This window comes from Mytilus trossulus, chromosome 14 (genome assembly GCF_036588685.1).
Source record: "Mytilus trossulus isolate FHL-02 chromosome 14, PNRI_Mtr1.1.1.hap1, whole genome shotgun sequence".
NCBI lineage: Eukaryota > Metazoa > Mollusca > Bivalvia > Mytilida > Mytilidae > Mytilus > Mytilus trossulus.
In genome coordinates, this window is record NC_086386.1 from 47,979,845 (window position 1) to 48,051,933 (window position 72,089).

Sequence of the window (72,089 nt, forward strand, 5' to 3'; positions counted from 1 at the left end):
TCAGCTGTTTAGAATCTACGAAAAGAGTCAAGTGGAAAGTTTGGAATATTTGATTGTTTTCACGAGACGGAGTAAACACAACACTATATTTCAATCAGAATAGGTATTTTGACCAGATCTGATTATTGTAATGTTGATAATGTCGTATTTGGGAGCGGAGACCATTATTGTCACTAAATACCTATTTGGTGGAATAAATACCAATTGGAATAGGGAACTTTCCCATATCTTATAATTTCATATCGCTCAATTAAGGGAGCGTAGACCAAGATTTTGCTATGAAAAGTAGAATAATGAATCACAATCAGAATAGGGATTGTACCAGAACTGGTTCTGTTTTTTTGGTAACCTACAATTTAGGGAACATAGACAATTATTGAAAATAGAAAGTGGTTGATGCAACACATTTAAATTAGAATAGGGATTTTGTTCAAGTCTATCTGATTAATGTTGACATCATCCAGGGAACGTAGGTCTATTATTCTTGTACTAAAACAACATGCATGATTTCGGATCTGTAGGTAACTAGCATTCTACAATGCAGATTTGATTTTTACAAAAAATCATAGTTGATATTTTATTTTTGATTTAGAAACTACTTGATGCTTTACAAAACGGTGTTTAGAACATAGTGCAGGAACTCATATTCATTTTAACTTCATTTTATATTACTTTTGATTTTACAGTTAAAAATATTTCTTGTGGTGAACCCCGGAGATTAGAAAAAAAAGGAGTAAGAAACTTAAAAGACAGCAGTGAAGAATCGAAAAAATGTTATGTAATAAAAGATATTCGGCTAAAATAGGGCTAACCCCCCTAAAACAAATCTATTTATATTTGTTTAAAAGAAAACACACACTTAATCCATCCCATTTTTATTGCCATTGAAAATAAATTAGGAAAAAATGTCCTCGATAATCAACAATGAAATGAATAGTTTATATGCCTGATGATCCATATTGTCCATGTTTAAGGCACTTTTCTTTTATTGAAGGATAGTTCTCATGGTGTTTAGTTGCTGTATTTTCAATTATTGCATATGCATAATCAGAGTCCTCCTCACAGATGTAGCATTTAAACATTTTCGGTTTCTATTTTTAAACAATAAAATAAAGAAGTGTTCACACTCGTGAAAGCCCGACCAAATCACTCGAAAAGCCACGATCTTAGCCGGACACTATACCTACCGTGTAATTACTTTGAAGGAAGGCAAAAGGATACGTAAAACAGAGGGGATCAAAAACATATATCGAAAAAAGGTAAATAGCACCATTGCAAAATAATAATTAAAAATGTGGAATATAACAGTCCTAAAACAATACACAGGGTTAGGTGATCATTCTGTTTTATATTTCATATATCGTGTTTCTCATTTCAAAATTTATTCAATAATATAATGTGATAAGGTTTAATCTAAACACTTAACTTTGAAAATAGATATGATCAGTTAAAGTTAATTTTCAATAACCTTGACAAATGAAATTTAAAGTGAACAAATTCAAATAAAAAACTGTAAATCATCTAGGCTATTGCAAACAACATCATGATAGGGAGGGACAAATGCATTTAAATAAAACATATCACACAAAAACAACCCAAAAAACTTCTGTAAAAGCAGAACAAAGCAACTCAACACTGTCGGTTAAATCAGTTGATCAACACATTTTAAGAGAAACTCGTGACAACGTTATGTTTCTGATAACAATTATAATCTGAAGTTGTTAATGCCATTTATGACAAAAACGAGTACGGACAAACAAAATAAATAAGTTTGATAATCTGTGAAACAGATATATTAATATTTAAAGACGTCTGTAAATTATCCGAAGATATGTCTTAGAAATAACTAATAGTATAAAGATGTCTTTGTTACCTATTCTTTGTGAGCATCACATCATTATTAAGGGGTTTAAGTGATACTACAAAATTATTTATTCTTAACATTTCACTCGTTACAGTTTACATTTTAATCACATTTATTTTTTTAGGTTTGTATATTAATGTGTCTGTGCGCAATTGATTGGTACTGTTGAATCTCTAGGTCCTGAAAAAGTTGAATCATAGTGCGAACCTAAGGGATTTGATTCTTGATGCCATTTATGACAAAAACGAGTACGGACAAACGAAATAAATAAGTTTAATAATCTGTGAAACAGATATATTAATATTTAAAGACGTCTGTAAAATATCCGAAGATATTTCATGTCTTAGAAATAACTTATAGTATAAAGACGACTTTGTTACCTATTCTTTGTGAGCATAACATCATTATTACGGGGTTTAGATGATACTACTAAATTATTTATTCTTAACATTTCTATGGTTACAGTTTACGTTTTAATCACATTTACTTTTTTAGGGTTGTATATTTTAGAGCCATTCTCTGTAAGCATCAAAATATGATGGAAACCAGTGGTCACAGATTTTCATAAAACTTTTTTAAATGAAAGTGATGTAAACACTTCTTTGTCATAATAAAAAAATATTGTAATGTTCATTGTCATGGTAACCATACAAATCATTTTCAGAAATTTACAGTAGAAACCTTTAAAATCCAACTAAGTATTTCTTCAAACGCACCGATGAAATCCCTTGAAATTTACAACATACAAAGTTCTCTCCTAATAGTTTTATATGCCAAAAATTAGATATGTGTTATTTCAAATAAGAAAAATAATTCACCTTGGTCATATAGAAATTTGCTGTCAGGAGTGCAAAATTTTACTACAGTTATTTCCATATGTACAACTCTTTTGTTGTTTATGTTGAAAATGAAAGTAGCTTCAGCAGCAGACACACGAAATGGTTTGCAATTTTAACACAAACTGCACTATAGATGAGTGTTCTGATGATGTAACTGATATCAACACATGTGATTGCAATGACAAAAATATAATTTTAACTGAATCTGGTCTTTTGCCAAAGAATTTTACTGATTTCTATATATGCTCAACTCATTTTAACCAATTATTGAAAAGAAACTCTGATTTGAGAAGGAGAAAAGTATGTAAGCTTCCTACTCTGATTAGTGCACATCCTCCAGTAGCATCACATTCTGTTGTTGGTGTTAATAAACCACAGCCTAGCCGCAATATCACCATCACTGATGTAGAGTTATTCTGTTAACATTTAATTCACCCTTTTTTCTTTAATCTTCAAAAAAATAACCCCTTTTTTTCTCTGATCTTCCAAAAATTACCCCCTTTTTTCTCTAATCTGAATTTTCTTTGCCTCTTATTCTCTAATCTTCATTTTTAAGGGCATTTTTCTTTAATAATTTAACCCCATCCAAACTCTCATACAGCCTATGTCAAGTCAATGCTTCTTTTTTTCAGCTGCATGCACTAGCTGCCTTATTAAATTTTCTAAGCAGTCCACGGAGATAGAAGCTGACAGTCTGGATCAAGGAAAGTGTGAAGATGACCAGGTAATGCAAACAAAATATTGTTTTAATTTCATATAGGGTCCATGACCTCTTGGTTTAATTACTGGAACAAAAAAGGATCCAAAAAAAAAGAGTCAGACTTTTTAATTCGTAAACCTGTCTGACACCAGTATCAACTTTATGAACAAATTTGTATACAACATGTACAGACACATTGCACTATAATCTGCTAAGATATATGTCTTAAGCGTATGTGTTTATGCTTGATTGACTGTATGTTTGTTCAGTATACATTCTACATAAAGATGTTGAATGATGGCCATCATGGGCAATGAGACAGCTACCAACCAAAGAACACAGATATGAACAAATGCAGGTTACTGTATGGGTTTACAATGAAAACAATTCTTTTGGTATGGAAAGGCTATAAAGGGCAAGGGACCCTGGATAATAAAATGTAAAGCAGTCCAAAATAGAAAATAAATATTGTCAGGATGTACATATGTACCAAAAAACATTGAATAACCAATACAATCTATCAATAGTATAAAAAATATACTGATTTTATATTTGTATTAAACAGATTCAGCAATGCACAAAATTTAATACAGATGATGAAACCTTTCTCATGGAGACTGACCAGTTGTTTAACAGAAAAAGAAAATATTTGAGATAATCTTGTAAGCACAGCTAGTGTCATTTTTGTTACAATTGATGTTTTTTGGTGTTTTTTTTTTGTTTTTTGTTGTTGTTTTTTTTTTTGGGGGGGTCCTTAAATATAAGGCAATTATAACAAGGTAAAGGATATTTTAGTCATCATTTGCATTATTTCAGCACAAAAACAACATATTTACCAATTTTCGGGCACAATTCATACAAAAACGAGATGTGGTATAATGGCCAATGAGTCAAATCTCCACCAAAGACCAAATGCATTGCAGTAAATAGCTAATTGTCATTCTAATGTCTTCAACAATAACCAAAACCCATAATCACATAGTTAGCTACAAAAGGCCCCCAAAAGACAAATGTAAAACAATGCAATGAGGAAAACTAGCATCCCCCTTCTATAAATCTTTCCTTTTTTTGAAATGATTTAGAATTATAAAATTTGAATTAAAATTACCTTCTTAATTGATAAAAGTGCAAAATAAAAGCACATAGAAAATGTTCATTTTGCTAAGAAATACGTTTCATCTTAAGTATATATTTGCATTTGTTTTTGCTGCATTACTTTTTTTTGTTGATGTTCGATGTTTGATGTTTAAATGTGAAGGTTACATGTGTCTGTGTCTGTGTCTTACGTACCAAAAAAAAATTATAAATATTTGACGTGGTAAAGATAGTTTAGTGCAAAAATTAGATACTGTATACAGACCATAATAAAATTAAAAAAAAAAATTCTATAGTAATTAATTATGTTTGAAAACTAAAATTGTGTTAATGCATTTAGCACATTCCGGATTTAAAAACAAAATACATCATTATTTTTCAGATTGAAATTTCAGCATCCGAATATACAATTACATCAGAGGAGTCAGGAAGTCAAAATTATTTATCCCAGTCACAAGTAAGTAAAATCTTCAAAATAAGTATTCTATCACTTTACATTGATTAAAGTTTATATAATTAATACTTAAACATGATCAATGTGACAACTGAAAAACAGAAATTAAAGCTGCATTCAAAAGACATGAATACTGAAATATATATTTTAGGCACAAATACCAGAAATTAATAGGAAACAGAATTAAAAGAAGAACATCTAAAATATATGAGCATTACAATGTTCAGTTGTTTGTGTTTATGCAAGACTGATTATCAACTTATACATAATTCTTTACCGCTGCCTGCGTAATGTCTAGTGACAAGTATTTGATGCATATTTAGAGTGAATATAAAAACTTAAGTACAGTTATATTAATCTTTTACTCAGAAAATTATTTTGTACATGTACTAATAAACTGCTGTTAAACTTTACTATATATTAAACATGTATGAGGATAATGCAGGACTACCTTCCTGCAGATGTGTTTTGATTTTTTTTTTTAACATTTCTGATTATTTTAAAAGCTCTTGAAATCATGATATAAAAAAGAAGATGTGGTATGATTGCCAATGAGACAAATGTCCACAAGAGACCAAAATGACACAGACATAAACAATTTGTTTTCAGGTTCTTTGATATAAATTTGGGATTTCAAACATCACTTAACAAAAGACATTCCATCCTGTTGCTAATATTTCATGCATTTTTAGGACAACAGCAAATAAACAATAAATATTATTGTTAAGTTCTTTAATGAGAGAAGAAAGACTTCTTCCTGGTACTTTATAATTACAACGTTTTTATTACAAGTTTTTGGGATTGCACCTAAATTTGGCCTAGATTTGCCTAAATTGGCAATCCTATCACATCTTCTTTTTTATATTGTACAGATATTAGGAATTTAAATTTGTTTTATGAATGTATTTCAATCGTTCATTATCAAGTTACAAAATGTTCTTCTGTATGAAAATAAGGAAATGATTTGAAATTGTGAATAAGACAACTATTTACCAAGTTGTATCCCTTTATAATGTTACATGCGAGCAGGGGCATTATCTATGCTCAATAGGTCCGTTCCTCATTAATTTAATTGTAATCAGTTTTATACTGATTTGCAGCAATCAGTCAGAAGTTATGAACGTTGCAGCTACTTGACATCTTTGAATGATGTCCTGTCATCAGTCAGATTGCAGCAATTCTCAGAAAAAGAAAGAAAAACATGGCAGTTCTACACATTTTAAACAAGAAACACCTACAAAGAAAGATTTGATGAGATTATGAAATTGATAATAGGAATTTTATTTCTAAATGATGTTGACGAAGTTATTGAAAATATAAAATGTACCAAGCAGTTAAATGAAGAAAACAGAACTGGTCATACAGAGTACAAAGATATTGTCACTTCATACAGAAAAGAAGAATACTGGCAATAAGAGAGACAAGTTCTTTCAGTCTCAGGCCAGCACTTCCAATTCCTGAGAAAAAAATTGCATCGACAAAAATTAGATCCTGAAAGATTAGACTCATTCCTAGATTTCATTACATCCAGTCATGTTGTCCGTGATCTACCTTTTGGGGAAAATCTTGAAGTTTTCAGATGGAACAGTCCACAATTTACCTAACGTTGTACTTGGCATGGGTTCAGCAGACATAATACAGCAATACAAAGCATACTGTCAGGAAAATGAAATTTCACTTTTAGGAAAGGCCAAATAAAGATATATATAAATATAGAAAAATAGACAAATTAAATGATATCATATATGGTATCCATCCATGACACACAATTAAAAAAACCAAAAAGCATAGCAACAGTGCATTTTAATATTTGTTCTTCATCTCAAGGTCACAATGACACCTTCAACAAGGTGCAGGTTTAAGATGGCTACTAGCACTTTCTTGGCTGGAATTATATGCAATTTTTTTTTATAGACTGTGTCAAATGCAACACCATCTGAAGTATCACCGGTTGAAAAAAAACACATACTTGAAAAAAATACATATTTAAAACCAATTAGCTCCTTCCCATAGGTGTATATTTAAAATTATCATAATTTTAAAATCATGTGTAGAATATATTTAAAAAGTAAGGTATCAGATGAAAGGTGAAGACTGGTTATTCTTGTAGAATACATGTTGACTAATAATATTGAATATTGAAAAAAAAGTTATGAATGAATTATAAAATGGATCAAATTTAGTTGTGCTAATTGGACATAAAACAATAATCAATCAATCTAAACTAAATGTTACTTTTATTAAATAGGTGACAGTACCATGTTTAAAATACTTGCCCAGTGTGGTGCTAAAGTCAGAAAAAGCCTTGAAGGACTGGACTATTTTGTAGCAGAAGGAGGACGTGCCTTTATTACCTTTCAAGATGTCTTAGACAAATTGCTGACCTACGACGCTATATGATCACCTGATGCCCACAAAAGTTTCCAGGCTCTGTTCTTACAATCAAAGCAGTATTTAAGGACTGACTATAAGGTTTGTTAGAATTAATTTGGACACTTTTAAAGTTTTTAGGTTTTTGATTTTCTTATGTTTCAGAATCCTTGGGGTGCCAAAATATTATAAATTATAGAAATGAAGATTTGCATCCATCCATTACAGAAATATTTCATTTATATGAAATAATCACTTGAATGGCTTGATTTTTGTCTTTGTTACCTTTTTTATCTTCGGGTTAACCGTTGGTATCATTAATAAGTAAACACAAGAGTTGAGTTTGTGTTACGTCAGTACATTCTATAAAAAAGACTTTTGAAAGGATACAACTGCAATGCACAAAACATAAAACACATCTCATTAATGGCAGTTATATATCTATAATATCTGTTACTTATTTATATCACATAGACCAAATCTGTTAGGCTTAACATTTCAGTAGAAAGTATGAATCTTATGCCGATATTTCATCACTAAGACATCATAATGTTCTAATTCTCATTGCAAATCTACAGTTCATAGAATGTGTTATTATACAAAAACCTGTAACAGTCAATAATCAGGGATTTCGTTTGTCCTGTTCAGTCTATATTGATTTTTTCTCGATTTTATGTGTTCTGCTGATTTATTGTATTGAAGTGTCGTGTGGTTCAAATCGTAGTTCAATTCAGATTTTACTTAATGTTATAAAATTTATTAACTGTGAAACGTTACTGTTCTTGTTTGATACTTATATATGTAGTATTCGAAATAATATATGTAAACTGTGGGGTAATCATAACGCTGATCATATAATGTACATGATAAATTTTTCAAATAAAACTTTGAGCACGATCATATCCAGAAAACAAGTCATCCACAGCTATTCATGAATAATTTCCCTTTAAACTCTGTTAATAAACACAGGCATCTTGGTGCGATAATGTCAAACGACGATAATTGGCACACGCATATAGATATGATAATTAAAAAAGCTTATTCCCGCTTAAATATAATTAGAAAATTTAAACAGAAAAACTTGAATTTTCTTATATAAGGCAGGTTCTTGAATATGTTGATGAATTATGGGATACATCTACATTGATATAAATAAAGGCAACAGTAGTATAGTGCTGTTCAAAGCTCATAAGTCAATGGACAAAAAACTAAATCGGGGAAACAAACTAAAACCGAGGGAAACGCATTAAATATAAGGCCGGTTCTTGAATATGTTGATTTAGTATGGGATACATCTACATTGAGTTTAGTCCATAAAATAGAAAGCGTCCAAATAGATTCTGCAAGGTTTTCGAATAGAGCATCACGGTTAACATCTATAAATTTACTTTATAAGGAAACGGGATGTGAAAAAACTAAAGGATAGTCGAGAGGCTCAACATATAATATTTGTACTAAATGTTTAGCAATATTTCTCCATATGTCTTTTGTAGACGAAAAGCGCGTCTGGAGTATATACTATATTTAGTCCTGGTATCTATGGCGAGTTTATTTATCTCCATCTTATCTTAATTATGTTTTACCTGAACTGTTGCGTTATATGCATGAATATAATACGCGTAATGCAAATGATTTTCAACATGTTGCAAAGAGAACAACATTATACTCTTTCTATTTTTTGTATAAATAATTATTGAATCTTTTGTATATTTCGTAATTATGTTTTTACCCGTGTATCTATATATATAACGATTTCTTTAATAAAATATATATAATCATAGTAATAATCATATAAAGTCAACAGCAGTATACCGCTCTTCGAAAGTCATAAATCTATAGAGAGAAAACAAATCCGGAAAACCGAGGGAAACGCATCAACTATAAGAGGAAAACAACAAATTAACAGAAACCCTAAAGTGCATAAAAAAGCAAACGAAAATGTAACACACACAGAAATACTTAATTCATTTAAAACTGTTAAATTTGATCATTGAGGTTACTTATGAATATCTAGGTTTAACGGAAGATAGACTACCAAGTCAACAGCTGGGTGACAGCAGTGATATCAAACAAACGTAGATAATTCTAAATAATACGGTTGTTCACGATTGAATTCTACAAAGAACACTCAAACCAGCACAACAATGATAACCAATGATTTACAAACACCTAACATTTCCCTCAATGAACATAGATTTCAAACAGCGTCAATTAAAAAAGAAAAAAGAAAATAAAATCGAAATAGAATTCTACATTCAGTCAAATATGTTATTCGGAACAAAGTAAAATTTTTCATAAATCCGTTTCCTTAGATTTAACGTAATTTTAAAGACAAATATTATGATGGTACTGTAAATATAGATAAACGCCACTTTTATTCGAGTATCTTGTAGTTATCAAAGGAATAAGGACGAACTTTAACCAAAAAATTACGCAAAATAGATTTTAATGGCATTCGTATACGACATGTAAGTTGGTCTACAATTGTGCTCATTATTAAACACCAATCACATGATCTATTAATTGACTATAATTACATTAGATGTATGTTTCATTATAATACGTTATTCTGATTGGCTAATTGCACATCGCATGTTATTCCGTAAGCAGTTGCATGAGACAATAACATTTCATTCATGATGACACGAGGTCCCACAATAAAGTGCACAGGTGAATTTAAAAATTTAACTTCATGAAAATCGTGTTTTTATAATCCTAGCTAAAAATGTAATATTAAGTATTGAATGCTTCTTTTTGTAACTTTAAAGGGTTGTAAAAGCGTTGACCATGCGTACATTTTTAGAATGAAGCGCTTCCGCGCTTCATACAAAATGTAGTCCGGTCAACGCTTTTACACCCCAATAAATTTACAAAAAGAACCATTCAATTCTTAAATGCAACAAACAAAGGGTTGAAACACCCTAAATGTTGGGCAGGACAAATCAAGTCGTTTAAAAAAACGACGGTCTAACATATTGACACAACGACACATCTCGTTGCAGTATATCGGGTCTGACTTAGAGTCTGGTGAATGATTAGTATTAGCAACAAGACGGGTGCCCCATTTGGACAAATTTAGAACACATGTCATGTTAATGATAGAGTTCGTGCTGGTTAGTCTTTAGAACCGATGCCTCATTTTGTAAACTATTGTTTGTATTTTGGTCTTTTCCTCTCTCTTGCATTTAGAAATTTTTGGTGCTCAATGCTCTTCAACTTCGTACTTTATTTGGCGTTTTATTCATTTTTTGATTCGATCGTCAATGATGAGTCTTTTGTAGACGAAACATGCATCTGGCGTAAATATAAAATTTTAATCCTTGTATCTATGATGAGTTTATTTGCAACCACTTTGTCTATGCCACTGCTGGTGGAGATTTATTTCCCCGAGGGTGTTACCAGCCAAGAAGTCAGCATTTCTGTGTTGACTGGAGTTATCATTGATATGTTCAGAATAATTAATTAACTGTTAACAAAGTTTGAATATAAAAAAAAAACTAAGGCTTTTTTACCTCAGGAATAGATTACCTTAGCTGTATTTGACAAAACCGTTAGAAACTTTTGGTGCTCAATGCTTTATTGGGCCTATAAACATTTTTTGATTCGAGCGTCACTGATGAGTCTTTTGTAGACGTAACGCGTGTCTGGCGTAAATATAAAAATTTAATCCTGGTATCTATGATGAGTTTATTTGCAATAACTGGGTCACTGCTGGAGGAGATTTATTTCCCCGAGGGTATCACCAGTCCAGTAATCAGCACTTCTGTGGTGACTTGATTTCTCATTGATATGTTCATAATTATCAATTAACTGTTAACAAAACTTTGAATTTTCGAAAAACTAAGACTTTTCTGCCTCAGGAATAAATTACCTTAGCTGTATTTGACAAAACATTTAGGAACTTTTAGTGCTCAATGCTCTTCAATTTCCTACTTTATTTGGCTTTTAAATTTGATTTGATTCGAGCGCCTTTAAAGAGTCTTTTGTAGACGAAACGCGTGTCTGGCGTAAATATAAAATTTTAATCCTGGTATCTATGATGAGTTTATTTGTTACCACTGGGTCGATGCCACTGCTGGTGGAGATTTATTTCCCCGAGGGTATCAACAGCCTAGTAGTCAGCAATTCTGTGTTGACTTGATTTATCATTGATGTGTTCATAATTATTAGTTAACTGTCAACAACACTTTGAAAATTTGAAAAACTAACACTTTTCTACCTCAAGAATAGGTTACCTGAGCTGTATTTGACAAATATTTTAGAATTTTTGGTGCTCAATGCTCTTTAACTTCGTTTTGTATTTGGCCTTTTAAACATATTTCGATTCGAGCGTCACTGATGAGTCTTTTGTAGACGAAACGCGCGTCTGGCGTAAATATAAAATTTTAATCCTGGTATCTATGATAAGTTTATTTGCAACCACTGGGTCGATTCCTCTGCTGGTGGAGATCTATTTCCCTGACGGTATCACTAGCCCAGTAGTCAGCACTTCTGTGTTGACTTGAGTTATCATTGATAACTATAAATTAACTGCTAACAAAACTTTCAATTTTTGAAAAACTAAGACCTTTTTACCGCAGGAATAGATTACCTTAGTTGTAGTTGACAAAACTTTAAGGAACTTTTGGTGCTCAATGCTCTTCAACTTCGTACTTTTTTTGGCATTTGAAACAAATTTTTGATTCGAGCGTCACTGATGGGTATTTTGTAGACGAAACGCGTGTCTGGCGTAAATATAAAATTTTAATCCTGGTATCTATGATGAGTTTATTAAGTTTCTGTCGCCTCACTTTTTTATATTCTTATAAAATGAATAAAACTGTTGATCTATTCGATAATTTTTGTTTATCAAAACTCTTTATTTTAGCTTGAGTTATTATCAATAAGTTAAAGCAAACTACTGAATGCATGCTAAATGCTTTTAAAGGTATTTGAATTTCAGGTAAATGAACATTTCTCAATGTAGTCAAAGGTAAATTAAATCGTTCTATGTGATTGCCTGAACAGAAAAATGGCTTCCATTTATAGATCAAGGGTGACATCAAAAGCTGGTTTCGTTCTTTCTTCTCTAAAATGATATCATTTTGATATGCATAAACAATCAGCAAAGCGATAAAATTTGCTGCCAACAAAACTTTTACTATAGGGTTCCAGATATACATATAAACAAAAAACAATATAACACAGTGTTTTTTTTTATAAAGAAACAGTCAAAGTAGTCTTTAAAGTTAGTAAATCAACAACAAATACAGGCAAGATAATTGTAGTATAACTAATTGCCGTATCTGAATATTAAAAAATAAGACAATGCGTGACCGAAAGACACATGGATTAAACGAGTGCGCAGCACGAGTTTAATCCATAGCGGCGTTCGGTCACAAGTTGTCTTATTTTTGATATTCCAATACGGCGATTAGTTATACTTTTTATTACAAATTTCAATTGCTATTTTTATGAAATTAATGAAGAACATGTAAGGAACTATATGTTTTTCCTACGCATGTTTTGTTTCGACGTTATCAACGTCTTGACAACGCATATTGTTATGTGACATCAGAGAGTGAAATAGCCACGTTTATTTCACATGTGAAATTATCGGTTTTTATCTAACAGGGAAATCAATGTAATTCATTGCAACCAATGTAATAATTGTAATAATGACAAATATTTCAAAAATAAAACAAGCATTGAACACAAATAACACAACAGATAACTAAAAAGCAAAATCAACACAAACCATAAATATTTTAACACCAACAAACTCGGTGCTCCACAAATTTTATATATAGTTAACAACTATAGGTCATCGTACGGCCCTCACCGCTGAACGAAGCGCATACCTAATTGACAGATATAAATGGCCCATAAATGACAACTTAAACAATACAAACGAGAAATTTACTGGCCTGATTTTTCACAAAAGTTTGATCGAAAAATATAATACTCAGTAACAAACAAAAAACGTCTGAATAGATGTTCCTGATTTGAGACAGGCATATACAGAATGTTGCAGGGTTCAACTGTAGTTTGCTAGTGTCAAACCCTCCTGTTATCTTGGACAGCTGAGTAACAGTATAACAAAAGAACAAACTATAAACTATAAAAAAGGTTACCGTATAACTTTAAAAAATGTTTTCACTTTGCTTCTTTCTTTTGTTCAAGAAAACACAAGCCCCAAAATTTTCTATCAATAGATTTTTTATATTCCCCATACAGCTACGTCTTTTAAATCTTTGATTTGTACATTTCACTTTTCATCGTTGATCGAATACATCTTTATAATATTTACTTTTTTAGCTTTATATATTATTGTGTTTCCATGCAGTTCATCCGGACTTGATGAAGAATCTGTCGAATTGGAGTCTGTTGATACGGAAGGAGAAGAACTTATATTTGCATAATCTGATTCTACAGATTCATGTTCTGTTACTTTCACTTTTGAATCTGTATTCTTCAAGTCAATATTTTCATAATTTTGTTGATTATTTCGGGGAGATTTATCTACAAAAGACCTCAATTTATTTTTTAGTTTTTGACCATTAGTTTTTCTTTTCGCTGAATATTTTTCTGTTTGAGATTGGTAACACGAAGTCTGATTCATGTCTACGTATAAATCACTTTGGAATGTCATTTCTGTACTCCTGGTCACATCAACGTTCTTTTTAAAAGGATTTACACCGTCTTTCTTCTTGGAATGGTTGGCCTCTCTTTCCGCCCTCTGTGTGTTTCCTTTCCCTACCTGACGCTGAGATGACCCAAATGCATCTTTCGTTCCAGACTTAATTGGTTTCCCAGATTTGTCAACCTTTGATGCATTTTGAAGTCGTTTTTTCCTACGAGTCTGAAAGAGATAGAACAAATATATCAGAAGCAGGTAGTTTAGTTATTTAAATGGATTGCATTCTCTTTTACAAGTAAACAATGTTTAACAATGATCAAAGCAGTTTGGCTTTTTAAAACTGTGTTTTTGTTGTTAACTTGGCTAATAATTTGAAGCCATTACGTTAGACTCAACAGGGTTAGCTAGCAATTGTAGAGTTAAGTAATTATTGTAACCAAAGTGATTTTTTAAAAGTTTTAAAAAAGAAAACTTTCATTGGAATATTTTCATAATAAAAGAAAGGGAAATTATAATCATATGTCAAAATATATTGACACAGCCATGTAAAAAAAAGGAATGAAAAGACAAAAAGTACACAAAACCCACCGCAGAAAAATTCAGAATGAGCACCCTCACCCCCCTTTTACAAGAAAAAATATTAAACCGGGTATAATCTCAGGTGCCCCGACAGAGTATGCGTGGTACCCGTCGCCTTTATTTTTGTCCTTTAAATTCATGAATATAAGTCGGAAATACAGTATGAAATGTATACAAGTAATCATTACCTTGTTCATAAACGTTTGTGTTTTATATCTTTGAGTTGTATCTTTGACTTCGCTTTCCTCATTCATATAACCGTTATCATTCTGAGCAAAAAGGTTCTGAAAGAATAAAATATTTTCGAGTTTCATGTCATTTTGAGCAAAAATGTTCTGAAAGAATAAAATATTTTCGAGTTTCATGTCATTTTGAGCAAAAATGTTCTGAAAGAATAAAATATTTTCGAGTTTCATGTCATTTTGAGCAAAAATGTTCTGAAAGAATAACATATTTTCGAGTTGTTAATAAAAATAGTGACAAATTTTCTCTAACCTTTTTTGTTATAAACTTTTTTAAAGATTAAAAGGGGCATACTTTTGTCCTCTTTATGACGCTACTTATAAACGTTTTGTTTTACACGAAAAAAAAGGCAATGTTCTGGGACTGTGTTGTAAAAGAGATAATCTAAAGCTGACCAGTTATCTTTGCCATAGAAATTCATTCGTCAGTAAACCTCAATATGTTTTAAGTCATATTTTAATTGGGCATTATAAATTACGTTTTTTAATCAACAGTGTTTTCGACAAAAGAAGATACATTCATCTATAAGTAAGTACCTTGATAGTTGCTTGGTCGACATAGTCATACGTCTGGTTGCCTCTTGTTTCTGAAATCTGTGTGTTGAGATAAAATATTATTTATATATATTGTTTATTGGTGTTCCGGAATGATTTGACATGATATTTTACATTATTGTTTTGTTGAGAAGATTAGATTTGGGGTTTCAAATTAATTTCACTGTGTATATAAAACATAAATAATGGATATAAAATACATTATAAAAAGTATTAATACTTATTCTAACATGACGTCCTTGAAACGCTTTTGAGTACACATCCGTGGTAAAATTTGAATATATTGCATAGGCTGTTCCGATCGTACTCCGACGTGATATGCTTTTTTATGAATGAGTTGTGCGACGTCATTAAACGATGACGTTAGAATATGAGCATTTTACGGGAAAATACACGCTTGAAAAACAAAAAATCATCACAACTTGGAAACGTAAACAAGTGATGCTAAAATGTGTTACAAGCCATATTTGTTTAAACCTTTGAGACATATAAGTAAATTATCATTTAAAGTAATTCAAAACTATCTATATACGTTATTTAAAAAAGTTTAAGCATGACACCTTTCCAGTTTGCTCCGTTCTTTTAATAGTACGTTTATTTATGCCACCACCTAGAGCGCTTCGATCCAAAAGAATTGCCGTATTTGTCCTCTTAATATCGCTCAGGGTAAAATATTTGTCACAAAGGGCCAACCCGTGGTAAAATCACGGTATAGTCAACCCCCCATGAATTATTTCGTAATTTTAATCGACTATAGCATGATAAATGACTTGAAATAATTTATCAAAATAAAAAAAAACGAGAAGAATTTCCTAATTTGTAAACTCGCAATTGCGAAAACAAGTATCTTTTTGTGTTGCTTGTCTCGATAAAGCTGATAATCAGACAATAAATGAATAAAGAAAGACTATGCATCAGGCTAATTTGTTAAAATGTTTTGATTTGTTTTGGTTTACAATACTCTTCAACTTCAAAAAAGATTAATGATTAATATTAGAATTGAAAATTGAAATGGGGAATGTGTCAAACAGACAACAATCCGACCATAGAATAGACATTGTTTGATTCCAGCGCACACAATGAGGTTGAACTTTAATCAATGTCCGATATAATTGAAAGGTTTAAAGTCTTGTTTTTTCAATATTGTTTTTCAATGAATAGTTCAGTTTTTTTTGGTTTTTATACGCAAAATATATATCAACTTTGAAACCTATGTTGCAACATAATTACTAACCTGTTTAACAACGTAGTCGTACCTTTGGTTAGGGTCTTTCCTTTCACTTATTTTCTGGAAAAAAAAAGAAGTTTATACATATACATGTATTAATATTATCATTTGACAATAAGAGTAAATACCACTTTTTCCATGAAATTTCACTCACAGGTTCAAATTTAAAAACAAAATATTTTGAAATTTTTAATTTGAATTCAAAAGTCTAAATGCACAGCATATCTATAATGCAGCCATGTAAAAAATAAAGTACATCTAAATTGATTTATCCTTCAGTTAACTGCCCATTTCTCAGCAGTAACATACCCGGTGCCCCGGTGTATGGCATTCACACATATCAGTTAATACGATACTTTCGTACATGTTCTCGCTATACAGGCTTTATCAAGAGGGATATTCTCCTTGCACTACAATTATTTTATGACTGAATTTTAAAATACATTAGTTTTACGGATGCCGCCACGAATAAGTTGACCAACATGGTCAGTCGGTATCTCAATTTCCGTAGCGAAATAGTTATTGTGGTCTTCATAAAATATAATTTTTTTTTTCACTTTTTGGTCTTTTCGAAAATGTTGTTTGTGCTGTATTTAGACCCTTCTACAACGAAATTTGTTGAACATGCACAAGTAAAACAATTGCGTTTTTTATCCACCTCAATCATAGGTTTGAAACCGGTTTAGTCATCTATCTGGGTTTTTTTTACCGTTTGTGTCATATTTCCGCTTGTGACTTTTTGACTGAGTGTCAATTTGCATCGGACAGTCACGGGATGCGTAAACTATTTTTTTTGTTATCAAAACTGCTTGAAAAACATTTAGATAATAGACATAATGATTTTGTTAACAATACATATAACGGACTTTGGGTCTTTTGTTACATATCAATTATCATTGACTTGGAAAATGAGGGTAAGGTTAAACTAATTTGACATCTTTATTTTTTATCTTTGCTACGTCACTAGAAAGTCGCAACGTATTTTACATTACGTTGGAGGACAACTGACATCAGGTAAACCTAACTTAACTTGTGAAAAATGGAAATTTTAAATTAAAGAACCATTTTCTTTTATAAATGACAGGCTAAAGATACCACAGGGAAATTCAAACTAAGTGGCCAAAAGCATATATTATTTTAATGTACGGAGGGCACAGCAGCTGTTCCATTAAAAAAGATAGGCATCGTAATTAACCAGATAAAAAAGGATGGTGGTCAAAATCTTTTGGGTGTTTAAGTATGAATAAATTTGAGTAACTAAATTCTCCATTCGTAGGACAAAGATGACATTTTTGGTTTGAACAATAAAAGTTAGTAAGAAAATGTTTTTTACCTTTGTTGGATCCTCAACATAACGTGTTGTAAAAATGTCACAATTTACGTATTGACTACTACTTGACTTATCCAATACTTCAGCGTCTACTGTCATCTACAAAATATTTAAATTTCATCATTTGATCTGAATATAAATGTACTAAGTCAGGAATGTGGCAGTTGTAAGCAAATATTTCGTTTCTCTGTGTATTGCGTTTGCATTTAATTTTAATGCACTTTAGTGTTTCTGTCATTTCGTCGAAGTTGATTTATTTCCCTTGGTTTTAGTTTATAAGCCGGATTACTTTTTCGCTCATTCGATTTATGACTTTGAAAAAACGGTAAACCACTGTTGCCTTTTTTACAATTACTTATATATAATTATTTTATATAAAAAAGTAAACATACCGACTTTGATTTTATAAATTTCTTTCACTGTACGACTAACAACATTTCTAATTTATACAATAGTGTTGACATATGTTATTTCGAGTTCACGTTTGTCATACAATAAGTTTACATATACCAAAATGAATAGATGCAACTATGTAAGTGTGTACCTAGGAATGCAATAAAAAACTAAAAAAAAAAACCACAAAAAAACCCACAATTCCAAGAAAGACAGATAACACAATGAACACAATAAAGATATAATCTAGGTAACGATCGCTCTATGCGCATTGTACAATCATTTTTTTTTTTATTAATCTTTAACTCTTTGACGACAGAAACGAAGCTTTTTTTTTTTAGCTTTTCTGCTGTATGCTAATACATTGTATTCGCTTATATGTTGTTTTGATTATTTTTCTTATAAACGAAAAGAAAAAAATACAGAAATTTAATTAACTAATTAACTAATTAAATAAAAGTAAAAACACAAAAATACTTAACTCCGAGGAAAATTCAAAAAGGTAAATAAAAAATCAAAAGACAAAATCAAAAGTCCAAACACATCAAACGAATGGATAACAACTGTCATATTCCAAATATATGATACAGAAAACCTTTTTTTTGCTGTTGTTATAGTTCATATGTCAGTAATTGACAAGTTACACGTTGCCACTCGTTATAGGTAACAGTAAACCTTTAATTAATTAATTAAGTATGGTAAGAGGATTGATGACATTAAACTGGTTTAACATTAATAACACACATTATCCATTTGGCTACAAGGAGAAATACTATTTTGCAAGCAATTGTATGGCAATTTTGAGGCAATTGTATGATATCAATATAGCTTACAAGTCATTCTAATATGACGTCCTTATTACGCTTTGTAAACAAAGCCGTGTTCTAATGAGCATAAACAATATGTTTGACACATGCGCACGAACTTACTGTGTATATAAACGTTATTTCCATCGTTATCCTTTAAAATGTATACATTTAAGCAGCTAGCATTAACTTTTATTATAAATTTTTATAAAACAACATATATTTACCCTGCCGCCGTGGTTTTTCAACTTATCAAATATGAATTGTAATGCACAGACTCCTCGGGGAGGAAGCGGGAATAGCCTAACGCTCAGTGTAAAATATCGACAAATATAATGCCTACCCATGTTAAAATGAGCATAGAGCATGACATGAAGGAATTATTTCTTAATTAGTTCAGTTTGATGGTTTACAGAGGTTATCTCATCTTTGCCATTCGTTTGACATAACTATTTTTTTGTTATATTTGAACATATTACATTGTGCCTGTAGTTGAACACGAGAAACCTTTTACTTTAACTTAAAATGTGTTTGGAATAATAAAATATTTTGGTTCAATACTAATATTCATACAAGTGTTAAATACATTTAGGTTTTACAACAACGATATACACATACAAGCCTAAACATTGTTAAACCAATATCACCTACCACTAGTCCATTAATGGCAAGGCTAAAAATATAAAATGATATGTATTTGAAAGAGAGGCGAAAGCCAACTAAATGATATTGAAACTCATCAGTCAAAAACACGAGTCGTCATAGTAAAAACAAATAACGACAAAAAAATGGCCCCTAACTTATTGTTTTACTCCAGTCACTATATGAGGGAAAATAATGAAAACCTAATTATTCTAATCGTGCTATTGCTAGCAAATTGTCTATATTTACATATGTAGCGAATTTTAAAGGTTATTAATATTTCAAATCTTTGATATTTATTTTAGGAAGAAAAAGTAACAATAACTTCTGAGATGGAATCTTATGCACTGGTCTAAACTACTTTTATTTTTGCCTTCATTCGGAGAGCGATAAACGGCTGGATAGGATAGAACCATGTGTAAAATAAAAAAAAAAAAAATTTCAAACCTCAATAACGTCTTCTTCAATCTCTGTGTCATCCTTCTTTTTACGTCTACCGCGAACCTCTGCCTGCTGAAAAAAACCAAACCCAATATAAACTCAAAATAACGAAAATTTCGGTGTGCAACAACCTTATGCAGACGAAACGCGCGTCTGGCGTCAATATAAAATTTAAATCTATGATGAGTTTATTTATTCGTTTACAGACTAAAAATTCGAGAGCCGTCAAGATAATCAACATTATTTGTTTGATGTCTTTTATCTTAATTTATAATTTACAAATTAATTATAGTTTAAGATGGCTCATGTGTAATTAGGGATTAACAACCTCATGAATCGATTGCTCAAAAAATTATTTATGTTTTTTTTTATTGATCTAGAAAATTTTTGTTGATACGAACCGAAGAAATCCAAAAGTAAAAAAAAACAAAAATAAAGCCGTACATTGACCTATTATGGTTTACCTTTTGAAATTGTTATTTGGATGGAAAATTGTCTTATTGGCACTCACACCACACATGTAATCAAACCAAAAGTCATTTAAAGAAACAGGGGTCCCTGAACTCGATTTTAAGTTAGATACGTTTGAATGATAAAAAGTCAAAAACTAAATCTTTTCCTGATAAGACACAGTTTGACGTCGCGAAAATAACAGTTTACGTTAGCAAAGTAATTACCTCCCCTGCAACTGTATCGTATGCCCTTAAGAAAAAAACAAGGTAAGAAACAAGGCCTACTTTGCAAATTGAAGAAAAAAAAAGTTGAAACGATATTGGATTGTCAATTTTGTATACATATTCGAAATTTTATAGTAGCAAAACGAAAATTAATCATATTAGTCCTTCGTAATAAGTTTGTATGTGTTTGTCATCAAGTATCATTGAATTAAAATAAGAATTAAGTTATTGACCGCTTTGTAAATCCTTGTTCTATATGCAAAAAGTCAATTTACATATTTTTTATCTTAATTTAAACATGATACATGTTCTATACGAATAATGACTGATAAATCAACAGGAAACCACTACATTTTGACCATACAGAAGATCTTATCGCAAGACTTCGTTGATCTGAATAATTAACCATAAATGTTGTAAATAAAATACTTGATTTACACGAACCTTAGTCATCGGGATTTTCAAGTATACTATAATAATATTTTCTAAAATCTATAAAACATATGTTACCTCTCTTTGATCTATGTTATCTGAAGTACTCTCTGAATCTTCCGACATCCATTTTGTAAGTATTTTTTGTCGAAATAGGAAAAGTAATATCACAACTGCAATAATTACTACAAATAGCACGATGCCAATCAGTCCTATAATGAGCCAATGTGGTGATCCAGCGATGATATCATTGTTAGTATCTGGTGTCGACGCAGATTGTGTATCATTTGTCATTTTCATTTCATTGAAAATAAATTCGCCTGAAAATAAAGTAATCGATATAATTTTGGTGATGATAGTATTGGTAATTTGTAAATAATTTAGTATTTATTCTTTTTTATAAAATGTAAGTCCTGTCTTTTTTTTATATGGATTTTTTATCGTTGTGTGCTACACGTCGGTCTGTTTATTTCATTCAGAAGAATGGTAACTGTCACTTGCAAATGTCAAATAAACGAAAAAACATATGTAACAAAATGGATCCTATCGCGGAAAAGATTATATAAAAATATAAAAATATAAATAAAGTCTTAATTGAAAAAAAAAATCCGTCCAAACCTATAATTAAGTTAATTGAACAAAGACTGCAACTTTTTTACAAGTGCGTGCAAAACAAGCTTCTTGGTGGTGGGATCTAAATACAGCACATACAACATTTTCCAAACAACTCAAAAAGTGAAAAAAAGTATATTGAAAAATAAATAAATGGTTGCAAAGTTTGTTAATGGATTTTATTATCAATTTATTAATTAACATAAAACAATAAACTTGCGGAAAAGATGATATACCGCTAACATGAAGTGGACGTATTTGTACACAATATCCGGATTTTGACAATAAATGTCTCTTCAGTGAGGTTTGGAATAGGAACAGGATTTGGAAAGTCATATAATTTTCCTAAATTTACGGTGGACTCATGATTTTTTTATATTCTTTTCAACTAAATACATATTTAACGTAACAAATCATTTAATTCTTTTATTATTTGTATATAATTCCCCTACACATCAAAACAGATAATAAAAACAAAATACATTTCTTTTTACATATTTAGTCAACTAAAAAAAAACGCATTTGTAAATATGGATAAGTGATGTGTATTCAATATTTATTTATTACCACCTTTTGATAAGAAAACAACATAATCTTCAATGTATCAACTAACATAAATTATGAAAATAGTCATAGATTGATATCAAAAGTTTATCGATTTAGAACATTAAATTGTAGTGAAAAAATAAACATCCTTAATTTCCTGTTTTTATCATATTAGGTAAAAGTGTAACAAAAGGAAGTACAATTTGAGAAATTTAGATCTTTTTAATATAATCGATTACAGGCACAGTGATTTTATTTTTATGAGTTTAGAAGACAAATTGGAAAACTTGGTGGTACATATATATGTTTTTTCCTCAACAGTTATAGTTCGGCTACCTTATTTTCCTATATATTAAAACTGATTTTTTTCAATCATATATATCTAGAGTCAATTAAATAATGATGGATAAAAAAAATATTCCATAATAATTTCAATACATGATAAATTTCGTATAATGACTTAATGTTATTGGTCAACATAATACAAAAGTTATATTCTTTTTAAATTCTTCCTCATAAATTCGTCCGAATTTATAACATTTCTATTCTATCTACATGGCAAAATTAGAGGCAAGTCAAAATGTAGGTTTGGTTTGCTCGCAGTAAGTGTTTTTCTGTGCGATACAACATTTAATTGGTGTACTAAATTATCAATCTGGTACCTTTGATTACTGGCTATTCTCTACTAAATCATTATAAATAAATAAAAATAATATACTATGCAGAACGTGTTGTTTCTTTGAAGTTACTATGAGAACCTCGATAAAAATTATCCAAGTATCGGAATTATATACCCCACCCGTAATTCCCGCCTATAAAATGCTCGTGCAGTACTCACTAAAGACTTATATATAGATACTTTCCAACCAGTTCTTCAAACTTGTTTTACAAAATTGTTCTACAAACCACAGTAACTACAGATAGAAATAGATAGGGAAAATCCCCAAATATAACGGAATAGAAATAGATATATCATAAAATGCAACATGTATGACTGAACATGCACTTTATGACAACGTGAAAATAATGCACAAAAACAAACTAAACTAAGTTTATCACTTTTGAACGTTAATTCTTTATAATTCTCTTATATAAAGCTTTATCTATTTACTTTTCCCCAACCGATGTCACTTCAGTATGCAAAGTCATTACATTGTTACTGTTATGGTTGTTTTAAATTATCATTTTCCTTTAAATGGTCTGATTATTTTATGTTATAAAAGTGCAAGGTTTTTTTATTCTGTCTCTCAACTATATAAGATTTAGAAGGGATGCATTTTGCATCGCCATTAAAATTATTTCATTTTACAATTAACATTGCGAAGGTAATGTATTATAACTCAAATGCAGGATACGTATACGAATAAAATATTGAAAATGAAAGACTTACCTGATCGCTTAACCCCTTTAAAAAACTGCCTTGAAAGTATTTTCTATCAATGAAATTACGTTTAAATGAGTAACATATTTATAAAAAGTATATAGGGAAATTAAAAGTTTTTTTTATATTTATTAACGCTATTTATAGATATAACAAGGAGAATCATTTGAATTGGAAAATACATGTACCAAGTTAGATTTTTATAGAATTCCCCTTTTTCAATTTGTCTTGAAGTTTTTAATAAATGTTTGGTTCTATTTATGTTCAATTCAATTTTGGATGTAACACATTTTCTGATCGGCAATCAGTTTTTTTGTCTATCAGCTCATTGACAAAAAAATCATGTATTCATGGCATCATCAATATGTTTTCGGGATTTAATTCTTTAAGATGTATTTGTATTTGAATAATAAGGCATATCTGTAACATTTATTTTTTGTCTATTCGAAATGACTGTGATATTTTCTGTCTATTCGAAAAAACTCAAAATGTAATGAACACTTTTAAATAACAAATGTTGTCTTTATTTATGTTCCTTCTGGTCGGTTTGCAAACCAAAAAACATCACGGGATGTCTTTTCTTTTAAGATTTTGAAGACTTTTTTAAGATACTTTCTTTAAAACATTTCAATTATTTAGTTTTTATTTTTGTTTTTATTTTCAAATTAAGTTTTCAATGACAAAAAATAAAACTTACATTAAGGAACGTCGATTTCCTACATAACAAACTCTAGTTGCAAAAGTTTTACAATCGATGAAATGTTATCACATTTGTATAAACATTGGTTAGTTATTTGGAAACTGATAAAAACTTTGCGAAACCAAACTATTAAATCTAAGTAACATGCTGCACAAGTTTGAGGAATACATTCAAACTCAATGTTAGTATTGTTAATAAAAAAAGGAAACAAAGGGGCTTGGAATATGAATTGTTTTGTATCTATAGGAAAACAGTAATTTATAGGACGCGAAATTTAAAAAACTGTTAAACATCAAAACACCTTAAGGAGCAAGATTTACTCGCGGTATTGAAGACCTATTGAGGCTTTGTGAAGTTTTCCGTTCTTTGGACGGGTTGTTGTCTCTTCGAAACTTTCCCCATTTCCATTCTCAATTTCACATACCATATATAAATACAAAACCCAAGTGATTAAAATTACATTTCATTCCCTTTTTTATAATTCAATCGGTTAATAAACAACCATAACAACTTGTTACGTTTAGAATAAATAATCGTAGTAGATATGCATTTGCTCATAGTGGCAAAGATTAATCCTCGCTTAAAATCTTCTTTGTTGTTGTTTGTAGAAGAAAGAAGTAAAAACACAAAAATACCGAACTCCGAGGAAAATTCAAAAAGGAAAATCAAAAATCAAAAGGCAAAATCAAAAGTCCAAACACATCAAACGAATGGGTAACAACTGTCATATTCCTGACTTGGTACAGGCATTTTCTAATGTAGAAAATGGTGGATTGAACCTGGTTTTATAGCTAGCTAAACCTCTCACTTATATGACAGTCGCATCAAATTCCAGATTATAACCATGAACATCATGCCTGATGAAATATAAAATAATTATCATATCCGTTTGCTAAATATTGTAAAGATATAATAATATGTTTTTATACAAAAATTACAAGACAAACTCAATTGAACCTGAACTTTTTTCATGTCTGCATGGTTAGAACCCTAAAGGTTTCAATCATAAATTTTGGTGAACGTTAAATGTTTCAAAAAAAAAAAAAACTGACTACAGATGTACATAAAGTAAAATCGTTTATAACAGTCATCAAAATGTTGTTTTAACTTCTCCAAAATATCAATACGATGACCATAGTTTAAGTTTTATTAAGCACATACTTACAACTTCTCGTCCAATCAAATTGCTTGAATTTACCTTCTAATTTTCATAGTACATACTTTTTTCGTGTACTAAGTAACTATGCAGGAATGACCACAAGGGTAAGATTTCATTGTATCGTTATCCAGATATTAGAACAGAAATTGCTACTTGCTTACTTTGTACACAAAAAGAGTCAACCATGAATCTTTTGAAGGGAAATTATTTATGAAGCAATTTAGTATATTTCGTCATTAATTGATCGATTATTGGTTGCCTAATGTCCAGTGACAAATATTTCATGCATGTACACTTTCCACTAGATTACCTATGGGTACATACCAGGGGCAGATCCAGCCATTTTTAAAAGGTGTTTCAACCAAAGATATGGGAGGATGATCCATCTGTTTGTATTCATTCAAAAGCATTTTCAATGTTCTAGTTTTAGTTTTTTTTGTGAAATTAAAGATGTTTTAAAGAAAGTAAAGCTTTCACTGCAATTTAAGAATTATCTGCTCTTGCTCAATTCATTTTATCATCTTACCATGTAAAAGTACATGTATAGTAAAACACCGCTTTATACAAATAAACATACTTACACCAGCAGCTACCTTTTTTTCAATCAAAGGTCAATCGCTATTTGAAATCCCATTTTTACAATGATATATTAGCTAGTAGAACTACGAAAAGGAGCTACATCTAGTCAGCCAAAACATGTCAATAAACTAATTACAGGATTACTCAAGTTGTAAATATATGCTAAAATGAATAATGTATAGAAAGCCCCTCGCTCTAAGTTTCATATTATATACCTTTCTATACATTAACCGACACTTGATAATTAATCTTCTTCTTGATTTTGTGAATACTCAATCAATGCAAATTGATATTGTTTGCCTTATTGAATCTGATCGATATAACATTGCAAATAATAAAATCATTGAGTCAAAACTACTGAGTCCGAGGAAAATTCAAAACAGAAAGTTCTCGAATGAAATGGTAAAAGCAAAAGCTCAAACACATCAAACGAATGAATAACAACTGTCATAATCCTGACCTGGTATAGAAAAAAGTGGAATAAACCTGGTTTTGTACCTCGCTAAATCTCTCACTTGTATGACAGTTGCATCAATTCCATATTGACAACGATTAATTGAACAAAACAAACAGAAATAATAGGAAAAAAATGTCAAATATACAGTAGTCAACATTGTTATAAGCATAATCACTAAAACAAAAATATAACAAAGAAGCACAAAATGGCATAAATTTGCCATAGTACAATTACACAATGACTGGATGTATAAGGACAGAGCCACGTCATATATGTAACGTAGAAACATAAAAAGGGCATATAGACAAAACACAAAGCAAAAATGAAAGACAAGCAACAAGCAAGTTTTACAATAACACAATATATGGATGTATAAGCACAGGACAAGCAGAAATGAAAGTTGTAGTTTGTTGACGATAGATTATTTGAAGAATGTCTATCACACGGAAGCGTATTGGGGTTATCCTTTTTTTATTTTTTTAAATTGTTGACGTTAATCTTAGAAATCCCAAATTTAATCCTGGAATTCAAAAATCTATTCTTGGAGTTTACAAATCTAATTACGGAATTACCAACTTTAATCATGGAATTTTCCCACTTTTATCTAGGAATTATCAACATTATCAACTTTGATTTGGGTTTTTCCAAATATGAATAAAGGCAACAGTAGTATACCGCTGTTCAAAACTCATAAATCCATGGACAAAAAACAAATTGGGATAACAAACTAAAACTAAAGGAAACGCATTAAATAAAAGAGGAGAACAACGACACAGCATTAAAATGAAACACACACATAAACTAAATCCTATGAGAATAACAAATATAACATCAAAACAAAATACATGAATTTGGGATAATTAAATACCCTGACACGTCTTACAGAAATGTGAATTCACACTCAAAAATAAGAGAAAACAAACGACACAACGGAAACACAACGTTAAGATTTAACACACACAGAAACGAACTATTATATAACAATGGCCATATTCCTGACTTGGTACAGAATATTTTTAAAGGAAAAAATGGTGGGTTGCACCTTGTTTTGTGGCATGCCAAACCTACCTCTTTTATGGCCATGTAAAATATAACATTAAAATTAATACAAAAAGATTCACCAGTGACGCTCGAATCAAAGAACCTCCTAACAAAATTAAACGGCGAAAAAAAGAATGTGAGGTTGAACATGTTGAAGAGTATTCTGAAAAAAAATCTATAATATTTCCAGAAACAAATAAACTGGGGTAGATTATTTATAACAATTTCATCAATTCAGTTGTTTAAGCAATTAAATTACATTTATGAGAAAATCAATGATAATTAATGTCAATGAATACTTGGCTGGTGATAGCTCCTGGAAAAAAAGGACCAGTAAACAGCTGAACTCGATCAATGAACATGGATTTAAGTACTGAGTAAAGTAAAATAAAGCAGTTTGTAAGAGTATACGACTTCAAATGCTCGTATATAACCCCTCGCGTTTGAACCCTGATATCATTGCATTATCTAATATGTATCCACTGTTGCAAATTCATTTGAACTTTTTAGATATTCATTTAATTCTAACTGATACTATTACAATGTCATACTCCTCTCATCGAAGGACATATCGATTCAACAAAAGTAACAATATAATGCTGTTGTAGTTCAAATTTGTTATTGTAATTGTTAATCCGAAGGAAACATATCTGTCAACTTGGCTACCAGATATCCTACATTTAAACTCTCCTATGTTAACCAATTAAACTTGTTAGTTTGACTTACCTCATTACTCATTGTTGATTGTTTTATTGTTTTCTATTGAATTTATAATGTTGCATACCTTGAATTTAGCACATGACTATAATTTTATAAAAAGAGTCATATTCATTTAAAGTCTTTCGTCCATTCATTACGCCCACTGTTTGAGTTGTTTTACTGATTGAGCTGCTTTAACTATCAGATTTAGGAATCATATGCCAATACATGGTCTCACTTAACCAATGAAAGAAGCTTATTAAATATATGACGAAATGTCAAACTTTTAGATTGATGAATATAATGATAAGTTACCAGTTATCAGATGTAATAATTCACTAATTTCTTCATTTCATATGTGTTTCCACTTATATTTCCGCTTTTACTCTAAATCGACAATTTTGTTCTCCGTTTACGAATACTACTATTATATTGTTTACGTGGGAGATATCTTATCATTCATTGCTTTCTAAGAATGAGTACAATTTCGCTATGAATACATTGAAATAATGGACTTTCTAGATTTTGTTTTTATTATTAATTTCACCTTTTTACTGTAACATATATACAAGTCTAAATTAAAATGAAAGTTCTAACCTATAATTGCGTATGATAAAAACCGCTATCTCTATACGTATGCATGCAAAATGAAATGTCTTGGTACAGGGGAATAAAATACAACACATACAATATTTTTCAAAAGACAAAAAAAAGTGAAAAAGAATATTATAACAAAACGCATTTGACTAGCAGGTCGAACAATGCTCTTAACCCTGTAGTCTGTCATTGACAATTTCCAAAAAAAACCACGGATCATCAGATGTAACAAATGGATTGTATTATTAATTTCTTACCATACAGAAAATAATAGGAATAAGGAAAAGATGGTATACCGCAAGCATGACGTGCAAATAGTGTGCACCATATCCGGATTTCGACAATTTATGTCTCCTCAGTGAGGTTAAAAATCGAAACGATATTTCGATGGCCAGATTTTTGTATATGTAGTAAAAAAAAAAAAAAAATCTTAACAGTGCAAGAACTAGATTATTATGCTAACAAAGAGTTGTCCCTCAAAGGGGTTTGAACTCACACCTTGATACACTACAGCATCAATCGCTTAGATGTCTTTGAGCCTTTGCTATTGACATTACCGATTTGGGACTTTCTATTTTGAATATTCCTCGGAATTCGGAACAATATAATCCCCGTTTATAAATATAACTGTTTTATTTTTACATTTGCAATAACATTTATAGCGATAAACATCCCAAATGACAGTTCCACAATTTTTCTAATCGACCTAAATTTCTCGCAGTTCTTATTTAGATTGGAAAGAGCAGCGAAAGATATGTCAGTAAAAAGTCTCAATTTACAAATATTTAACTTATAACACTGCACTATATAAAAGTAATTATATAATGGTACAAAATCAGATTTCTTTTATATTTCATTAGTGAAAATCCCTTTCATAGAGTAGTCCATGCCATAGAATAATATTTGAATAAGGCAACCATTATGCTTACATACGTAAACATATCTTAATAAAAACCTTGTTTGCTAAATTTATACTTTAATTAATACGATTTATTTTTTTGGAAATTCATATGTATTTTAGTTGAAAGGCGTTGTACTTTAACTTAAGTGTTTACAAATCAATTAGAAAATAGGAACTTGAAGCATTGTTCTAAGCTTTTTTTATTAATATTGAATAGAAGTTACAGGAAACACACATAGTCTGAACTTTCATTTCTTAAGTAACATTTCCTTTTTAAGTCATTGTCAATTTATAATCAATAACGTGATAACCATTTAATTTTAAGAAAAGTTCTTATTATAGTTCGTGATCTACATACATGTAATTAAGTAATGTTACGATACAAGTATAATAACAAAAAAAGGCGACTTCCAAGGAAAATTCAAAATGGAAATTCCGAGAAAATTCCCCTCAGCGTTTGTCAAAGATGTTAATTCGTCAATTACTCGTACATTTATACAAATATATCTTATAAATGTGTACAGATTATGAATTGGCTCTCGAAATTTATATATCAAGTAAACCTGATTTAAAACATCATAGGATCATGGGTTTTCCAATCTAAGTTTGGTAGAATATGCTTAAAAGAAGGACGAAAGATACCAAAGGGACAGTCAAACTCATAAATCTAAAACAAACTGACAACGCCAAGGCTAAAAAATGAAAAAGAAAAACAGAAAAACAGTAGTACACACGACACAACAAATAAAACTAAAGAATAAACAACACGAAACCCACCAAAAACTAGGGGTGATCTCAGGTGCTCCGGAAGGGTAAGCAGATCCTGCTCCACATGGGGCACCCATCGTGTTGTGAATTAGAACTAATGAGTCAATATCACGGCCAACAGTATATATTCCTAGAGTACAATCCACTAGTAGAATATATGTATCTGCCTCTGTACTGGTGTGATTTCAAGGATACATATTCATTGTGTATGATTTGTTCAAGTATGTAAAGTATACTTGATATGTTTAGATTATCTCATGTTAATGTTTCTGTGATTATTTTACTGCGTTACTAATGATTTATTGATCAATGTCGTGAGCAAAAAAAATAATTTCATACCTTATATTTTATCCTTTTTTTACAATTACTATGTTTTCTGGAAACACAAGTCAAGTCATATATATTTAACCACTGCAACAAGTGTGTTACGATATTTCTCACCTCGAGACAGTTAAATTTTTGATATTCAAATCGCGAGGCTTGCCGAGAGTTCTAAATAATTAAAATCTAACTGTAAACGAAGAAATATCGTAATACAACGTGACATGAGCTTAAATGATTGAATTCGTTTCTCTTATGAATTCATCCTTCCTTTTCATGTCTATTTTGTTCACCTATCGTTGTAAATATAAAGAAATTTGATTTGACTGTCATACAAGTGAGAGGTACGTTTATAGCTATAAAAACAGGTTCAATTAACCATTTTTTACATTTGAAAAATTACACGAGACGAACATAACACGTATCACGCCAACAACTGGTTTTAGATAAATGTCGTGTAATTTATGATGGCACGATTCCTAACGAGATGTATTATGGTTGAACTATAATTGTTAACGTTTGTGTCATTTTGGTCTCTTGTGGAGAATCGTCTCATTGGTCATCATACCACCTTTTCTTTTATATAAATACTAGAAAGTTGGTTTTTGGTAGTTTCTATATTAGAATTTTGTGAAACTTTAGTACAATAAAAGGTAGGTCCTCCGATTATCTGTTCAATGGAATGTTCATTGATGCAATTAAGCACTTATTACTCGACAAAATTTAATCCTATATAAACGAAATGTTTTTTTGTACATGGGATTTCCTGAGTGTTTATTTGTTTCTATTTCTTTTAGAAGACACTCGAAGTATTTACATGCAGATGCAATATTCTTCGAAGATCTATCCACAGGAACATCAACATACATTTCGTTAACAGATGATACATGTTTCTCGGCTTCTTTATCGCTGTTAGCGGATTTGGATCTATCATTCACACAGTCATTCAGATGTCTAAACATCTTTGATGGATTGGATACGAGTGTGTTTTATTCACTATATAAAAGAAGATGTGAGATGAGTGTCAATGAAACACCTATCCATCCATGTCACCATTTTTAGAAGTAAATCATAAAAGGCCAAAGTTCGGTTTTCCGAGCCATGCATTTAACCAAACAGCAAGCTATAACATTGATAATAGTTATCAAAGGTACCAGGGTTATATCGTGTACATAAGACTCATCAGTGACGCTCGTATCTAAAGTTTTATAAAGTTTAACAAGTACAAAGTTGAAGAGCACTGATGATCCAAAATTCCAAAAAGTTGTGCCAAATACGGCTAAGGTAATCTATGCCTGGGTTAAGAAAATCCTGAGTTTTTCGAAAAATTCAAAGTTTTGTTAAACATGAAATTTATAAAAATTACCACATTATTGATATTCATGTCAACACCGGAATGTTGACTACGGGGCTGGTGAAACCCTTGGGGACGAAACGGCCTGAAAAACTAAACGACCTGAAAAATGACATGTGTAATACTTTAAAAACGGTTTAATCCATATAAAGACGACAACGAGAAACACTTATAAACAACATCAACAAACGACAACCACCGAAAAACAGATTCCAGACTTAGGACAGGTACAAACAGATGTGAAGTAGGTTAAAACTTTTGATAGGTACCAACAATCACCCGTATCTAAACAATAATGTAACATCACAAGATAGAAAGACACACTACTAAATGTCAACTGTTATGGCCTTACTGAATCAAATGACATATGATTCTAGTTTGTTTTCATTGTCTAGAATTATTCCAGCAGCTCTCGTGTATTAATTATTTGTCTGTTAATTTCCAAAGTTTCGTTTTTCATTTTCCTTAAGTGTGTTGCCTATAAAGAAGGAGCTTTATGAACTAAGGATTTCGTTTTAGTTTATGTTGAATGATTGAAATTGAAATCATTGCAACTGCAATTATGGTTTAATTTATAACCTTTAAGAATATAATGATCAATATTGACCTCGAATATGTGCTATCGTCGCGGCAACATTTTTTTTAATTTTCTTCTCAATTGAAGTGGTACATAACACTATTGGGAGATAACACTGTAAAATCAGCTGAACGTTTTAATTACGTTCTACTAATAATATACATTCAGCTGCTCGATGATCAAAATAAGGGTTTATCAAACTACTATATATCCAATGAAATTGTACCGAGAAAGTGTGTGGTTCGCTGTTGGACGTTTCGTCATCCCAGTAGTCAGCACTTCTGTATCCACATGAATGTCAGTTATAGTGGTGTTTTTTTTAATTTCATATTTACAAAATTATGAACTTTTGGAACAACTAATGATGTTCGTATCTCAGATATAGATCACCTAAGCGGTATTTGACATAACATTTTGAAAATCAGGATACTCAATGCTCCTCAACTTTGCATTTGGTTGGCCTTATTTTGACCTCTTTTTTGGTTTGAACGTCACTGATGAGTCGTATGTAGACGAAATGCGTGTCAAGCGTATCAAATGATTAGCCTGGTACCTTCGATAACTATCAAGCTTTTTGAATTTGTTTCTTATTTTTGACAAAGTGTTAAAGCAAATATTTTGTCAGAATGTAATGAAAATTAAACGAGCCAGATTAATTTAAGTCAAGGTGTTAATGGTGTTTGGTATTAAGCCGAATTCGTAGTACTATTGAAACACTCATATCTGCATGCATGGCAAGGACATACCAACCAATGTCGTAGTGGAAAAGAAACTGACCACTCTCATAGTTGACTCTTTTTGTATTGTTTGTTTTGGCTTTCTTTCGGGGTGACGGAGTTCGTCAAATCGTGTTTGGTGTTCAAAGAAAAGAAATTCCGCTTTTACGATTTTATTACATCAACTGCTGCAATGGCATATATCCTCTCTACGGACAAGCTCTCTGAAAAACACAATTTTATAAATCAAAAGACACATACAAAATAACTGATAACTGAATTAGAAATTGATATCACAGGATAAATATTTGTATTGGTTAGAAATAGAAAGCATTTGTCAACAAGTGATTGTAGGATCTACTGCTCGTTATTGATACCCAAGCCCGATAACAATATACATCCAACAGAACGATGTAAAGGATGAATCTAAAAACGCACCACATAGTACAATTGACTTATATAAACCCTGAAACCAAGTTCAAGAAATCCTGGTATTGTAATTCATGAGAATAGTGAAATAAAAATGTTCAATTTGACTACCATGTGCAAAATGTTACAGGTGTTCGATAAACAGGAAGTTACTAGGATTGTCAATTTTCTGATCGAAGTCCGGTGGTTTTCTACGAACACTCCTGCTTCCTTCAGCAATAAAAACTAGCCACCACGAGATAGCTCAAAAGTGATGCTTAAAAGTAGCGTTTATATATTATGAACTTGTCTGACTTGAAATCAACAATTTGCATTATTCTAAAGAGCAGCATAGCGTTGGATTTAAAATAAGAACACTATTTATCAATATTTTGAAAGAATTTGATACCATTCAGCCGAGACACGACAAGAAAAATATTCTTGAAATTGGATCGCAATCCACGATTATTGACCGCACCGGGCAATGATGATATTTTTTCACAAAGTTGTTACTAATGAACAAAACTCGACATTGACTGTACTACATGTTATCTACAGATTTTACAATACATTGAGGTTAAGATATTTGTTCAAAATGTAGAAAAACAAATTCAAGATATGATTCTTTTATTGCATACAGTTCTATCTTATATAATAATTTTGTATTTTATGATAGTTTTCACCAATTTTCTATATATTGAGATATTCTTTTCTTTGTTAGTGCCTTTTAACAAGGGATTTCCGTGTGCTAAAGTATTGGCTAGAAAATACAACAGCATATGGGAAGTAACATGTCTACAAAAAAACACGACTTCTGAAGACCTCGGCTAGACTTTTCAAAGACTACATAATTACAATAAACATTCCGAGGTCAAGATGGATACAAAAGCATCTGCTAGAATGGAAATAATTATACCATGCTTACCAGTGGCATGTGCCAAAAATACCGGCTTCGAGGTTAACATTTTTCCCTCGCGCGTACTGCGACAGAACTTTGCTCTTAACTCAGAACGAACGGTACCCCTTGCACGAATACGAGTATGAATACTGTATTTCTAAAAAAAAAAGACATACTACCGAATGCCAGGCGAGAGTAACCTGTCTATGACCTTTACTTAAGTTTTCATGATTCATAATGATGTTGTAGTAGTTAGATATCAAATTTTCGAAGGAGATATAATAGTTCCAATTAAAGGCTAAATAAAGGAGAATACTTACTAGTTGATACTCGCATATGAAGCGATATTGATCAAAAGAATTCTTAGTAGTCCATATCCATTCCTTAGTCAATTTGTCATATTGTATCATCACATAGACTTCTTCAGGAGAAAGATTTAAAGGGCCTGAAATAATTAACCAAGTATTTATTTGGTATTTGGTATTGAATAACGCAAAAATTCAAATGTAATAGACAATCTTGCTTAATCCTCCTATCCAATAAACAAAAATACAGCTTCAATGTATACGATGCCTCGTTTTTGGAAGAGATGTCTGCTGTTAGTTTCATATTCTCATAAATAAATTGTTCCTCACTGTTAGATGGAATTATATCTCTGTTCCCAATAGTCACCGATATTTAGTCAAGTGCCATTAGACCCGATGCTTTCTCCGATAAGTATCTGTCGATTGTTAAAAAGAAAAAGTGTATTCATTTTTTACAATGAAATAACGTCACGTCATTGGTTGAATTTCAATTGATTAGGACGTTTATAACCAATCAAGACGCTTGTGTGTACACTTTTGTAAATATAACCAAGAATGTATTTGAATCTGAAATGGCAAATAAAAGGATAATACATGGTTTGCGATGTTTAACCTCGAAATTTTATTTTTATTTTTGTGGAAAACATATTCTGAAATGTAATGTCATTAAAAAGCACCTAATTATTAAAAAAATAGAACTTTTTGTCTTTGGTATATTTTTTAATTTCTTTTTAAATGAGATAACGGTTATATTACGAGATAATGTATTTTTAAGCGATACATCAATAGATTCCAAAACTATATTGAAAAAATATTTGTCAATCTAGTATTTACAATTACTAATAGTTCAGAAAAAAATCAATATATATTCACAAAATAAGGGATTGTTAGTGCATTACTTATATTAGAACAGTATAATGTAATCAAATGAAACAGATGTTTGACCATTCTTTAATCTATAATTAACTATTTGTAATGTATCTATGTTAATTTGAAGCTCACTATTAGTAATACTATAAATTCCTTGCTATACAAAACTCTTTCAGTTACAAATCTTAAATTGTGCATGTTGCAGGCTTGTGTAGTATTTATTATTGTATAATTTGATTAAAAAATATTTTCAAAGCAAATATTTTATAGTGAAGTATTGTCATGAACAGAATTTCATAGTTGAATATTGTCCAAAACGAGGTGACAAAATTGCATGGACAAGAACCCTATTTTATAAAGAAATATTGTCCAGGGCCATATTTTATTATGAAATACTGTCAGTGGACAATATTTTATTTGAAATGATCTCCAACAGACAATATTTCATAGTGGACAATATTTCATGTTACTTTTACGTAAATTTTACCTTGTCCAAATGGGACAGAATTTAATGAAAATGGACCATTTTCTGTGATAAATGTAAAAATCCCATCCTTGTCTCTATCATTTGCACCGGTCCATACAGAAGGTGCATCTGTAAAAAGAATCAAATGTAAAATTGAAAACCAATAGAATAAATATAAAGTATGAGCATAAATACTCTTAAATCTCTTTTGGAGAATTGTTTTATTGGTAATAATATAGGGTTATTGCATGAATATTGGGGAATATTGTCCCGAGTAGAATTTTATATTGCACGAGCTTGCGAGTGCAATATATGTTCTACGAGGGACAATATTCCCCAATATTCATGCAATAACCCTTTTATTGTATAGCAATATAATATTTGAAAGTAAAAATTGGTTTAAACTATGATTTTGACGTTGATGACGTTAGAATTTATTGCACGCTAACTTTTGGTTACGTTCTGTGGGAAATATTACATTGCTATACAATAATACCAAATCTTATATTTTATATTTACATTTGCTTCGTTGATATGAAGATCGTAAAATGAGACAAACGAAATTACTGTGGATTCATATTTATTCGTTGAATCCCAATGTTCCTGGATAATGTGGTTAAAGACGAACCACGGAATTAAAAATTGAGCGAATGACATATTTCCTATATACTTGTATGCATAATCCAGCAAAACAAAGAAATTAATTATTAACGAAAATGTAAGTTTTCCGTAATATTCGAAAATTGGTCACGACGAAAAAAATTCTACCACTGTGACAGTAGTCTATATTTAATCGGACAAAGACAATTTTAAGTGAATTTTTTTTCTGTAGTAAAATTAACAGTACCAATTTTCTTGCACCAGATGCGCATTTCGACAATACATGTCTCTTCAGTGATGCTGATGGTCAAAATATTTGAAATCCAAAGCTTATATAAAAGATGAAGAGCTATAATCCAAAAGTTCCAAAAAGTATAGCCAAATCCGTCTCTTTTCCACTAACGCTTCTACATCATAAAAACTTCCCTAATCTTTCGATAAGGTCAAAATCACGAATTAAAATCTTTATCACGAAATTTTAAATTCGTTGTCACGAAATATTAAATTCTTTATCACGAAATGTAAATTTCGTTATCACAAAATGTTAAATTCGTTATCACGAAATGTTAAATTCGTTATCACGAAATATTAAATTCGTTATCACGAAATGTAAAATTCGTTATCAGGAATGGTAAAATTCGTTATCACGAAATGTTAAATTCGTTAATCACAAATTAAGTTTGTAACCATGCACACATTTGTAGGACTAGTTATCACAGTTTTTCGTATATCTTAATAAGGGATTATATTCGTTGTCACATTTTTTTGTAATACGTGATTAGGATGAAGATCGTTCACACGAATTGTATTGCCTAGTTGTCACTGCTTTTTTTTAAATTCGTGGTTACTGAATAACTTCATTTAAACAGAGTTATTGTTATATTCTAAACTTACGTTTCAAATATTCATGGTAAACATCAAAGGTTTCTTGTAGCGTGTTCGGTCTCCACAGGTAGGCACCTGGTGAACTGGCACAAATCGACTGAAATTTAGTAAGATTACATTCATATTTATTTTACATTTTGTTCACTGAATTTGTTTGTTAATAGTACTGTGGTTTCATTAATATTTGTTGAATGCCAGGTTTCGTGGATTTCGTGGGAACAGATGAACCACGAAATTAAATCTTTAACCAATGACACATTTTTTATTGGCTTTATGATGACTTCAATAAAAACACCAAATTTACTACCCACGAACAAGCAAGTTTTCCTTAATCCACAAAATAAAGAATATACAAATGGTAATATATTTTTAGCAGAAAATTTTTCTTAGACTGTCAATACTACTCATCGTATGCCCACCCACTATTGTTCAAAGTTTAAGCATATACGTACTGGAATGTCAGTTAACTGCTAGTAGTCTGTTGTGATTTATGTATTATTGTCATTTCATTTATTTTCTTTTGTTTCATCTTCTGACATCGGACTCGGACTTCTCTTGAACTGAATTTTAGTGTGCGTATTGTTATGCGTTTACTTTTCTACATTGGCTAGAGGTATAAGGGGATGGTTAAGATCTCATAAACATGTTTAACCCCGCGCAATTTTGCGCTTGTCCCCAGTCAGGAGACTCTGGCCTTTGTTAGTCTTGTATTTTTAATTTTAGTTTCTTGTGTGTAAATCGGAGTTTAGTATAACGTCCATTATCACTATACTAGAATACATTTTTTTAATAGGCCAGCTGAAGGACGCCTACATCTATGGGAGTTTATTGCTACATTGAAGACCAATTGGTGGCCTTCGGCTGTTGTCTGCTCTATGGTCGGGTTGTTGTCGCTTTGACACATTCCCCATTTCATTTCTCAATTTTACTTTATATATGTTTTTTTTTTTATGTCTCCCATATCGTTACAGCAGCAGACTATTATCATATTACCGACTTTTAACTCCCGCTTTATAATTTTTCGACAGGTATCCACTATGGTAGAATATACTGAATTGTACGAAGGCAATAACGAGCAGCCAAAAGAAGTAAAATTTAATATATAATCGGTGCAATTTTGGGGGAAAGTAATGTTTTCCGCTGATAAAGTCGTGTATAGAAAGTATTTAACAGAAAACTTTCCCTCAAAGTTATTCAGATTGATATCTTTGTTCTTGCTTGACCGAGTACCAGGATGTTCTTCCTCAGAGATGATAATCTATAGAAGAAATTCTGGAGTTAAAAGTCGGTAATATGAAATGGTCTATTTGCAGTCAGTATTACACCAGAGACAATTAAGCTCTTTATTGTACTATTATTCTACTATCAAAATACTATTGTTGACTCAGATTAAATGGTGTTCAACTGAATTTGCTTCGTTTTACATCACTAAAAGCGTCACACGTCACAAGGTATTTCAAGTATAAAAAATGTTTTTTTTTTATCCAAAAATAACCAGACCTTCAACAACCTACTATATAAATAAATATTGGAACAACACCAAAAACAAGATCATGTAAAACTTATAAAATTGGGTTTGAAAGTCGGCATTCTTCGTATAATAAATCGGGTTATCTTTCGTTATACTTAAACTGTAATGATAACGTAGTAAATTACCCAAGGCAGGGATTAAAACAGACTTCTATATTCTCAATTGATGAAAACACCAAAGATACCTTTATTGTAAATTTTTATTAATTTTATTTTCTGCCTTAATAGTGATTTATAAACATTCTCACCTGAGCTTCTTCCCACGGTTTACCGTTTCCATTATATGAATAACAATTAGCACTACTTGCTTGGTTTGTCAACAACTTGAAATCCCTTGGGCAAGTAGTGTCTGGAACACATGGCGATTTGAAAGCTGAAAACCATATGGGTTAAATTTACTCAACAGTCGCAATTAAAACACAAAAAGAAAAAGCCATGGCATATTGAAAATAACGTAATGAATGAATCACCACGATTAAATACAGAACGTCATTATAACATTAACGGTACCAATATTTCTGAACCAGGTTCTCTTTTTCGATAATCAATGTCACGTTAGAGATGCTCAAAACAAAATAAAACATAACAAAGGTATACAACTATAATTGAAAATCCAAAACAGGAAAAACAGTATAACCAAAGCTGGACAAAGTATAAGAGCTTTGCATGCGGTAAATATATTCCTTCATTGTGAATAATACGAATATACATGCTATATACATATAGAAGATACAGTTATTTATTTGATTATAATAAGAAGATTTGGAATAATTGCAAATAAAACAACTCTTCAAAAATAATTTATTATCGTGGTTTTGCATAAGTCTGTATTCAAGCCCTTATAAGATCGGTCATTCTTTGAAATTTTGATTGTGTGGTATCCAACGAATAATAATAATTTTCAGAGTATGTTAAAACATTACAGCTGACGTAAGGCATTTTTTCTTTATTTATTGAATATTAATCGTCGTTTAGATTACCTTAGCCGTATTTGGCACCACATTTTGGAATTTTGGGTCCTCAATGCTCTTCAACTTTGTATTTATTTGGCTTTTTAACTATTTTGATATGAGCGTCACTGATGAGTCTTATGTAGACGAAACGCGCGTCTGGCGTAAAAAATTATAATCCTGGTACTTTTGATAACTATTCGATTGAAACTTAGTCAACATTCATTTATTGAATATAAAAATATTGCAAAATAATCACATGTAAACATATAAACGTGCTTCTTTCCAAGTGTAAACTATGCAGACGTTAAGTCAAAATAAAATGAAGAACAGAAAAAATAAATCTGAACATTGAAACGAAGAAATATTCAAGGACACAGCTGAAACAACTTTTATTAATTTCTTTTTCTTTGACTGGAACATCGCAAATGTGCTATTTTAAGTACAAACATGTCATACTTAGATGTTTTGTCTTTTTTAAGCACAAAATATTTCAATTCCATGTTTTTATTTCCCCAAAAGTTAACTATCTCTGCCTATAAAAATTCTTAGCATTCATTCGATTTGATATACACTGGCACAAACTATTGCCTGCTTTATCTTTCTATTTACATTTGCAGCATGGTCGTTCATTGCAGCATTTTCCGGTATGCGTCCATTCAGACCCGAATGTTTCTTTACATGGAACACCTTTCTTTCCACAGGTACCATTGGAGGCGAGGCAGATCCCGGAAAGAACTGAATAATACAGTACTTTGATACAATATAGCATGAATACACATTACACAATAGGAATATTGTTTATTACTAAAATTCATTTGCTTAACCATGTTGAATATAGGACACAAAGAAGAATTGTGTTAATTTTTAGAAAAAAAACCATGTATATATATATATATATATATATTGTTGCTAAGGTATGATTTCTCATAAATAAATTTTACTGAATTTGCTCAATATGCTCGTAAATCTGCTTAGACGTTTTAAAATCAGTTCTTCCTTGATGCAGTTGAATTATTGTTCTTATGTCAACCCATGAAAGTAGTGTTGGTTAGCTCTACATGCAGAATTCTTATACGTTCAGGTATTTCACATCCAATTTTTTATGGAAATATTCTTTATAAAGCACAAAAATGTCAGTATGCACCGCAGAAACTAACAAAACCTTTAACTAGACTTATTAAGAAGGGATATAGTTACAATACTGTTGTCAGGTCATTGAAGATTGCATATTTTGGCGTTAATATTGATTCACTTATAAGGTCTTTGCATCGGAACTAAACACATTTATTTAAAAAAACAGTTGTTGGCATAACACGTGTTTTGTTCTTCTCATATATGTTATGATGGTATGATACAAAACCCCTAACAGGAAGGATTGTGCCTTATATTCATATGACGAGATCATAATCTTTCAATTAGTTAAATTTAAGTCTGGAGCTGGCATGTCAGTTAACTGCGAGTAGTCTGTTGTTACTTATGTATAATTGTCATTTAGTTTATTTTCTTTGGTTACATCTTCTGACATCACACTCGCCCTTCTCTTGAATTGAATTTTAAATGTGCGCATTGTTATGCGTTTACTGTTTTTACATTATCTAGAAGTATAGGGGGAGGGTTGAGATCTCATAAACATGTTTAACCCCGCCGCAATTTTGCACCTGTCCCAAGTCAGGAGCATCTGGCCTTTGTTAGTCTTGTATTATTTTAATTTTAGTTTCTTGTGTACAATTTGGAAATTAGTATGGCGTTCATTAACACTGAACTATTGTATATTTGTTTAGGGGCCAGCTGAAGGACTCCTCCGGGTGTGGGAATTTCTCATTACATTGAAGACCTGTTGGTGACCTTCTGTTGTTGTTTTTGCTATGGTCGGGTTGTTGTCTCTTTGACACATTCCCCATTTGCATTCTCAATTTTATTGAACAGTTTTGTACAGCTTTGCAGCTCGACAAATGAACTGAACTTATCGTTGTAAACTGAAGTTGTTTATCCCCATATTACTATAAACACAAAAGGTAGATAACTGTGTTAATATGATTGAATAACTGTAACATGAATAGGTTCTTACTCTGTCTGTCTCGTTTGGCTTTCGGATGTTGAACGTTTGATCAGAGTGAAAGGATCGTACCTTTTATATTATGAGAGAGTCTAGCAGGTTAATTTTTAATCTTCACTACTGCGTACATAAAGGATACTTACTGCCGCCATTTGACACATCGATTGTGCAAAATATGAAAACAACCAAACAACAGCACTTCATTATAATACTGAAATTAAACTCGTCTTTATGAATTTATATTTCAGGTTATTCAGAAATAAACTCAACATCTAAAGAGGATTGAAATTTTTTACGCGCATTTCGTGTACAAAAATTCAGAAGTCATAGCAGTGAGCCTGTTATAGTTTGATGGCTAATTTCAAGTTCCTTAAAACATGAACCAGTTTTAAAACAAAAGTCACAAGATACCAACAGAAGGGTTTAGATGGTGTATGAAAGCACATTGATGTGTAAGCATTGCAGCGGTGTTTAGTTATGCTTTCCAAATATATTGATAACGAGCATTAACTCACAATACCACTGCAGCTTACTTTTTATTGTGATTTAAAATATTAAACTATAGTTTATAAATATTTTGATAAATTCCTTGGGTTAAACTCCCCCTGGTTTTATTTTCATAAATGATAAGGTCAGCTTGTCAGCTTTACAGTTTTGTTTTAATTAAGAGATTAAGGGATAGGTATTAGATCATTGATAGGAAACAGCTTGATAACTGCATGGTTGTTATTAAACATGTAAAAGAAACATCTGCATATAATTTTAATGGAATAGTCAGTTGTTGTTTTAGCATTGCACTGTTAGCAGTCATATTTTTACTTGTGGATAATTTATTCAAAAAATTTTACTTTTTGTTCTCTTCAAAGTGTACAGTTTTATTAATTGTTAAACAAAACTGAACATTATATTTTTAGTGGATTATAATACGTTTTTTCATTGGACTTGTCATCTGGAAACATATTCATATAGGATATTTTGTAGGAGATGCGTTCTTACCATGGATATTTTTATGCCCAAACTACGATAGAAGAGGGGCATTATGTTTTCTGGTCTGTGCGTCCGTTCGTCCGTTCGTTCGTCCGTTCTTTCGTTGGTCCGTTCGTTGGTCCGTTCGTTCGTCCGTTCGTTCGTCCGTTCGTTCGTCCGTCCGTCTGTTACACTTCAGATTAAAGTTTTTGGTCAAGGTAGTTTTTGATGAAGTTGAAGTCCAATCGACTTGAAACTTAGTATACATGTTCCTTTTGATAAGATCATACTAATTTTAATGACAAATTAGAGAATTTATTCAATTTCACGGTCCAGTAAATATAGAAAATGATAGTGCGAGTGGGGTATTCGTGTACTGTGGACACATTCTTGTTTTTTGTTCAGGTTTTTAAGTTCGGTTAATAACGACTTCATTGATCAATCTATCCAAATGATTGTTTTGTTGGTTTTTTTCCGTTATGGGTCCTTTCAGTTGCAGATCTAAGGGACAACCACAATATGACCCGGTATTGAAAGAGAATTGGACTCTATTAAAACTTCGTCAATAAGTCAGTAGATTAAAACTTATAGTGCCAAAAAACGCTAAAAGTATAAAAAGAAGATGTGGTATGATAGCCGATGAGACAACTATCTACAAAAAACTCAAATGACACAAACATCAACAACTATAGGTCACCGACGGCCTTCAACAATGAGCAAAACCCATACCGCATAGTCAGCTATAAAAGTCCTCGATAAGACTATGTTAAACAATTCAAACGAGAAAACTAACGGCCTTATTTATGTAAAGAAATTAACGAAAAACAAATATGTAACACATAAACAAACGACAACCACTGAATTACAGGTTGAGTTTAGCGTGGCGATGCTATAAACAACTTGGGGAATTCCCATAACCTGGAGTCGGCATACGCATCTTTAAATAGAACCACTATACCAGAAGCGGCAGCTGCGAGCGATAATCAGGAAGTGAGAAGTGTGAGAATGTCTAGGGATATTTAGCGGAAACACTGCCATTCGTGGAGACTATTTCTCCCCAGCTGAGGAAGAGCATAATTTCAGGTTTGGACATTAACCTTGCATCCGTCCTTACTCCGTATTACGTTGGGTCGGGGACTAATGAAATGTTTGATGGGGATGATAAAAATTACAAAACTAACCCTAGGCTAACTAGATCTCTTTCCATTGGTGAGTTCATCCAGGCGTTAAGTATATATTAAAGTGTAATGTTCTCTGCCTTTCCCCACAGGAGAAGTGAACTTGATTTTTATGAGAGGGATATCGTCGATATGGCCACTCGTTACACAGTTAAGGGTTTCTACGAATGCCACAGAAGATTTTCATTAGATGCCGCAGCTCATATGCGTTTTAACAACATAGCAGTCGATTGGTCTATTAAAAATAATACTCACTTTTGGAATATTTTTGCAAAGTCCTAACAGCTGCAATCTTTGTGGTAGCACTATCCACACTTCTGGTTTTTGTAACCAAAACAGTCAGAGTAGCAGAGTAAAAATTGACGAATCTGCGGACTCCCATGGAAGAAACAGATCATTTCATTTCGGTCGAGAAATTTGTAACAATTTCAATCGCATTAAAGGATGTTCAGCTTTAAGGTGTCGCAATAATCATATTTGTTTGAACTATCAAGGGGAGCATCCAAAAACAATGTGTATGCAGTCAGAAAACCGTAACAATGGGCCTCAGAGGAGTTGAAGAACTATGGGAGGCATTCTTATGTATAAGTTCTAGAAAGACTCATATTCTGGATTTCTATGTTTTAAAACATTTATTGCTATGACTAATCAGAATCATATAAATAGTGGGCCAATATGGATGAAGATTGTTTACTTTATTTTGTAACCTATTGCAAGTATTTTCTTTAGCTAGCCCATGCTAAATTTAAATTGTATTTAGCAGGAAGTAGGCATAATTACTTAGAATAGGACGATTCTGACGCATTGTCAAATTGTGCACGCTTAGAGTGTGTGTTAAGAGGTATTACAACTGGTGCTGGTACATCAGCAGCAGCGGCAGGGATTGATGACCACATTGTTCAGACTTTAGGTAGTTGGTCATCCAATTGTTATATACGTTACATAAGAACTGACCCATAAACTGTTCGCAAAGCACAAAGCAGAATGTGTTGTTTCTAAATTTTTATACATGTTTTGTACTATATCAAGGAGTTATAAGAACTACATTTTGTTAAATCTTTTTAGTATATTAGTTATTTTATTTTATGCGTTTTCATTTTCATATATGAAATTCTATTCAAGTACTTATTCTTTTAATGGTATTTTAAAAATTTCGTATTATTATTATTTTTTTTAATTTTTTTTTTTTTAAACTTTATAAATATGTATATGTATCATTTCTTGGAGGCTTTCACTCATGCTACTCGTTCAATTTGGTCTACTTAATTTCAGTGAAATTTTTTTCCCCCAATTCATTAATACATTTTATAATTTAATTAGGCACTGTTTTATTTACGGGTGATTATTAAGTTATTTTTTGTACCTGTTGAAATCTACCGCAGGAATTTTCATTTTTCAAATTTATTCTTGTCTGGGCTCTACCAGTCAGGTTATAATACATGCAGCACCTGTGGGATCTACCGCAGGAATTCTCACTTTTCAAAATTCATACTTGTCTCGGCTCTACCACTCAGGTTCTAAAAGTACATGTTGGGATCTACCGCAGGAATTTTCAGTTTTCAAAATTCATACTTGTCTGGGCTGTACCAATCAGGTTCTTCAGGTACCGATTAGATCTGCCGCAGGTATTCTCGTTCAAATTAATACCTGTCTGGGCTCTACAAGTCAGGTTTCTAAAATTAATTGTCAGAGCTCTACTGCAGGTTCTTAAAATTGCATAGTTTAGACAATTTACCTTTAAATTAATTTAAAATCATTTTGAGTAGGTAGTGTTTTTCTTTTGGTTATTTCAATTAGTTTTATTGTAAGTTTTAACGAGTTGCTCCCTAGAAAGCCAAATGATACATATATTATTATTTTCATATGTATTCTGTATAATAGACTTAGAATTGATTGTAAATATGATATAAGTATACTGTGTATACAATTGTGTCTTAGTATATTAAATCGTTAATAAAATTAGAATATTCATTATCAAGTTTTGCTGTATGGCAGGATAAATTTCCAGTTGAAATCATCCCTTCGTAAATTTTACGGACGCTATCACGAGTTGGTTGACCGTTATGGAATAACCGTTTCACAAATGATATCGGATATGTTCCTTACGTCGTAACTACAATCCCCTTCCCTTTCGTGAATGTGACCCACCGAATTGGACTATTTACCGGGTTTGTAATCACATAGGCAACACGACGGGTGCCACATGTGGATCTGTATCTGCTTACCCTTCCAGGGCACCTGAGATCACCCCTAGTTTTTGGTGGGGTTCGTGTTGTTTATTCTTTAGTTTTCATTGTTTTGTCATGTGTACTATTGTTGTTTTTTTTTTTGTCTTTTTAATTTTTAGCCATGGCGTTGTCAGTTTGTTTTAGATTTATGAGTTTGACTGTCCCTTTGGTATCTTTCGTCCCTCTTCCATTCTAGTTGAACATTTCCTTTTCTACTCTAAGTATCTATAGTAGTATAGATAAATGTGTTATGATGCATGACACTAGTTATTGTCTATAAGGACACATCAACTGTTCTTGTGGTATGGTATATGAGACTTGTTAGGTTTTGGTTGGAGACTTCTACTTGTTCTATGTGGTATGGTACATGAGACTTATTAATGTAATTTAGAAGACATTTACGTTTCTATGGGTCATGGTGTATGAGAATGGGTAACATTTATTAGGAGACATCTATTGTTTCTTGTGGTCTGGTATATGAGCCTTGTTAGTATTCTTTATATATAAGACTTGTTAGTGTTCTTTAGAAGACATCTACTGTTTTATTGGTATGGTATATAAGACTCATCAGTGTTCAAGGAGACTTATTGTTCTGACAGTCATAGGTAGCTATAGAAATGTGTAAAAATCGAAAGTGGGAAATAGGACTGTCAAAAAAAAAAAAAATTGAATCTATTTTTGTTATGGATTCGTATCGATTTTTTTGGTTTTAAATTTTGTTCTTTGTGATTTTTAGTTATTAGTGTCATTATTGTTTATGAGGATAACATTCTAATGTAGCAAAAACGTGTTTGAAATTCAACATTCTATGTTCAGTCTAATTTAGGGGTAGGAAAACATCCGAAAATTGAAAAAAATTGACATGACGTGTTGTAAGATAAAACTTTAATAATTACTTTTTGCTTATATCGTAAAACGAAGAAAAGTATGTATTGTGGAACATCATCATACAATATTTCAGAGAAGTTATTCCTTAACGGAAATGTAACAGAACTCGAATAGTGCTTGACAATGGACTAAGTAATTCAGAATATATATTTATTACTAGGCTGTAAAAAAATATGTTATATGTCTAACGTGGCGCTGATTTCAAATTTCAGTACATTTAAATATGACTTATGACTTTACAATGATTTTTCATCGCCAGCAAGGGTAGTATTAAAGTCTGTTCGGTGTTCGAATGTCTGTGTGTCTTGTCAAACTCTAAAATTATGTCTGCCTATTAATTAAGTATGTTGTTTGTTTGATTTGAATAATAATAGTGAACTGTATATAATTATTATATAGAGAGTATAAAAAGGGTGTTATTTGACAAAAGACATAACCAGATGATGGAAAAAACAGAAAAAGACTAATGTCGGGTAAACCGATTACAGATTAACGAATAAGCAACTTTTGGTAAATTGTTTAAGTAAATTAAGTTAATTAAATTTACTTGCATATTTGACAGAGGTTAGATTTATTTGATGGAATACTCTGTTACAGTAAATAGATATAGGAAGATGTGGTGTGAGTGCCAAAGTGTAAAGTCTGTTTAAACCGAACTTTTTCTGAACAATGCTGAACTTAAGAATTCGTTCGTTTTTAGCATATGTTCTGTTTTGTCAGATTCAGAAACACATGGTAGGTTTGTACAGGTTTTCAATTTATACAGGGTTCAGTTTATCCATTATTCACTGTATTACCCTTTTTATTGTATTGAACATATTCAGATAACAAGAATACTGTTTGTAAGAAAATATTGAAAACTTACCACAATGTGTAATAGAAGACCTACTGGAAGAAAGATAAATTTTAGAATAAAGTGGCTACTTACATTAAATAGCAAGTTAAAATTAAAAAATATGCGTGGTTTATATCATCAATTAGTGACATATGTTGATTGTCTTCCTTAATATTTACTGAATCTGCAAATATTCTTAAACGTGTTACTTGTTTAATCTGTTACTTAAATATTTTTCACGTCTTGATCGATATTGTAATTGAATCAGCAATGTTATACATAATTTACATAAAAGTAGGATTGCCATGAGCCAATTCTGACCAAGAGAGAAAATGACACAAAATAGTATTAGTGATAGATGCAGTGTGGCCTCGAACAATACGTAAAGGCCAAACTACATAGTTAGCTATAACATACTCCAAAATGACAAATGACAAAATGACAACTATCCAAACGAGAAAAATTAATATATTTTTAATTTATTTTTCATCAAATTTTGGTGGCAACTAGATTTCCATACAGAGAATGCTATTTACAGAATGTAAATATCTCTTGAACTAAAAAAAGTTTTGCTGATTTTTAGCATATTTCCTTCATGAATTTAAGATTTTCTCTGATAAATTTTCTGGTATTTGAGATGTTATAGATAAGGATCTATAATTCTGTAACTGTTTGATAAAATTTTTTGAAACTTTGCACAATAACTTCTGAGATGTTTATCTTTAATTTAAAAGTGCAGTTTTAAGTCTGACAGGAATAGGATTCCAGTTAGTTCAACCAGTCCGGTACCCACGAATGAAGTTCTTAAAAAAAATATATCACTTTTATTATAAATTGTGTAGTGTTATTATTTCACTAGTTCTGTAACTGAATATAAATTTATTTGAAAGGATAGGCTTTCTAGTTTGAATTCTGTAAAAAAAAATATTAATTAAGTTGTAATCTGGCGTCAGTACATAGAGTAAAAAATAGTCTTTATTCTTTCCCGGAAGTAGACAGACTGACCCTGTTGTCAATAAAAACAAAATTTTGCAACGGAATGCCGGTCTTGAGGCACTGAGATTGAACTTAAGACACTTCAAAAACAAATGCCTAACATGAACCAGAAGTCCCAAGGTGGCTATCAAAATTATTTATTTAACAGGACCATATGTATTTACTATGATTTTCTATGCGTTCCAATGGGGCAAATAATTAGGTGTCCGTTCCAGTTTAGTGGTTAACAGGCTCATAAGTAAGATAGAGGGTTTGAATTATGATAACATGTCCTGCTACATTTTGTATGTACAAGCCTGTCCAAATTCTGGACTCTGTAAATAGTTATCAACGGTACCAGGATTATAATTTAGTACGCTAAATTTTGGTTGTCGTTTGTTAATGTTTTACACATTTATTTCGTTCATTATTTTGTACATAAATCTAGCAATTAATTTTTCTCGTTTGGATAGTTTAACATTTGTCATTTTGGAGTATTTTTATAGCTAACTTAGTAGTTTGGCCTTTACGTATTGTTCGAGACCACACTGCACCTATCACTAATACTGTGGATTCATTTATTTTCGTGGGTATCAATTTTCTTGGATAGAGAAAAAAAGCGTTTCGTAGTATACGTAAATTCGTGGATGGCTGATTACAACGGGAAAAAAAATCAGATACGTAATTTGTGGATCTCTTTTTGATTTAGGATATCATATAACCTCCTTGGTTTGGTCAATAATAAAACAAACAAAAAAGAAGGAATTCATTGAAAAGGTTTTGATTGTCAAAATCCTCGCTTGGTATTTTTAGGTTAAAGTGTTCATTGAAAACGTCTATGGAAAGAGACAACTAATTATTTAGATATAGGAAGATGTGGTGTGAGTGCCAATGAGACAACTCTCCATCCAAATAACAATTTAAATAGTAAACCATTATAGGTTAAAGTGCGGCCTTCAACACGGAGCCTTGGCTCACACCGAACAACAAGCTATAAAGGGCCCCAAAATTACTAGTGTAAACCCATTCAAACGGGAAAACCAACGGTCTAATCTATATAAACAAAACGAGAAACGAGAAACACGTATATATTACATAACAAACGACAACTACTGTACATCAGATTCCTGACTTAGGACAGGTGCAAACATTTGCAGCGGGATTAAACGTATTAATGGATCCAAACCTTCTCCCTTTTTCTGAAACAATAGCATAACATCACAACATAGAAAAACATACGATAAAATATCAATATGGCAGATTTAACTCAATCAAAAAACAGATGATTACACAATGAACGAATAAATTTGATCTGCGATATCTGAATACAAATGCACAGTTAATTAAATATTAGAGACAAACATTCATGACCAAAAAGCTAACAAACAAATTCAAACACAGGATATCACTGAGAAATATTTAACCAATCAATGTTCACTTTAGAAAAAAAAACGATTTTTTATAATCTTGAAGTTTATACAAATGTTGTAAGAATAAGTGAAAAATTGAAGATATTACAAATAATCAAAGCTGGTGTATAGACAAGATCCATATAAATAAAAAAATAACAAAAAAGCATTATAAACAGTATCAACAGGTCGAATTAACAAGAAAATACGATTTGAGAGTACTCGCAGTTACTGACAGGTAGTTAAAAGCCAAAACCAATTAATAGTAAAAAATCATGCATCGGTGACTAAAATCGACTAAAACACATCACAGGGATTTAGTATTTTAACATCATTAAAAGTCAAAGAAGACATGACTTGTGCAATGCCAAAAATAAATGTATCGACAGGTAGTAGTATAGTGAAGAGCAACTTCTATAGAAATAAAAGTTAACGTGTCTGTGTCTCTATACATCTCGCCTCAAAAGATAATGAAATTTAGTTATGTTTTAATTTGCTAATGACAAAATCAATATTAGTGACAATGTGAACTATATTCAGAGATCTGATTACAATATTGGTACGATAACCCTTACTTATAAGTTTGTTTAAAGGTTCGATGAGTTTACAAGGATCACATAGTGATTTCCTCGCTTTAAGTACAATATTTCCATAAAATTTAGGATGTGAAATACCATTTTTAATAAGCTTTCTACAGGTATAGCCAAATTTACTAATCAAATCTTTGTATCTATGAAAGAATTTAGTAAAAGTTTTAAGTAATTTATGGTATCGAAATCCCTGACACAACAATTTTCCAGTGATGCATTGATTACGTTCGTTAAAATTATCGTTAAACTAATTATTTGTTTGTTTTACAATTTAGAAATTCTATAAGACATTCAAAACTTTATGATTAAAAGCTCATTTCCCTAACCACGATATAATAAACAATCATATGAGTAAAAGGTGTGAAAATAAATGTTCCTGTCAAAAACAATATTACCTACGGGCAAGGACGTATAACTAACATATAATATACGTCCTGGCTACTGGCAATATCCCCGTACTTAATCCTATTGATTTTTAATTACTAGTAAACCAAACTATGACACGGTTATTACCAACTTGCAGTTATTTTCCATGAACAGTTTTAATCAATTTTAAAAACAAACTAATTAATCACTGATATATTTATTATTGGTTTAATTAAAATACTTTTTTACACATTTTTCGGGATTATTCTTCGTTGAATTCTTAAATTCGTGGTTCGCCGTGACCCACGAAACCCACGAAAATTGGTATACCACGAATAAAAATGAATCCACAGTACTATGTTGTGTCATTTTCTCTCTTGGTCAGAATTGTCTCATGGCAATCCTACTTTTTTGTAAATTATGTATAACTTTGCTGATTCAATTACAATATCGATCAAGACGTGAAAAAATATTTAAGTAACAGATTAAACAAGTAACACGTTTAAGAATATTTGCAGATTCAGTAAATATTAAGGCAGACAATCAACATATGTCACTAATCGATGATATAAACCACGCATATTTTTTTTATTTTAACTTGCTATTAAAGTAGCCACTTTATTCTAAAATGTATCAGTGGGTCTTCCATGACACATTGTGGTAAGTTTACCAATATTTTTTTACAACCAGTATTCTTGTTATCTGAATATGTTCAATACAATAAAAAGGGTAATACAGTGAAAAATGGATAAACTGAACCCTGTATAAATCAAAAACCTGTACAAACCAACCATGTGTTTCTGAATCTGATAAAACAGAACATAGGCCAAAACCGAACGAATTCTTAAGGTCAGCATTGTTCAGAAAAAGTTCGGTTTAAACAGACTTTACTGTAACAGAGTATTCCATCAGATAAATCTAAGCTCAGTCAAATATGCAAGTAAATCTAATTAACTTAATTTACTTAAACAATTTACCAAAAGTTGCTTATTCGTTAAATTTTGTGTAATCTTTTTACCTGACATTAGTCTTTGTTTGCTTTTTCCATCGTCTGGTTATGATAGACTGATGTCTTTTGTCGAATAACACCCTTTTAATACTCTCTATATAATAATTATATACAGTTCACTATTATTATTCAAATCAAACATACAACAAAATTACTTAATAGGCAGACATAATTTTAGAGTTTGACAAGACAAACAGACATTCGAACACCGAACAGACTTAAATACAAACCTTACTAGCGATGAAAAGTCATTTTAAAGTCATAAGTCATATTTGACTGTACTAAAATTTGAAATCAGAGTCACGTTAGACATATAACAAAATATTTTTACAGCCCAGTAATAAATATATATTCTGAATTACTTAGTCCATTGTCAAGCACTATTCGAGTTCTGTTACATTTTCGTTATAGAATAACTTCTCTGAAATATTGTATGATGATGTTCCACAATACATACTTTTCTTGGTTTTACGATATAAGAAACAAGTAATTAAGTTTTATCTTACAATACGTCATGCCAATGTTTTTAATTTTCGAATGTTTCCCTACCCCTAAATTAGACTGAACATAGAATGTTGAATTTCAAACACGATTTTGCTAAAAAAGAATGTAATCCTCATAAACAACAATGACACTTAAAACTGAAAATCACAAAGAACAAAATTTAAAACCAAAAACATCGATACGAGTCCATAACAAAAATATTTCCAATTTTTTTTTTGACAGTCCGATTTCCCACTTCCGATTTTAACACATTTATACCTATGACTGTCAGAACAATAAGTCTCCTTGAAAACTGATGAGTCTTAAATACCATACCAATAAAACAGTAGATGTCTTCTAAAGAACACTAACAAGTCGTATATATAAAGAATACTAACAAGGCTCATATACCATACCACAAGAAACAATAGGTGTCTCCTAATAAATGTTACCCATTCTCATACACCATTCCACATAAAAACGTAAATGTCTTCTAAATTACATTAATAAGTCTCATGTACCATACCACATAGAACAAGTAGAAGTCTACAACCAAAACCTAACAAGTCTCATATACCATACCACAAGAACAGTTGATGTGTCCTTATAGACAATAACTAGTTTCATGCATCATACCACATTTATCTATACTTCTATAGATACTTAGAGTAGAAAAGGAAATGTTCAACTAGAATGAAAGAGGGAAGAAAGATACCAAAGGGACAGTCAAACTCATAAATCTAAAACAAACTGACAACGAAATGGCTAAAAATGAAAAAGACAAACAAAAAAAGCAATAGTACACATCCTGTTTTTTTCAGGAAAAAGCTAAAAATTCCGATTAAAAGCACGCTCTTGCCACGATTATATGTAGATTCTATCACTGCATCGAGTGTAATACGATATTTATCCACTCAAGACAGAGGTAAATTTTCAGATTTAAAACGCGAGGCTTGTGCGAGCGTTTTAAATATTTAAAATTGAACTGTCGAGAGTGGATAAATATCGTATTACACGAGATTTGGTGGTAGAATCTGTTTCTCTAATGATTTTCTAACATTATCATGATTATGCAGGCAAACTCATTCCTTCTTTTCGAATGATATGCCATAAGATGTGATCTTTCTATGTGACGTCATCAGACATGGTCGCCTTTTTCCGTGCCTTTACAATAGGAATTTCAAAAGAGAGCAAGAAACATCGACGTCATCATCGGATTTTAACCAATGATGTACTGAGATCAAACGAACTACACGTTGATTAAATTTCTGTTTATACAATGGGTGCAGAAAGGAATAAATTGACGATTAATTAGAAAAAACTAAGTTTATACCGCGATCTTCCTACGTTCTCAACAATAACCGCACCAAAGACCGCACCACGATTGTTTTGAACATGTTCAAATTTGGCTACGCTCTCTAACTCTGACACAAAATAGTGTTTTTGATGTCATTGTTTACTTAAACTAACAAACAAATATGCAGAAATGAAACTTTTGGTGAAATATATATAGACCATTCACTTGTTTATGCGTCAAAAATTCAGGATTAATACGCTACATAGTACACTAATTTAAGATTTGCAGAAAGCCGGGAGTTATTTTGGTCTGACACCTTTATTTTCGTTTTCCTCCCAAAATAACCCGAACTGAATAATCATAAGAAAAGATGACAAATGCGACTATACATGTTCCTATAAAGAACACAGAGGCATGATAATTGATTTATTGTAGAAGGAAGAGAGGCGGCTCACAATATGAGGTATTTTCGTTTATTAGTATAGATACTCTTACTTTTCTTTTACAGTATATCCCTATCCCTGTTTCACTTGAATTATTGTCAGCTTATTCGAATATGTGCATTTTTTCTGTCACGTTTGAAATTAATGCAATTCATCTAATGTTTGAATGTATATTTACACAATCATGTAATTATAAACATTTAACATGTTTTAAAAAACAGAAATAAATGTTTAATAGTGCAAAACACGGTATTTTTGGACAAGAAATCAATTTTCTTACACTTTTGAAATTCAAATGAAGTAAAACAAGAAATCAATCTGGTTGACGCAACAATGACAATCTGTTCCACAGAATGATAGTGGTGCATTTCTTTCCGACGGGTCTTAATCAACATATACAGAAATCTTGGTACGAATTTAGTCTTAGATGCTTGATTTGTTTATTAGTTGTTATTGGCTTTGAACAAGCTAGCAGTACCTGCGTGCATTGGCGGATCCAAAGGGGGACGTAGAGGACCTTTTTTTTTGTAAAGGATTGATAAGTCTAGACTTCGTGAACTTTGCCTTTTCCCCGTGTATTTAATTTTTAGGAGACAATTCTTTACATATAAAGATTTTTTTTTTGTCAGTAATTACTGATTATGTCAAAAATAAAATGGTAAAGTACTGAACTCCGAGGAAAATTCAAAACGGAAAGTCCCTAATCAAATGGCAAATTCAAATGATAAGACACATCAAACGAATGATCAACAACTGTCATATTCCTGACTTGGTTCAGGCATTTTCAAATGTAGAAAATGATGGATTGAACCTGGTTTTATAGCGCTAAACCTCTCCCTTATATGAAATTCGCATCACAGTAGATAGATTCGGTATGGTTGAGTTGAACAGTTCGTCCAAAAAACGTCTCTCAATCGTTTTGAAATTCAAAATACAGGAACACATTTGCAATTCTGAGCATGAAAAATCATGACAACTTCAAAGCGACAAAGGAGTGAGCAAAAACGTATTGACTTCTATTACTCAATTCAACCAAACAGTAAGTTATAATCTACTATACTCTAATGAAAAAAAGTTCCACATTAATATTATTTACCTACAAAATTATGTTTAACCCCAAACGCCCGCGCCTATTTTAAAATAACATAGCTGAATAATTATCCCCAGTCAATATAAGCTCTGGATAGATTTAAAGTGCAAGGTAAATGTACGAACCATTTGTTTGAAGAGGCAGTCTGAAATATTTGAGAAAAAAAATCTTCCTCTACGTTTTGCCTTAAACAAAAATTCTGGCCGTATTTGGATTGAAAACAATAATCTTGTCCACTTTTTGGCTAATAGAAACGAAAATTTCCAAAAGAATAATATAGCATTAAATGAACATAATGAATAAAAAACGGGCGTATTTTTTTGGGGACGGGGGTTTGCATGAACTGATATATTGAATACTTTTATCAAGATCAGACTAGAATCTGCATGCTGGGTGTGGCCTTTATGTCTCCATTTCTTGACTGTCATTCATAAATTCGTTGTCATTTGAGACTCATTCGTAGCCTTTGGTTAATTTTCAATTTTGTACGGTAAAACATATCAACCAAACATTTGTATAAAAATTGCTTCTTTGTCTTTTTGAACTCGTGTCGGTCGTATTGTAAAATTAATCGAATAGCGCGGCGTGTATCTTGTTTATACCTACTTGACATACAACAAGCGAGAATGGTCCATGTCTATTTTTTGAAGTCCCACATCAAATATATCAGTTCATAGCTTTTGACCCATACTATAATTTTATGATACACAATTTATGGGGAGAATACAACATCAAAAATGGCCAACCCTTACATTTAACAGCAACTATAAAATATACATGTCACATGTAACGAACCGTTTAAAAATTACATTTTACACTTATTTTATGTTTTTTAGACAAAAAAAAGGTTCAAAAATTTTTAAAAAATCCCCCCCCTTTGAAAAATTCGGGATAATCACGATCTTGAAGACCTCACCACGACCGTGATACGACCTTACTGTGATTGTCAAAATTGACTTTTTTTCACAGATCGTAAAGCGGTCGTTGCCTAGTGGGAATGCGGTATTAAAGTTTATTAGTCTACTGGAGCCACATGAGCTTAACAAATAAATATATAAATTTAGCCCATATGTTTACATATGTCCATGGTAACAGGACTGAAGGTAGCAAAAAGGAGGGCCTGAAAGTGCAGAGTGTGCAAATTAGTCCAAATTATGTCTAATAAAAAGAAAATAATATAGATATTCAGACATTTAAAACTTTTTTTTAGTTTAAAAAGAATAAAAAAAAATGTGTTCAATAGTTAACTTCCGTTAAAAAATATGAATCATTTGAAAAAACACATTGCACCAATTTAAACTACATTTTATATATAAAACACAATTTACAAATAATTAACACTGAGAAACAGATTATGCACATGTTTATCTTTTAAAACAAAAAAGTTATTTATTCTGTGGAAAAGAAAAAACACGTCCACAAATCGTTTTGAGCAAATATACAAAATTTCGACCTTATGGTCCGAGACCACCATTGTCGTCCCTTGATTTTCGTTGTTCACAAATATAGTCCCTAGTGTTGACAGTGGGTTACTTGCCAATAATTTTTATACGCCTTCCAAATATATTTCTCCATGTTTAATGCCTCAAATTGCAAGTAGGGGGGTTAAATTACACTGTAAAAAAATCGGGGTCCAGAATTTTAAAGGAAAGTAGTGATATGGTCAAGCTGAAAAAAGTTTAAAATTTCAAATGTAGCACTTCGGAAGCTGTCAAAAGATTTCAAGACGCCCTAAACATAAAATTGTCCATATTTTGAGTTTTCTATCATTTTGATATAATTTGTCCCAAAAGCAGTACAACACACTGTAAAAGTTTCTTTGAGAAAGCGCAGGTGGGATTTTTTTTATTTTCATTTATGTTCTAAAAGAAATGCACTACGAAATAGTTGTGGTCTTGGACCTTATTTTGCTAAAAAAAAAAAAAGAAGCACATGAAGGTATATTTTTATTACATATTTGGGTTAATCACGCAAAAAAAGCCTATATACAAATTGTCAGCACACTGTCAATATGGGATCTATTGTCAAGACAAAATAATGGTTGGAAGAAATTGCTGTGTACGTGATATTTTGTCTTTATACTTTTCTAACTTAATTAAGATAAACAAATACGCCTTTAAGCTTAGAATATTTTCTTTTTGAAATAATCTGAATCTATTAAACAAATTATCAATATTTTACTGATATATATATTTGACCGAAAAGGACATCTGATCTTTAGAAATTGTATATAAAAGATATTGCAGAGATCTTAAAATCTGTTTATTCCCTGTTGGTCCTTGAAGACAAATCTACTAGTACTTGTCAAAACATTAGGACCACCAGTTTCTAAGAACCTTAATCGTACAAATGCATATGTTTTCAAGGTACAAGTGTGCAAGGTAGTGGCGTTTTTCAGAGTGTTTATGACTAAATCCGTTTGTTGTGAAATGCTTGACAGAGGAGGATTTAGGGGTTGGGGTTTATAATATACTGAATCATGATTAGAGCGAGTACCCTCTTGCTCAAACCCCATTATGAACATTTCTTGATCCGCCAGTGATTGATACTATAGGTCGGAAGAGCATGATGTATATGCTGGTTTTAAATGACTTTCACTAGTAGTTTTAGTTACTACAAATACTCTTATTTTGGTGCTTCGCGTTTATAATCTTTAGTAAATGTTAGTTGTTTTTGTGTCTCATATCGATCTTTTGGGTTGATCCAATTGCAACGGACTTTTAAACGTTGTTTTTATGTTATACTATTACAAAACTGACTGTATAAGTTTAGGGGTTGAACGCTCACGCACATGTTGAATCCTGCCACATTATCATGAGCATGTAGTTGAGTAGTTATTGTTTGTTCATATCTGTCGACTCATATTTGAAGTTTTTAGAATGGGTTTGTTAAATATTGTTAGGCCGTTACTTTATTTCGTGTTAATTGTTTCACATTTTTTGTCGTGGCTTTTTATAACTGATATACAGTATGGATATTTGTCTTTTTTTTTACGGCCGCACGGTTGGTTATAATTGATAAAACTACTTCATATAACTCCAGTTGATAGTTGCCAAATTGGCAGTCATACCACATTTACTTACTTGTTATAATATTGTATACATGGCTTTTAATTTCGCGTCTTGTCTAAACATGTATGAAATATTGGTCGCTAAACGTTAAAACAAACAACTAACAATCTCAATCAATTTTAACTCGTGTTCAATAAGAAGAAAATCTTTGATTTGTTGGGTAAAAAGAGGTAGGTGGCGGGAGTATTTTGAGTATGAATATACTATTTGATATTCTGGGGAAGGAGGATTTTGAAATTAAACAACTAAGTATTGATAATCACAAAAATCAAAGGTTTGTTCTGTGGTAGTTTGAAAATAAATAACCTGACTTACGATGTATTGAAAATAAATAGCTCTGCAGGTGTATTCGAAAATATAACATGGCACCAGATTCTTCGTCATTTTTTTTTCCAAAATGAAATCTGGAAACACTTCAGTAAACTTCATAAATTTTATTAATATTATTTAAAAATACTTGAAATGTCTTGACATGGCTTCAAAGCGACATAGTGTGGAATATTGTGAAACTTTTTTATTCCAGATTTGTAATACTTTTCGACTTGTCAAACTTCTTGATTTGTAACATGTTGATTTGTGATCATTTGTAACTTGTATTTTTTTCTTTAGAAACTCATCTTCTCTCTGACTGGCAGCGGTAACAATTACATAGGCGCAATTTCACAAAACGTGACTAAAACAAAGTGACTACATTTTAAAAATTAAGAAATGTAGAAATTCATGTAACGAATGAAGAAAACACGTTAACAAATTAAGAAATTGTGTCGACACATGTATCAAGAAATTACATTTCACAAATCAAAAAATGTAGAAATTCGTGTATCGGATGGAAAAAATACATGTAACAACTGAAATTAAGAAATTACATTTTACAAATTAAGAAATTGCATATGTTAAGAATTAAGAAATTGCATTTCACAAATTAAGAATTGTATAATATTGGTGGATATTCCCTTCCATAGTTTTGCACCCAACTAAAATACCCCAAGTTTGAACACCTTATTTGATTTCAGGACCACCATAGTCAAATGTGAACTTCTTTGATATATATATATATATCGTAACTTTTTACCTTAAAGAATCCTAGTCCTGCGTAGATTTGGAAGTTGTCGTCAGCAAAAGATTAAAACACCGTTCATTGCGGGCTTCCGTTGTCGTTGATTTCTATATTTTGTGCAATGTCAATTTCATCATGGAATACTTTCTCTACAACAAGGGGTTCACTAAGGGATACAAATACATTTGATATTTCTGTTATTAATATATAATAGTCACGATTATAAAATCAATGTTTTAATACAAGTTGCAGTATAAAAACAATATTAGGTCAATGTCATAAAGATATAAACCTTTTTGTTATTCTGAATAAAACTGTGGAAGAAAAGGGCGCAGTAAAATCTCGTCCTTCTCCAGTTTTTCAGTCTCAGTAATATTTTTTGTATGAGGCTGATAAATTGGGGTAGGACGAGGTTCTTCTGAGCTCTTTCCCATTATTGCGCCGAGTACAAAAAAAATGTTTTTCTGACATTTACCTAATATTGTTTTTAAACTGCAACTTAGATTAATAAATTGATAGCTATTCAAATCGTAACACAAATGTCAAACTTATTTTCATCCCTTCTATTTATATAGCGGCATTTAATGTACATGTAAAGTTTAGGCAAAATGGTGGTAGTGTATCTATACTACTATAGATACTTAGAGTAGAAAAGGAAATGTTCAACTATGATGGAACATTTATCCTGCCATACTGGATACTTGATATATACGCAAAACTTGATAATGGATATTCTAGTTTTATTAACGAACTAATATACTAAGACACCATTGTATACACAGTATACTTATATCATATTCACAATCATTTCTTAGTCTATTATACAAAAAAAAATATGAAAATAATAATAAATGTATCATTTGGCTTTCTAGGGGGCTACTAGTTAAAACTTTCAATAAAATTAATTAGAATAACCAAATGAAAAACACTACCTACTCAAAAAACTTTTAAATTCATAAAAAGTAAATTGTCTAAATTATGCATTTTAAAAACCTGCAGTAGAGCATTGACAGGTGAAAAATTTAGGTTAGAAACCTGACTGGTAGAGCCCAGGCAGGTATAAATGTGAAAAACGAGAGAACCTGCGGTAGATCCCAACAGGTACTTTTAGAAACTGAGTGGTAGAGCCCATAAAGGTATAAATTTTGAAAAGTGAGAATTCCTGTGGTAGATCCCAACAGGTACTTCATGTATTAGAACATGACTGGTAGAGCCCAGACAAGTATACATTTGAAAAACGATAATTCCTGCGGTAGATTCCAACAGGTACAAAAAAACTTAATTATCACCCTTAAATAAAACAAAGCCTAAATGAATTATGAAATGTATTAATGAATTTTGGGAAAATAATATCCCTGAAATTAAGTAGACCAAATTGAACGAGTAGCATGAGATATGCTCATTTAAAACCTCCAAGAAATGATACATATACATATTTATAAAGTTGAACAACAAAAAAATATTAAAAAAAATTAAAATAATAATACAAAATTTTACATATATACCATTAAAAGAATAAGTACTTGAATAGAATTTCATATATGAAAATGAAAACGCATAAAATAAAATAACTACCATACTAAAAAGATTTAACAAAATGTAGTTCTTATAAATCCTTGATATAGTACAAAGCATGTATACAAATTTAGGAACAACACATCCTGCTTTGTGCTTTGTTATCAGTTTATGGGTCAGTTCTTATGTAACGTATATAACAATTGGATGACCAACTACCTAAAGTCTGAATAATGTTGTCCTCAACCCCTGCCGCTGCAGCTGATGTGCCAGCACCAATTCGAAAAGAATGACCACAAAGTTTACTATCAGTATACCCTAATCTGAACAGGGACTCTCGAAGCAGAAATATAAATGTATCTCTAGACAAAGGAGCGTTATTATACTCATCATTAAAAAATAAATAAGAATCTGGTCTAGCTCCATAATTTTTTTCGTACTTGTATATATCTTCTCATCAAATCAACTGGGTTAAAAATATCATTTTCAAAAATAGTAATGTTAATACCTTCTCGAAATGGGTCACTTTTTGAGGAATTCAGATGTAATTTTGAAAATTTAGGTCAATCAATATTTTGAGTTAATAGTGTGTCCTGCCTGGCAATTTTACTACTATAAGTAAATTCGCCACATCGGAGAAATCCAAAAAGCTAGATTAAATGAGCACTATAACATTCAGTCGACGAATGGAGAAAAAAATCCTTGCTTTAAAATACTGCATTATTGTTTCAAAATTGAGATGGAATAGGTAATCTTTTTTATTTAACTAATTCTGAGACTTTGTTATACATCTGAATACACACTCTACGCGTGTACAATTTGACAAAGCGTCATAATTGTCCTATTTTAAGTAATTATGCCTAATTCCTGCTAAATACAATTCAATTGTAGCCTAGGCTAGCTTAAGAGAATTCTTGCAATAAGTTACAAAATAAATTAAACAATCTTCTTCAATATTGGCCCACTATTTATATGATTCTAATTAGTTATAGCCATAAATGTTTTAAAACATAGAAATCCAGAATATAAGTCTTTCTAGTACTTAAACATAAAGATGCCTCTCATAGTTCTTCAACTCCTCTGAGGCCCATTGTTCCTGGTTTTTGACTGCATACACATTGTTTTTGGATGCTCCCCTTGACAGTTCAAACAAATATGATTATTGCGACACCTTAAAGCTGAACATCCTTTAATGCCATTGAAATTGTTACAAATTTCCCGACTTAGATGAAATGATCTGTTTCTTCCATAGGAGTCCGCAGATTCATAATGTTTAACTCTGCTATTCTGGCTGTTTTGGTAACAAAAACCAGAAGTGTGGAAAGTTCTACCACAAAGGTTGCAGCTGTTATGACGTGTATTGGCAAAAATATTACAAAAGAGAGTATTATTTCTAATAGATCAATCGACTGATATGTTGTTAAAACGCATATGAGCTGCGGCATCTAAAAACATATTCTGTGGTATTCGTAGAAACCCTTAACTGTGTAGCGAGAGGCCATGTCGACGATATCCCTCTCATAAGAATGAAATTCACTTCTATTGTGGGGGAAGGCAGAGCACATTAGACTTTTATATATACTAAACGCCTAGATGAACTCTCCAATGGAAAGATATCTAGTTAGCCTAGGGTCAGTTTTGTAATTCTTATCATCCCCATCAAATATTTCATTAGTCCCCGACCCAACATAATACGAAATAAGGACGGATGCAAGGTTAATGTCCAAACCTGAAATTATGTTCTTCCTCGAATGGCAGTGTTTCCGCTGAATATCCCCTAGACATTATCACACTTCTCGCTTCCTGATTTTCGCTCCCAGCTGCTGGTGGAATAGTTCGATTTAAAGATGCGTATGCCGACTCCAGGTTATGGGAGTTCCCTGGGTTATTTATAGGTTCGCTACGCTGACTTCCGGTTGAAGTGAAAGTAGAAACAGCTACCTCTTCCTGCCAAGTATTAGGTTGTACCACCAAAAGGGAGTTCACCTTCCCGTTTAAAGAAGACACATTCTGCTGGAGAGACTGTACGGTCGACGATTGTCTCGAAACTAAGTTCATAGGAGTTCTTTCCTTATTTGATGAAGTGGTCGTTGAAGCCAGGTGTTCCTCTTGAATGCAAATTGATGCATCATGGGATCGCGCACCACGATATAGAGTAGTTGCTTCATCTGCTATGTCTGAAATATCCACTTTTCCGTTGTATTGTCACTATGAGAAGAGTCTTCAGCACTTTTAAGACTTCTCACTAAAGTCAACCTTTCAGCGTTTTTTGGCACCTTAAGTTTTAATTTACTGACTTCTGGACGAAGTCTAAATAGAGTCCAATTTTCTTTCAATACCGGGTCGTATTGTGGTTGTCCCTGAGATCTGCGACTGACCGGACCCATAAGGGAAAAACCCAACAAAACAATCATTTGGATAGTTTGATCAATAAACTCGTTATTAACCGAACTTAAAAACATGTACAAAAATTAATATCCATGGTAAGAACGCAACTCCTATATGACTATGTTTCCAGATGATAAGTCCAATGAAAAAACGTATTATAATCCACTAAAAATATAATGTCCAGTTTTGTTTCACAATCAATAAAACTGAACACTTTGAAGAGAACGAAAAGTAAAATTGTTTGAATAAATTATCCACAAGTAAAAATATGACTGCTAACAGTGCAATGCTCAAACATCAACTGACCATCCTTTCCAAATTTTATACAGATGTTTCTTTGACATGTCTGATAACACCCATGCAGTTATCAAGCTGTTTCCTATCTATGATCTAATACCTATCCCGTAATCTCTTCATTAAAACAAAACTACTAAGCTGACAAGCTGACCTTATCATTTAAGAAAATAAAACCAGGGGAAGTTCAACCAAAGGAATTTATCAAAATATGTATAAACTATAGTTTAATTAAATTACCATGAAAAGTTAACTACAGTGGTATTGGTGGTTAATGCTCGTTATTGATATATTTCGAAAGCATAACTTAACACCGCTGCAATGCTAACACATCAATGTGCTTTTATACACCTTCTAAACCCTTCTGTTGGTAACTTGGGACTTTTGTTTTAAAACTGGTTCATGTTTTAAGGAACTTGAAATTAGCCAACAAACTATAACATTTAGTGCGCACAGGCTCACTGCTCTTACTTCTGAATTCCTGTAGACGAAATGCGCGTATAAAATTTCAATCCTCTTTAGATATTGAGTTTATTTCTAAATAACCTGGAATATAAATTGATAGACACGAGTTTTATTTCAGTATTATAATGAAGTGCTGTTGTTTGGTTGTTTTCATATTTTGCACAATCGATGTGTCAAATGGCGGCAGTAAGTATCCTTTATGTTTAAACCGCAGTAGTACAGATTAAACATTAAGCTGCTAGACTCTCTCATTATATAAAAGGTACGATCCTTTCACTCTGATTAAACGTTCAACATTCGAGAGCCAAACGAGACAGACAGAGTAAGAACCTATTCATGTTACAGATATTCAATTATGTTAACACAGTTATCTACCATTTGTGTTTATAGTAATTTGGGGATAAACACCTTCAGTTTACAACGATAATTTCAGTTCATTTGTCGAGCTGTAAAGGTGTACAAAACTGTTCAACACTACTTTTATGGGTTGACATAAGAACAATAAAAAAAATTGCATCAAGGAAGAACTGATTTTAAAACGTCTAAGCAGATTACCGAGAATCTCGAGCAAATTCAGTAAAATATATTGATGAGAAATCATACCGCAGTTACAATATGTATATATATACATGTTTTTTCTAAAACATAACCTAGTTTTTCTTTGTGTCTTATATTTAACATGGTTTAGCAAATGAATTTGGGAAAAAAACAATGACTGTATATCTATAGTCCTATTGTGTAATAATAATGTATATATATATCAAAGTAAATCATGCTATATTGTATCGGAGTACTGTACTATTCAGATCTCTCCGGGATATGCTTTGCCACAAATGGTACCTGTGGAAAGAAAGGTGTTCCATGTAAAGACACATTCGGGTCTGAATGGACGCTTACCGGAAAATGCTGCATAGGAAGACCATGCTGCAAATGTAAGTAGAAAAATAAAGCAGGCAATAGTTTGTATCACTGTATATAAAATCGAATGAATGCAAAGAAATTTTCCAGACAGAGATAGTTAATTTTTTGGAAAAAAGAAACAGTTATTTAATCCCTTTCCTGAAATATTTTGCGCTCAACAAAGACAAAACATCTAAGTATGACATTTTTGAACTAAAAATAGCATATTTGCGATGTTCCAGTCAAAGGAAAAGAAATTTATAAAAGTTGTTTCAGCTGTGTTCCTGAATATTTCTTTATTACAATTTTCAGATTTTTTTCTGTTCGTCTTTTTGTTTTGACTTTAAGTCTGCATAGTACACACTTGGGAAGCACGTTTATATGTTTACATGTGATTATTTTGCAATTATTCTTATATTCAATAAATGAATGTCGACTAAGTTTCAATCGAAACGACCATTAATATACAATAAATAAAGAAAAATGCCTTACGTCAGCTGTAATGGGCCATTCCAGTTAATTTCTGACAGGTGGGGATGTATGGGGAGATTTTTTTTCATACCTATCAGAAAAAAACATCATGAAAAACTACCTATCAGATCTATAAATTAAGACCTATCAGATGTAGAGTTTCTGTTCATATTGGGTGGATGGGCTTTCATGGGAAAAATTGACCTATCAGAATTTTTACTGCAAGGATTGTACCTATCAGAATTTTAAATCCAATACCAGGTAATGCATAATACGAAACTGTCTATCATTGTCTACATTCCAAAGCACCCCTAAGATATGAAATAGGTATTTTTTGTAACCCCTAAGATGTAATTATTTTAAATTATTTACTGTTGCAAGACCCTCAGAAATAGTTGAATAATAGTGTACCTGTCAGATGAAAAAACCCAAAATTGCATCCCTATGATGCATAAATTTTACACCCCTCAGAAAGGACCATTCATCCCCCATTATCAGATATTAACTGGAATGGCCCAATGTTTTAACATATTCTGAAAATCATTATTATTCGTTGGTTACCACTCAATCAAAATATCAAAGAATGACCGATCTTATAAGGGCTTGAATACAGACTTATGCAAAATCACGATAATAAATGTCCATGAACATTAAGTCTAAAATAATAGAATCACAATGATGTAAACACGTACTAATTTCTGAATTTACAGTTACACATTTCATAATTGTGCACTTTACATACGTTCCCTTTTACAATGAATTTGAAATTTACTTGCAAAGTAGGAATAGGCCTTTCTTCTTTTTTTCTTTTTCATGTTTTTTTATTCTTCATTTATTTTTGATGTTTATATTTCCTTTCTTATTTTTTCTTTTCTCTTTTTCTTCCCCATGTTCAGTGTTAGTTATTTTTTCTATCATTAACTGATGTGTAAGATAAAATGTTCATGCACAACACTTTGGTTTATTTTGAAGAGTTGTTTAATTTGCAACCTTTCCAAATCTTCTTAATCAAAGAAATAACCGTATCTTCTATATGCATATAGCATGTATATTCGTATTATTCACAATGGATGAATATATTAACCGCATGCAAAGCTCCGATACTTTGTCCAGCTTTGGTTATACTGTTTTTTTTTCAATTATAGTTGTATACATTTGTTCTTTTTTATTTTATTTTGAGCTTCTCTAACGAGACATTGATTATCGGAATGAGAATCTGGTGCAGAAATATTGGTACCGTTAATGTTATAATGACGTTCTGCATTTGATCGTGGTGATTTATTCATTATGTTATTTTCAATATGCCATGGCTCTTTCTTTTTGTGTTTTAATTGCGACTGTTGATTAAATTTAACCCATATGGTTTGTAGCTTTCAAATCGCAATGTGTTCCAGAAACTACTTGCCCAAGGGATTTCAAGCTGTTACCAAACCAAAAAAGAAGTGATAATTGTTATTCATATGAAGGAGACGGTAAAACGTGGCTGGAAGCTCAGGTAAGAATGTTTATAAATCACAATTAATCTGTAGGTAGAAAATAAGATTAATAAAACATTTTCAATAAAGGTATCTTGTGTGTTTTCATCAAGTGAGAATATAGAAGTCTGTTTTAATCTCTGACTTTATTGTAATTTACTACGTTATCATTACAGTTTAAGTATAACGAAAGATAACCCGATGTATTATACGAAGAATGCCGACTTTCAAACCCAATTCTATAAGTTTGTCATGATCATGTTATTGGTGTTGATTCTATATTTATTTTTACAGTACGTTGTTAACAAAAGCTTGTGACGCTTTTCGTGATGTTGAACGAAGCAAATTCAGTTGAACACCATTTTATCTGAGTCAACAATGGTATTTTAATAGTAGAATAATAGTACAATAAAGAGCTAAATGGTCTATGGTGTAATACTGACTGCAAATAGACCATTTTCATAGTACCGACTTTTAACTCCAGAATTTTTTCTATAGATTATCATCTCTGTGGAAGAACATCCTGTTAATCGGTCAAGCAAGAACAAAGATATCAATTTGCATAATTTTGAGGGAAAGTTTTCTGTTAAATACTTTCTATACACGACTTTATCAGCGGAAAACAGTAAACTTTCCTCCCAAGTTGCACCGATTATATATATAATTTTACTTCTTTCGGCTGCCCGTTATTGCCTGGCGGCGGGGTTAATTATGCTTATGAGATCTCAACCCTGCCCCTATACCTGCAGAAAATGTAAAAAGTAAACGCATAACAATGCGCACATTGAAATTCAGTTCATGAGAAGTCTGAGTCCGATGTCAGAAGATGAAACAAAATAAAATAAATAAAATGACAATAATACATTTATAACAACAGATTACTAGCAGTTAACTGGCATGCCAAAAAAGTATATGCTTAAACTTTGAGCAATACCGGCTGGGCATACGATCACTAGTATTGACACTCTAAGAACATTTTGCTGCTAAAATTATATTATCTACTGTATATTCTTTTATTTTCGTGGATCAAGGAAAACTTGCATGTTCGTGGATACTTAATTTGGTATTTTTGCTGAAGTCATCATAAAGCCTATCAAAAATGTGTCATTGGTTGAAGATTTAATTTCGTGGTTCATCTGTTTCGACGAAATCAACGAAACTTGGTATTCAACAAATATTAATGAAACCTCAGTACTATTAACAAACAAATTCAGTGAACGAAATTGTAAAAAAATATGAATGTCATCTTACTAAATTTCAGTCGATTTGTGCCAGAACGCCAGGTGCCTACCTGTGGAGACCGAACACGGAAGAAGAAGCCAACGCTGCTTACCTAGAATATTTGCAACGTAAGTTGAGAATATAACAGTTACTCTGTTTAAATGAAGTTATTCAGTAATCACGAATTTAAAAAAAAAAGCAGTGACAACAAGGCAATGCAATTCGTGTGAACAATCTTCATCCTTATCACGTGTTACAAAAAATGTGACAACGAATATAATCCCTTATTAAGATATACGAAAAACTGTTATAACTAGTCGTACAAATTTGTGCATGGTGACAAATTTAATTTGTGATTAACGAATTTAACATTTCGTGATAACGAATTTAAAATTTCGTGATAAAGATTTTAATTCGTGATTTTGACCTTATCGAAAGATTAGGGAAGTTTTTATGATGTAGAAGCGTTAGTGGAAAAGAGACGGATTTGGCTATACTTTTTGGAACTTTTGGATTATAGCTCTTCATCTTTTATATAAGCTTTGGATTTCAAATATTTTGGCCATCAGCATCACTGAAGAGACATGTATTGTCGAAATGCGCATCTGGTGCAAGAAAATTGATACTGTTAATTTTATTACAGAATATAAAATTCACTTAAAATTGTCTTTGCCCGATTAAATATTGACCCTTGTGGTAGAATTATTTTCGTGGTGACCAATTTTCGAAGATTACGGCAAACTTACATTTCCGTTAATATTTAATTTCTTTGTTTTGTTGGATTATGCATATAATACAAGTATATAGGAAATATGTCATTCGCTCAATTTTTAATTCCGTGGTTCACCTTTATTCACATTATCCAGGAACATTGGGATTCAACGAATAAATATGAATCCACAGTTATTTAGTTTGTCTTATTTTACGTTCTTCATATCAACGATGCAAATGTAAATATAAAATATAAGATTTGGTATGATTGCCAATAAGACAATTCTCCAAAAGAGACCAAATGACACAGAAATTAATAATGAAGGTCATCAAACGGCCTTCAACAATGAGCACAGCCGATACTGCATAATCAGTCATAAAAGGCCCCGAAATGACAAATGTAAGAAAGGTATAAGATATTTGAACACTGCTTCATACTGTTGCCTAAAACCATTATCATTAGGAATGAGGAACTATCAATTATCAACATTTTGTATATGTATGACAATGGTCGTATAAAGTGCAAATTACTATTCAAATTTGTATATTCACGGCTTTCTTCTTTGATTTATATCTGAATTCACTGCATTGCATGACATTGCATATCACGATGAAGCAGCTGTTAATAACTTTAAAAATTGTCCAGAAATAATTCCTTTGTTAATTAACCTCATATTAAAAAATATTAGTTGAAAAGTTGGTTAAAGATAAACTCTTCAAACAAAACAAAGTACAATAAAAAAATATTCAAATTTCTCTGTATTGCACAATTCAACCAATTATAGCTCTTTAGAAATGTAATGCTTAGAAGTATTTCATCTGTGTTAAATATATTTTTATTTCAAATCAAAATTATCTCTAAAGATTAACTGTATACATGTATTCTACATATTTATTTATATATTTCGATAAATTGAACAGTAAACATTAAAAATAAAAACATTTCAAAGCTAACAATTGGGCAGTATGGACGATCTTTCCCTTTTCAGTTATACAATTTTTCCATTACGATGTTAAAACACAATGCCATTGATTAAAACATATACATGATAAGTAATAACATTAACGGTACCAATTTTCAAGTTAACATGTGTTTATCAATGAGGTACGAAATAATTTTGAACATTGGTACATAATGATAATTTGGGTAGAAAATTGCGGATGTACGAAATGGTCAGGCTACAAAAATAACTTGCTTTCAAGTATTTATGAATTTATCTTTGATTTTGTAGATTCGATAAGTTGTATTTTACATTGAACATGAAGTGGAAACAATATTTGTATTATCATCCGGGTGTCAAAAAACAGTAATACTCGTGAGCTACGAAGGCGATTTTAGAAACATGTGACGAAGTCAATGATGAAAAAACATCTCATTTGATATGTTAATTTTACATGTTTATTTTCTATATTTACAAAACCAACTTTTATACCGACTAACTTTTTCGTTTAAATCTGTACCAATATGGTTACGCGTCATAACAGTTTACATCGTTTTAACTGGTATTTCGTTCCCTTCAACCTTTTTAATGGTATTAACTTACCTTGTTTCTTTGAAAATTCCAGTCAGGAGTATGAGAGTTTTGTCCCATCCGTTTTTATAATCGGAGTTTTGTATTTATGTTCATACTTTATATTTATTCTACTGATTTTTCAACTTTACATTTGATTTTTTTTACAGAAGCACCTTATGTATGGACCGGTGCAAATGATATAGACAAGGATGGGATTTTTACATTTATCACAGAAAATGGTACTTTGAATTCTGTCCCATTTGGACAAGGTAAAATTTACTTATTTTAATTCATTAAAAATATATATGTAACATAAAATATTGTCCACTATGATATATTGTCTGTTTGACATAATTTCAAATAAAATATTGTCCACTGACAGTATTTCATAATAAAATATGGCCCTGGACAATATTTCATTATAAAAAAGGGTTCTTGTCCATGCAATTTTGTCACCTCTTTTTGGACAATATTTCATTATGAAATTCTGTTCATGACAATACTTCACTATGAAATATTTGCCTTGAAAAATATTTTTTTTATCAAATTACACAAAAATAAATAGTACACAAGCACGCAACATGCACAATTCAAGATTTATAACT

General features: G+C 31.3%; 2 protein-coding genes and 2 long non-coding RNA genes across 4 annotated transcripts; 1 reads left to right on the forward strand and 3 right to left on the reverse strand.

Annotated features, from left to right (window-relative positions):
• Positions 1-13,089: 13,089 nt before the first annotated feature.
• LOC134697199 (uncharacterized) lies at positions 13,090-14,799 on the reverse strand. The gene is made up of 2 exons (XM_063559293.1): positions 14,709-14,799; positions 13,090-14,163 (listed from the first exon to the last, which is right to left on the reverse strand). Exons 1-2 carry the CDS (start codon positions 14,772-14,774, stop codon positions 13,570-13,572), a joined length of 660 nt encoding a protein of 219 aa, XP_063415363.1. The 5' UTR covers positions 14,775-14,799; the 3' UTR covers positions 13,090-13,569.
• A 500-nt stretch (positions 14,800-15,299) lies between these two features.
• Positions 15,300-17,976, reverse strand: LOC134697075 (uncharacterized). The gene is made up of 3 exons (XR_010103063.1): positions 17,879-17,976; positions 16,552-16,605; positions 15,300-15,356 (listed from the first exon to the last, which is right to left on the reverse strand). It is a non-coding gene; the product is annotated as an uncharacterized LOC134697075 (long non-coding RNA).
• Positions 17,977-20,157: 2,181 nt separating this feature from the next.
• LOC134697823 (uncharacterized) lies at positions 20,158-42,852 on the reverse strand. The gene is made up of 7 exons (XM_063560108.1): positions 42,789-42,852; positions 41,199-41,324; positions 39,885-40,009; positions 38,116-38,203; positions 36,643-36,750; positions 21,345-21,586; positions 20,158-20,229 (listed from the first exon to the last, which is right to left on the reverse strand). Exons 1-7 carry the CDS (start codon positions 42,847-42,849, stop codon positions 20,158-20,160), a joined length of 822 nt encoding a protein of 273 aa, XP_063416178.1. The 5' UTR covers positions 42,850-42,852.
• A 25,087-nt stretch (positions 42,853-67,939) lies between these two features.
• LOC134695714 (uncharacterized) lies at positions 67,940-71,754 on the forward strand. Its single transcript, XR_010102834.1, has 3 exons — positions 67,940-68,058; positions 69,300-69,387; positions 71,652-71,754. It is a non-coding gene; the product is annotated as an uncharacterized LOC134695714 (long non-coding RNA).
• Positions 71,755-72,089: the final 335 nt, after the last annotated feature.

Excerpts from the sequence above, each read along its gene's own strand:
- LOC134697823 (XM_063560108.1), bottom strand. The coding sequence starts at position 42,849 with ATGAAGTGCTGTTGTTTGGTTGTTTTCATATTTTGCACAATCGATGTG. Across the intron at positions 41,325-42,788 it reads CGATGTGTCAAATGGCGGCA|TTCTTTCCGGGATCTGCCTC; the intron begins GTAAGTATCCTT and ends TGTATTATTCAG. Across the intron at positions 21,587-36,642 it reads TTCTGTCCCATTTGGACAAG|GCGAATTTATTTTCAATGAA; the intron begins GTAAAATTTACG and ends CTTTATTTTCAG.
- LOC134697199 (XM_063559293.1), bottom strand. The coding sequence starts at position 14,774 with ATGAATGAGGAAAGCGAAGTCAAAGATACAACTCAAAGATATAAAACA. Across the intron at positions 14,164-14,708 it reads CACAAACGTTTATGAACAAG|ACTCGTAGGAAAAAACGACT; the intron begins GTAATGATTACT and ends TATCTCTTTCAG.